Genomic DNA, 72,089 nt, shown 5'->3' with positions numbered 1-72,089 from the left:
GTACCAGATAAGCATGCCATGTCAGCCCAAATGCAACAAATGCCACTATCTGCAAAATGGCACAAGAGATATGGTCATGTCAACTTCAAGTACTTGTTAGACCTCAGGAATCAAAATATGGCAATTGGGATTCTGAAGCTACAATTTCTTGGAAAGGTTTGTGAAGCATGCTGCTTCGGCAAACAAAAGCGAACCAACTTTGTCAGAAGTACCTCTCGTGCACGAGGTATTCTTGATTTGATTCATACAGATGTATGGGGTTATGCCCAGACCTGCAGCATCAATGGTTCACTTTATTACTTGACCTTCATCGACGACTACAGCAGATATTGTTGGGTCTACTTTCTGAAAGAGAAATCTGAAGTGTTTGCCAGATTTCAAGAATTCAAAGCCATGGTAGAAAACCAGACAGGCAGAAAGATCAAGGTCATGAGGAATACATGTCTTCAGCATTCATGAACTTTTGCAAAAATCACGGCATTCGAAGACAATTCACATGTGCAGATACTCCTCAGTAGAATGCACGAGCTGAAAGGAAGAATGGGACTTTAGCAGATAGTGCTAGAGCAATGCTTAGTGAAAAGCATCTTCCGAATCAGGATTGGGCAGAAGCAATAGCTACAGCTAACTACTTGCTTAATCGGCTTCCTACCGAACCGATACAAGGTATGACTCCTTACGAAGCATTCACTGGACACAAGCCATGCATTGGGCATCTCCGCATATTTGGTTGCATAGCATATGCCCACATACATGATGATCATCGCAGGAAATTGGATGCGAAGTCACGCAAATGCATCATGGTTGGCTACAGTGAAGAAAGCAAAGCATACAAATTGTATGATCCCATCAACCGCAAAGTCATTATCTCCAGAGATGTAATCTTCGATGAGGAATCAGAATGGAAAACCTCACCTACACAGGAGATAGAAGCATCGACTTCACAGTCACCTACAGAACAGGTTGATGAAGAAGAGCAAGAATTGCCAGCAACACCCCAAGCAGCGCCACAGCAGCTCAGACGGTCTACTAGGGAAAGCAGACCCCCAGCCAGATTGACATATGCTCAGAAAGGCAAAGCAATTCAGGTGGAAACCACCAACTATGCTCTTATGACTACCATCATGGCTACAGAAGAACCAGTGTACTTCGAAGATGCAGTAGATAAGCCAGAATGGCAAAATGCAATGAATGAAGAAATGGATGCTTTGTATAAAAATAACACTTGGGAATTATGCGACCTTCCACCAGGAAAGAAGGCCATAGCCAACAAATGGGTATACAAAGTGAAGTACAATCTAGATGGCAGTATTCAGAGATACAAAGCCAGATTAGTTGCAAAAGGATTTGCACAACAATATGGCCAAGATTATGATGAGACTTATGCTCCAGTAGCAAAGATGGATTCCATATGGTTCTTGATATCACTAGCAACACTCAGTAAATGGAATGTGTATCAGCTAGATGTCAAAAATGCATTTCTCAATGGTTATCTAGACGAGGAAGTCTACATGCAACAACCAGCCGTCGGTTATGTTGAACCAGGAAAGGAGAACAAGGTTTGCCATCTCAAGAAAAGTCTCTATGGCTTAAAGCAAGCACCCAGAAGTTGGTACAGCAGAATTGACAAGTATTTTGCTAATCTGGGATACATGAAGTCCAATGCAGATCATACACTCTACTACAAAGTTCAAGGGGACGATATTACTATTGCACTTTTGTACGTAGATGATCTGATTGTGACAGGAAGCAAGGATAGCTTCATCAGAAAACTAAAACAAGACTTATCTGCAGAGTTTGACATGAAAGATCTTGGACTTATGCACTATTGTCTTGAAATTGAGTTCTGGAGAGATTCAGATAGCACATTCATGAGTCAGCTCAAGTACTTTGACAGTCTCCTGAAGAAGTTTCATATGGCAGATTGCAAGATTGCAGCCACTCCCAAGGAACAGAGTTTGAAACTTACTAAAGATTCAGAAAAGCCTACAGTCAATGACAGATACTATAGGCAACTCATTGGATCTCTTATATATTTGACAATCACACAACCAGATATTTGTTATGCAGTAAGCTCACTAGCACAGTCTATGGCAAATCCAAAACAGTCTCACTGGAATGCAGCCAAAAGAGTCTTGAGATACATCAGAGGTACAAGACAGTTTGGGATAGAATACAAAGGAAGTCATCCATGGTTGCATGGATACTGTGATAGTGACTATGCTGGAGATCATAAGACTAGGAGATCGACACAGGGATATGCATTTTTCCTTGGTCAAGGTGCTATATCATGGTTGTCAAACAAACAGCCAACTGTTTCTTTGTCTTCGACTGAAGCAGAATATAGAGCACTTACTACAGGTGCATGTGAGGCTATATGGCTCAGAAGACTATTGTCAGAAACAGATTACTTTGATGAGTCAAAGCCAACAACAATATACTGTGATAATCAATCGGCTCAAGCATTGGCCAAAAATCCAGTATATCACTCCAGGACAAAGCACATTGATGTCAGAGAGCACTTCATCAGAGAAAGAGTGTTACTTGGTGACATCACACTGCAGCATTGTGATAGCAAAGAAAATGTTGCAGACATCTTTACCAAACCACTCGGTAAAGAGCTATTCGAGAAACACCGACTAGCTCTTGGTTTGATGCAGAGGAAGGACACTCCCATTAAAGGGGTGTGATGGAATGTTATGCTCAGTCCTTCTTCGATTCCCCAGAATCATCATCTTGAGGGAAGGCCTACTTCATGATGTTGATCTTGAGGGAAGGTGTTGAGAGTTCACGCTCAACATCATGTGATCATGTGTGCATAGCACCATCACGTGATCATATGTGCATAGCACTAACCTTATAGAGTGCTATAAAGGAAAGGGTTAGATCCCCTAACCCTAACCCTAAAAGGGTTTGTATATATTCTATTTTTTCAACTAATTCTAGTGTACAGTTAGTCATTTGTGGTGTGCTCTCTAGCTGTGCCCTCTCTCCTCATCTCCACTCTTCTCCTCTCCCCTCTTCATATTTTGTCAGTTAGCAACCCTTCTTGTGAGTGCAAAACTATGGTAGCCTATTACAGGTGAAACTGGGACTCTTATGGGTTATATAACCACCAAAATATCAAGCATACAGACACCCTAGCCCTCTAATCAAGTCATTAATCCTCATCTATAATTGACAACTACGCTGAAGTGCAAACCACACCAACCACACTAGACATTCACCAATGTTTCACACACTCAATTGAGGTAAATGTAGTCAACCCCTTTAGAAACCCATAAACATAGACACACATCCAAGCTTAAACATATAACCCATCTTTATTAAAACCCAAAATACATATAGGATGATACATTGCTACCATTATCCCATTCACATAAGTCATCTTCAACAATGACAGATAAGATTACAGTGAAATTTGGTCTTACACAAGTAATGACCCTCATCCCTATACATAAAATATTGCTTATACCCCACAACTATATTCCTATTTTCAAAGTACTCTCTATGCTCCACTTTGACTCTATCTAGGGAATATGTTGACCCATAGTAGAAGATATAGCAAACCCCCAAACAAAATCACACTTACATCCTTACCTATATAAGCAGAAAAGGTAGAAAAGCTAGTTGAAAATGGTACTATATACACTGACGTTTTGATATGGCATTGCACAATTCTTCTCTAGGGGGTCCTCTCTAGTAAAAGATCTTTCATTCCGTTGGAAAATCCCTTGAATGCTTGCTTCTACAGCTTGATTTTAAGCCTCCAATCTCTGTTCATTTCTTAGTGCACATTTTGGTAGTTTTGTGGATTTGAGGGTTGACCAAGTCAACTAAGATTTGGGGCTTCTTATCTTGATTGCAAGATTTTTCAGTACTAACTTTGCTCGAGTGATAGAGTTTAGTCATTGGACTTGTGGGAGTCTCATTCACCTACAAACATTCTACTTAGTGTATTGACAATCTTTCCTTCTAGCTTTGTATTCATGAAAAGTTGTTATTGAACATGCCTTCCTCTTGTGGTTCTAGCAACACTTCATGTGTTAGAAGGATAAAGAAGAAGAAAACTCCAAAATACACCAATAGGAAGGTCACAACTTCAAGACAAATACCAAGTGCCTCACTATTATCATTATGCAAAGGACCTTGGCTTTTGAAATTTTATTGCTTTGTAATATGCATCTATATGGTATGGTTCATTTTGAAGAATCATAAAGGGATTAGCTATCTTGCTCAAAGTCTACCTGAGGAATATGGCAATATTGTAACTACTCTCACCAATCTACCAGAGATTAGTTTGGTGGAAATAGAGGCATCCCTCTTGGAAGGGGAATGGAAGATTAAATAGAGGAATGAATACAAAGAAAATTATGGGGCATATTTGGTCAAAAGAAACTTCAAGGGATCCACCAGCAAGAGCAAGATGAATTGCAACTTTTGTGGAAAGCTTAGACATTTTGAGAAAGAGTGCTATACAAAGAAGAAATTTTCAGCAAACCTTGTGGAAGAAGTAGAGAAAGAAGAAGAAGAAGAACTAGAGGATGTAAAAGCTCTCACTACTTTCACCACCCAAGTCAATCTTGACAAGGGTGATGACCCATATATCTTTCATTGTCCAATCTCTCATTTGTAAACCAAGATCCATAACCAGAGTGAGTCACAGGTTGGGGTCATGAGTGTTGTTACTAGGTGTGAACAAACCATGAAGCTTCCCATGTACTACTGCTGGGGTGAGGTCATCAATTTGTGGGGGGTATGAAGGACAAATTGATGTAATGGGGTGTACCAAGGGGTACAAGGGTTGTGTGTTGGTTAGTGTGACCAGGTTAGGTGGTAGAAGGTTTTATTAGGGTCAACGTTTGCTTGGGTGTAGTCAATTGCAAAACTATTTTCGGGGCCATTTTGGGGTCGTGATGCGATGTGCTTCTGCGATGTCATGAATGCGCACTGGCGTTACACAATAACGAGATGTAATCTTATCATGGTCAATAGCATAGAGCTCAACACATGGCACTATATGCATTTACTCACATGAGCACATAGACTGTTGCTTTGCCATTAGCTTTTGACTACATCACCCAGCCTTTGCCTTCTTATGTTTGCTTGGCAGCTTCGCCATCTGTCACTATGCAACACAATCTTTTGCTGCGCTGACCACTATGTTGGTTCGAGCACAACTACGTTGGCTTGACAACAGTACAAAACTTTTGCCTTGACACCTGCCATTACGCAACTTCGCCATCTATCGCTGCGTAACACAATCTCTTGCTGCGCTGACCATCGTGTTGGTTCAAGCATTGATGTTGGCATGGAGAGACCACCATGTTGGCATGAAGACCACCGTGGCAAACCATCGTGGCATGTCAATCTCTAACGGGACTCTTCAAGGTCCATATTTGCAACCATCACACTAGATGTCGGAGCTATTTTAGTTCTATTTTAGAGATATTCTAGTCGTATTACTCCTTGTGCAATAATTTCTCAACCACCGCACACGTTCTTGGAGCTATTTTAGTTCCAAGGTAAGGAAAATGTAGCATTTACAATTTAGTATAGTTTTCTTACAACCACCATGCTGGTTATTGGAGTTATCATAATTCTAAAGCACCACACTGGTTAGTGGTGCTGGTTATTGGAACCATTTTTACAACAGTAAGAATAGTTTTTTCAACAATTTCTTGTGCAACGATCCCTATGGTTACAGTAAAATGTAAACGAGGGCATAAATATGCCATTTTTTCTTCATTAGAGCCACTTTCACTACCAAAGTAACAACCAACAATAGTTTTGGCGATAATGGTACTACATTGAAATTGAAACAAAAGAAATTACGTTAAGAAATTACATCCAAGAGTCTTTGCGATAAAAGTATTACATCAAAATTGAAACAAAATCATTACATCCAAAGCAAACATTTAACAAAACAGATTACATACAAAGATGCTAGCACTTTGTTTTTGTGACACTTCTTTAAGCACTTGTCAACACCACCACTGTGGCAGGACTAGGTGTCACTTTTTGCCCTTGTTAGCACTTTCTTACACTTTTGACCTGGTGCCTTGTATGCAGGGGACAATTTGAGCACCTCGTAGTGCTCTCGTAGGTAGGACTTTCTTACAATTTTGACCTGGAACTCCTCGTATGTAGGGGACAATACGAGCACCTCGTAATTGAAATAACCTTTTTCATAGCAACTTCAAAAGTCAAGGCACTGGAAAAGGGAACTCAACTTAAAGGTGAGCTCAATCGAGCACAACATTCGACAGCTCTAACTGAATGCTAATCTGAACCTATGAATTAGATGGTCCCTCATGCACAGTCATTGTCACTAAAACAAGCTGAGCTGACCCAATCACGATTGCATGATGTTCCAACCACTGAGCTGGTTTAGGATAATCACATTAAGTCCAAACCAACCTGGCTCTGGTGTTTGAGCTAAAGCAGCCACACGGTTACATGATATTCCAACCACCGGTCTGGTTTTAAACAATCACATAATTGATGTTTGAGGTGACCCAACCACGATTGCATGATGTTCCAACCACTGAGCTGGTTTATGACAATCACATTAAGTCCAAGCCAGCCTGGTTATGGTGTTTGAATTGAACCAGCCACACGGTTACATGATATTCCAACCATCGGGTTGGTTTAGGACAATCACATAATTGGTGTTTGAGCTGACCCAACCACGATTGCATGATGTTCCAACCATCGAGCTGGTTTAGGACAATCACATTAAGTCCAAGCCAACCTGGTTCTAGTGTTTGAGCTGAACTAGCCACACAGTTGCATGATATTCCAACCACTGGTCTGGTTTAGGACAATCACATTAAGTCTAGGTCAGCCTAGTAAACTATCCCAAAGCTCAATCACAAACAGCCACTGGGTTGGTTTAGGCAGCCACTGACCTGCGTTGTATCAAGAAATGAAACAAGTAAACTATCCCAAAGCTCAATCACAAGCAACCACCGGGATGGTTTAGGCAATCACTGACTTGCGTTGTATCAAGCATGTGTATGATGTGCTCGTCAAACATCTTGTATCCCATCTGCTTTCTATAGATGTCCTTGTTATTTGTAGAAACTCTCGAGAGATGCACGAAGAGTGGAAGAAATGCCTGATCATCCCGATCTAAGTAGTCTATGGGATTCAATAGAATGCAAGAAAAGGAGAGATAGCCTAAGTCCAGAAGTCATTGCAATAGTGGTGACATTGTGGCACAAAAATACAAGGTGTTGGTAGGGTTGTCACTCTATGAACTTTAGAGTGCCGGCTAAAGCTTGTGAAGACTCGAGAATGGTATTTACCTGAATGGCCTAATGTTGCTTCCTCAAATGCTACGACCAATCATGACATCACAGCTCGTTTTCCTCGCTCTGATGGCAATGATTGAATGCGTGCATCTGCAATAACTGCTTCCTGTTGCTGCTCTGCAAGGAGTCTTTTGTTCCTTGTGCCCTGACCAAGGTTCAACTTTTCTATCGTTTGCTTCTCTTGTAAGCCATGGCAAGCTGCATGTTGCCATGGCGACGATCAATGAAAGACGACAATGCCAAACCAAAATAGCGAGAAGCTAGCTGGTGAGGCAAGCAAAGAATAGAAGACAACTTACCCGAAAGAAGACAAGGCAAACCAAAGTCTGCACAAGGTGTGCATGCAGGTTGTAGGGCGTTTGTAGGGTGGAGGTAGGTTGCAGGTACTTAAATCTTCCAAGATTTGATGGGCGGGAGGTGTGAAAATTTGAAATTCATGGGAATAGCAAAATTTCAGTCGTTGGTTTTTCCCTCCTCTGATGATACACGTCAGCAAAATTGGATATCCCAAATAAGTGCAATGTGGCCTAAAATGCTTGAAAACACAAATAGGCCAAAGGGCATGCTATCGGGTTTGGTGCTATGTATTATTAAATGCAATGACCTTTGGCATGCTTATGAGCCATGTAGAAAGCAAGTGCATGGAAAAATAAACAATTCAAAATTGTAAATAATGTTGGATTTATTAAAATATCTTTTCACATGTACAAATTGCCCTTTTCCAACTCCTTCCATTTTAGGGTGAATCTAGATAGCAATACCAACAACTATTAATGTTTTAAGACCACCATGCACTAGTCCCAATAGTTTGGATTCCAAATTTTCAATCCGTTTTGGTTTTCAACAAATCAAAAAAAAGTTATGGAGTGTGCCCTCAAATGGGTATGCATCACTTTAGCACAACATTGGAGGCCCTTGGATTGAGGAGAAGCTCATGTAGTGTACTTTAGAATGATTACTTGGTTGCATGTATGTATAGAACAAAATTTTGATGTTTTTGAATAAATTGCTATATCCTATAGTCTTCAGGATGCATGCTTCACATCATAGCACTTATAATGCTTTAACGGTCTCATTCCAAATCCTTATTCCATAATTTTTTGCTCTCAGGTTCAAGTTTGAAATGTGTACTACAACTTGAAGACAAAGTTTGCCGAATTCTGTCGAGCAGTGCATAAGTTATGGGTCATGCAAGATACCTATATATAGAAAAGTCCGTGAACCTCACCAAAAATGGCTACACACAAGCAAACAATGACCCATTAGGTGTGATTGAGAGATTCATGGGCTTGATTGAGAGATCAGTGGAGTGATTTTTGGATCTGGAGGTGCTCTCCTTTGGGGCACATGCATTGTATCAGTTGCCCTTATAAGGGCCTCTCTAGTATTGAATAAAAACAACACTATTCAATTCATTGTTGTTGATCCTTCCTTGTTGTTCCTTCAAAAGGTGGCTATTAATTAACTAGACTTCATTTGATGTCGAATTTTGTTGCATCAAATGGTTTTCTTATCATTGATGTCAAAATCAATCCTTTGATGAATTCCTCAAATGATGGGCTTCGAATCTCATTGATGATATCCAATGTGAATGCAAGTGCTATGCGATGTGGGCATGTGGTATTTGATTTCCCTCATATGATTCTATCATTGCAAACCCTAATTTTGAATGGTTGGTTGCCTTCACACATAGCTTGGTGGTCATGAAAGAGCATGTTGTAGTGACATTCTTACTACCCTTCTAGTGTTTAGTTGGGTTTTGTGTTCATATCTAGTTCAACTTCCACTTCTGTGATTCCTTGCCTCAAGGAATGAGTTAATACATATTCTTTTTAGTAGATTGTAATATAAATAATATAATGGAAAGTGGTCCAGGAGTCCCTGCACATTGTTAAGACAATGTAAACTCTATTCACTATATATATTACAAGCTAAAGAAGGCACTCTATGGTCTCAAGCAAGCCCCATGGGCTTGGTATAGCAAGATTGACACTTACATTAGACAAGAAGGCTTCAAGAGAAGTGACCTTGATCATGGGGTGTATGTGAAGAGAAATATAGATGCTCTCACAATCATTGCACTCTATGTGGATGAACTCATTATAGCAAGTAGCAACAATAAGCTAATCAAGAAGTCAAGGTCAATCTTCGTAGACAATTTGAAATGCATGACTTGGGATTCTTGTATTATATTTTGGGTGCTGAGATATCACAAATAGAGAAAGGCATATTTCTCAACCAAATAAGGTATATTGACTCTATGTTGGAGTATTTGGGATGTTGGATGCCATAATCTAAGTACACCTATTGAGAACATGCACAACATGCTAAAGTTATAGAGTGTAGAATTTTCATATCCTCCACTTTACCGATAATCGCTGGTAAGCTCATGGTGGATGACATTGATATAGCCTGATATTTGCTATGCAATAGGGTTGTTTGGTAAGCTCATGGTGGGTGACATTGATATAGCCTAATATTTGCTATGGAATAGGGTTGTTGAGCTAGTTCATAACAAAGCCATGTGTCCACCAATGGAATGGGGTGAAGCAAATTTATATATACCTGAGGGGATAGCCAATCGTAGGCTAACGTATTTGAAAGAGAGTGCATTTGCAAAACCCAAGCTTGAGGGATTTTGTGATGTAGATTGGGGAGGATGTCCCTAGCACAAGTCTATTTCAAGATACACATTTATGCTAAATACTCATTGTGTATCTTGGTCTATCAAGAATCTCACCACCATCTCGCTACCATGGCATTATCTATAGCAGAGGCTCAGTACATATCTTACACGATGTGTATGTGAAGCAATATGGCTTTGAAGGATCTTGGAGGATCTTGGTGCAGAGATGGTCACCTACCATGAAGAACCTCCGAGCTGCTTGGACCCCAGTTTGCATGACTCAATGGGAGGCCTTGGCCTCTTCAAAGGAAGGGGTGTAGGAAAGGTCCAAAGAAAGGCCATCTGACACATCTTGGGGGAAGTGGGTTGAAGCAGGTGACTGTGCTAGACAATGGTGGTGAGGAAGCCAGCTGATGCGATCTTGTAATTTGCCTTGTGTAAAGCTTCATGATTCATGAACAGTTTGCACTTCTTTGTAAAATCAACAGTCGATGTGCTTGTGCCATGGAACAGTGAGCTACAAGCTGGTGTGACAATTCAACTAAATAGCAATGGAGTCCTAATGCCATATTGAGCATTCTCGTTAGATATATTAGATGCACGTGGTGAAAGACCTTCAGACTTGACGTTTGCCATGGTGGCCAACAAAACTAGAGTGAACCAGTATTGGAATCGATATTGGAATCGACAGCAATTTTGGTCCAAAAGTTCCAGTGGGCTTTGTGAACATTTGACCTAGCTGGATGCCTACGAAAGGCCATTCAGGGGATGGGAAACCGTGACGGAGGAAAGGGGAGGAGGTCCGGGGAGTAGAGGGAGAGTCGTGCTATGGCAGATAGCAATGACAGAGGTGAGGGCATTCAAGCGAAGCTCGCTCAAATCTACTAAGAACTGCCAGAATTGAGTGCAAAATCAATGTCAAAATTGGAAATGGGAAATTAACGATAGCCATTCCCTAAATTGCTAGAATTCTCTCTGCAATTGATATTCTTGCAGCAAAAGACATTGACACCACCAATCATAAATTCTAAATTTTTCAAAAAGAAAACCTGAATTTTCCCTTCCTCATCCCTTTACTAAAGCCTTCCCTTCAGGGTAGGCTAAAAACTTTGTAGAAGGAAGAAAAGATTGAAGACCAAAGGAATTCAGAGGCCGTAGACCACATTATAGATCTAGGAATTTTAGAGACCGAAGAAGTAGTCACAGAATATAAACACAAAAACTGCAACATTAATATCAGCAAAAATAGAATCCAAAGAACCCTAATCCAACTGTCGGATAAAAAATTAAAACACCATGGTGCATAATTAAAAAATATAATTCAATTGTAAATTTTCTAGTGAAAATCTTAATGTACACCTTAAATGCAAGAAATTAAAGGTCGATAATAACAACGTGAATGGCAATGAGGTCTAGAGTTGGCATGATGGAAAGCATACTCGTCATCAATATGCATGTGCATGGAAAGATGGAGTGATGGTGGACGAATTGCCACTACTTAAGCTAAATAATTAACAAGACAAATCACCACTACTAATAATTAACAAGAAGAGTTATTTTCCATAACTCCAAGCTTTAAAGCCATCACAAATTACAATTCTAATGATGTAAAAGCCATCCTACATCTCATACCTTCTCAAACATCCAACAAAAGAGTGCTCGACCATTCCATCAAGGGTCAAACATGGCCAATAGACCTCATATGAGAAGGGGGTCACAAAGAGGAGCATCATCATTTATAGCGAAGAAATTAAAGATGAAATCCATGGAAGGCACTACTAAAAATGGTCATCCATCCATCAATGGAGAAAGACTTAAGGACACTACTAAAATGGTCATTCACCCACAAATGGAGAAAGATTGGACGAAGAAGACAAATCAATGACTAATGTAAAGAAAATTGATGGAATTTAAGAACTTATCATGGCCATTGGTGTTCGACATGTAGATAATGAAGAAAGTAATAGGAAGCTACGATTGGACTAAGAAGACAAACTGGTGACTAATGCAAAGAAAATTGATGGAATTTAAGAACTTATCATGGCTGTAGGTGTTCGACATGTAGATAATGAAGAAAGTAGTAGGAAGCTATGATGGTGATATGGGGCAAAAGGATCACTATGAATGAGAAGGTGGAAGATGTGTTTAGCCTACCAAAGGCTAAGGAGGAAAATAAAGAGTCCAACAATATATATTGTGACAAACAATTTCTAGAAGGAGGATGGCTACAAGGACAAGGCAACATTACTAGCAAACAATTGTAATGGATAAACGAATGATGTTGCTCGACACCATGGGAAAAAGAGCTCATGGAATTTGAAACAAATGAAGTGTATGTGCTACTTGTTTCTCGTTTGAACACACACACACACATAAAGAAAGGGTGGGCATAGCCTTGGCAACGGTAGCTTCACCTATGAACAACCCTAAGGGATATGAACTGTATTTCGAGAATAAGGATTATGGATAGAGCATCAATACAATTTAAAACAAGGTGGTCTAACGAAGATATATAAAAATTTGGGGGAAAAAAAAACTTGCCAAATTGGTGGATTCCTTACGTGACTTGCTTCCAAAATGAAACATGGGCGTTCAAATCCTTATCCCAGTTGTAGGTAAAAATTAGCATAGATCATAAATGCCAAAAAATCCACCCTAAAGCCGAGGCAAAAGTTAGTCTCTGCCTAATTAACTTTTAGGCCTTTTTTTGTCTTGATCGCGAAAGTATCCAAAGCCAAAAACATTAACTGAGAGCATCGATTTATATATTGAGCCACTATGCGGCCCCCTATTATTGAGATTTAAGCAGGAGCACAGACAATTTATTAGTACCACTGTTCACAGAAAACTGGTAAACTATGTACCATGAAATTGCAAATGTTCACTTCTATCCGGTAAATTTATTTATTGCAACCTAAAACTTTTCATGTTTTAGTTATATGTTGCCGTTAAAACTTCAAAAGTTCTAGGAAAAACCTGAGAAATTCTACAAACTTGAAGCTTCTCTTGTGACCACTTGGGCAATTGTTTCGGATGCCAGGTTGAAGAAGGCCAGTCACAGTTTATGTGCTAGTCACCTGCGCGATGATGCATCGAAACAGCTGCTTTTCTCTTCATCCATGCCGTGAATGATGATGCGCCGGAGCAGGGCTTGGAGGTTGGAAAAACAATTTGTAGGAAGGCACTGAATGGTGACGTGCGATCGTCCTTGTAGGGGGCGACTCCCCGGTAGGACTGTAGTCTTTAGAGAGCAGATTTAGTTTAATATGGAGAGTTTCGTCGGCACTGCGAATCTGTCTCCACAGAAGAAGCTGAGAGACAGTCAGTTTCCAATCGCCTCCTGGAAGAAAATAGAAATGTAGAAGAGGGATCGCTTTGCTTCGAACTACGAAGGTGGAGAAAGATCGCTCACTTTTTTGGGTGAATCGATGCCGTGCTGTCCTTGCAGCGACGAGATGCCTGAACGACAACAGGAAACGATCTCTTGAAGTGCCAATGAGCAGGTAAATAAATGAATAAAGTCTTCACTCGGGGTGATTTACAGACGAAACAGGGACTCTATCCAAGCTCCCTAGCTTTCCTCCCGGGTTGGAAGCTTGAGACCAAGGCTATCGATTCTTACCTGATGGAAGTTCAGCAGAAGAAGCATAAACGGTGGCAACTGCAAGGAAGCTGGCAATCACGACAAAGAATCTGCACATGTTGAGCATTCTACGAAGCAGAAGAACGTAAGACGATTGTGAGAACATTGTGAACGAAGAACACATGAGATGAGGCGCCCTGTGTGAAGGTAAGGAGTTGCTCCATTCTAGCTCTCTTAAGACATGACATCTCACAGTCTTGAATTTCCTCCTGAGCTTCCACAGTAACTCCTGCCGAGTAGTAAGTACCATTACCCATTCCTCCGAAGTTCCTAGCCTTTGGCCACACGTTGCCACCTTTTTTCTCTCTTTTAAACAATAAAAATACTAGAAGGCTCCACAGTTTGGCTCTGCTAGATTTGAATGGGTTGCCAGCTTTCACTGAAAGACCTTAAATTCTTCGAGCTTCATTAACTTTGCCACATGCAAGGAAAGGAGGGGTCATAACTTTTGCTCCTTATCTCAAGATTGAGGAGCTGTAAAAAGGAAAAATGTTCAAAATTTCATGATCTATGTAATGATAGGCTTAAAATTATACTTTTGATAGTTATAAAGATAAAAAGTAAAAATTTCAAGATATATATGAGAGTTACAACTTCTCCCTAATTCATATTATGGTAGGAAGGAGTTCAATAGAGACCACATTTCCTTAAAAGTACTTAGGTTTGGAGAATTGGGAATATTTTAAAAATTCCTTCCTTGCCTTCCCATATTTTATAATGTATTAAAGATTAATTTATGATCGATTATAATGGCCTCAAGTATGACGTTTCCAATATCTTTTTCCTACTCATCCAAGGAATATGGTATACATTGTTATATGAGAGCTTCAAATATGGAATTGCTAAAGATTAGGGAAACTCTTCTAAATTGATTTAATTACCATAATCCTCAAAAGAGAGTATGGTAGGGAGGTATTTATAGGAGTTTCTAAAGTATTCACTATTTGTTCATATATAGATGATGTTCTCTAAAATGAGGGTTATAATGAAAAATAAGTAAGTATATGGTTCCATAAATGAGAAATTAAGAAAGAATTGTATATTCCTTTGAGAAATATACAAGCATGGTTGGTGTCAAAAATTATCGCTCGGACTTTTCTGCTCGTAGGTTTTTGCTCGGAAAGTGTGCACATCCGAAGCTTGCCATGGTCGTTAGAGCTGCAGGTCACCCAAGGTTGGAGTAGGCTCGTTGATGGACGTAGGGAGCATTGCTGTTGCATGCGTAGTGAGGCTCGGTTGGCTTTGGCACTGCGTGGTTGTCCGTTGTAGAGATGGTCGAGGGAGCTGTGGACATTAGGCAGAGCTGTCGTTTGATGCGGCTATTCCTTTCTGTTGGGCCGAGAGGGCCGAGAGTCGTAGGGCGTAGGACTTGTCAATGATGTAGGACTTGTCAATGTCATAGGACTTATCATAGACATTGGAGTGAAGAAGATGCTCTCGTAATAAAGTGGTCAACCGTTTGTAGAGGCTTGGCATCCTGGTCATGCATTGCCTTGTAGGATAGGGTCATAAGCAGGATGGAGCGGAGTTCTGTAGATGGTTCGTTGTATGAAGGCGCTCAGAGCAGCGAGCCTGTTGCATGGAGTTCACCCTCCCCACAGCAGCTATAGCCCTAGAGCTTGCCTTAGAAGATAGTAGTCGCCTCTGTAGTTGTTGGCATGGATGTAGCTTCTAAGTGCTTGCTGGCAGTCGCCATTACCATAAACCTTTCTTTGTTGTAGATGGAACAAAAGGTATCTCTCTCTCTTTTTCTCTAAAAAATACTGTCTCTCTCAGAGAATACGAAGAAACACTACCTTTCTTTCTCTCCCTATCTCTTTCTCACACAGAAAGAAAGAACTCTCTCTTTCTCTTGGAATAAGCAACAATGAATTGAATGGAAGGAGATTAATAAAAATCTCTCATGGACAGAATTCTCTCACCAATGGACGAAATTTTTTTTCTCTCACGGAAGAGAAAACACACTCAGTCGCTCTCGATCTCTCAATCTCTCAATCACTCTCACAAGAAGGATGGCACCTTAGTGGAAGGTAGAACCATGCTCTGATACCATGATAAAGTGAGGAATCAAGGAGGATGGCACCTTAGTGGAAGGTAGAACCATGCTCTGATACCATGATAAAGCACCACAAGAGAGACATACAGTAGCAAACACTCAATCTATTGCAATGTGTGTACTCAACAATACATGATAGGCTTCTTATATAGAGAGAGCCTTTAAAATTGTCAAACCATGAGGGATCCTCTCATCCACATCTCTCCTTGTGGATATCCTCAATCCACATCTCCACATCATCCTAGGGTGGCTACTTTAATTCTTTCCTTAGCACTTTGCCTTTAATCTATGTGCTCATGGCACCACAACTCTCAACACTTCCATGTTAAGAAATCACATAACTACCCTTTTGCAACCATCTACTTAAACTTGTGTGGAGGATTAAATTTGCCAAATTTGAAGGTGAGGCCTTGAATTTGCTAAGCATTCTCAAGCTCCATAAAATTTCCCATCAAGTTTCCATAAAGTTTGCAACCTTTTAAACACCCACGTTCCAGTGCCACTCCCTCAAAAGCTCAAGAGTCCCATCTCTGCCGAAGCTCAAGGCTCCAAGTTTAATATATTCCTAATATAGCCATAACCCCACTCTCCCATTGGTTTTACACACTTCTATTAGCTATTCCTACTCATGTTTAAAAAAAATTTCTTTACACACCCACCCATGGTCCAATTGAGGGTAACATTGCCCAGGACCTATGCGCTTTGCATAGGATTCAAACAAGGGAAACCACTCAGGTAGGCAAGCACCCTACTACTTGAGTTACTACTACACCTCAACTATTTCTACTTGTTATACTTCTAGGTCCTTCTTGGGCCAAAAATTAGGAGGGCCTATTGATGTATACAAGTCCAAATTCTTTTCAATTAGGAGGGCCTATTGATGTATACAAGTTACTACTACACCTCAATTAGGAGGGCCTATTGATGTATATACAAGTCCTCTATTATTGTCTGTTGTCCTAAAATCTTGAAGATAGGCTTGAGTTTCAAGATTACTTTGCACCCATACTAAATGGGAGTCATATGAAGCCTAAAATTTCAATGAAGCTCAGTCTCCACATCAAATTCATGTGTTGCTGCCCTTGTGAATAGTGGGAGGGCCTCTCTAATGGTAGCATAGAAAGTTCGATAGTTTGTTCCCATGCTCTACTACAATTTACTATTTTAGCCTTGTGGGTTAGGTGAAGGGTAGGCAAAAGGTTGTTTAGCAATGTGTTAACAACCGTGTAGGTTAGAGAAGACATCTCGAAGTCCATCCCTAAGTCTTAACAAGAGGTCATTGGTAATCCCTCTATGTTAGGAGAAAGGACTATTAGTAGCTGCTTCAAATTCTAGATCATTAGTGAATGCAAGGGGGTATTTGAGTCCTACATTTATCTCGGAGACATAGCCTTGCTCTAAGGAGTGTGCTATAAGGATTTGGGTTCAACATTTATGCTTCTAGATGTTGAATTGTGAAGGTGGAACTGCTACACTGTATGCAATACAATTTGTCAACTCATCTATCACGTGACAAGGACACACATAATTAGATCATCACATGACCACCTAGATATGGTGGACCATGGTTTGGAGGTAAAAATAAGAGCGGCACTAGCTGCATGTAGCAGTTAGATGTCATACTTAGGTGTAATGGAATAATTCCAAAGTTATAAGGATATGATTTTTAGGTTGCAAGGTGCTCACTACTTATGTAATTCATATACACTCTGCAAAGAAGAAATAGACTATGTGCACCTTTGCATGTGGAAAGCATTTGTGCGATCTATTGTATACATGGTATCGAGCATGAATAAAGACTCGTGAGCTTGCGAGACCATCATAACGAGCATTTTTGGAGTAGGAATAGTGTTCTAGAGTGAAGGTACTAATAAGTTCTAGATGCTCTAGTTGGGATTGAGTATGGTTGAGTCACGATCCAAGTTGTATGAGCTAGTCTCACTGGATTGTGAGATTTGGATTGTGTGCACCCAAATTTTGTGAGGACATTGTATGTGGCCTCAGGTAGTTCAATGTTGATTGTTGATAAAACCATCAGGGGGCTCGATGGTGTTTATTTTAGGATGCAAAAATGGACAATGATTTTGATATATCTTTTATACTAGTTGTCGCACCTTTGTGATAGCCTATGAATAACATAGTTGAGGTCATGAAGCTATTGTCTCCAGAAGAAACATAAGCCTTGCAAAAAGATAACAAAGCCACATTTGTGAAATGAAAGGCTTTAGCTTATGGACTGCAAGGCAAGTACGGGATTAAGGGCATGACTAATTCAAGTGAATCTTTTCACGTATGAGCAAAAATCAATAGTCCACAAAGAGTTCCAGGTAGAGAATATAAAGATGGATGCTCAGAATACAATTATGAAACATATTAAGAAAATGAATTTAATCAACTTGATGTGGGTAGGGTGTATTGTAGATGCTCAAGACCAAGCCTTTGCACTATGAAGAGTATAACCATTGACTTTGAGAACTTGGTAATTACCATAGGAAATTGGACATTAAAGGTGACTTTTGACAATGTAGTGGAGAGACTTGGAGAGGAGGAAATGAGGAAAAAATGCTAGAATCTAGTTGATAAGGTAGTCTTCTAATGGAAAAGTCTAAGAATCTACTAAAGCTTTCAAGAGACAAATGTTTAAGGTAAGGTGTTATGACCATAAATACCTTAGCTACATATCTTGTTTTCACTTGAAGGAAAAGGGGTTAGTGTTGAAAACATAATCTCAAAATAAGTGTCTATATTTGCATCAAAATAAGCTCCTAAAAAGCATTGAAAATAGCATCAGTATAACTCCAAAAAGCATATTGTTTTAGGAAAAAGAGTGAGCATTTAGACCAATTGAGGTTGTGTTTTGACAAATGTCAACAAACAACCTAGTTAAGTTTAAATCTAGCCATGTGTACGTTTGTTGTGAAATGGGGTAAAGTATTGGGGAATATCATCCGAAGAAGGAATGGCCATTGATTCCCATAAAATTAAAGCTATTCAAAATGCCAAGGCTTACTAGAATATTAAAGACCTACAATGTTTTATAGGCCAAGTGAAGTGGCACAACTACTTTTGTAATATTCGTCATACATTTGCCAACCACTCACCTGACTAAATAAAATAGAGTTCTATTTTTCTAGGTGACTAAGAAAGAACAAGGATTCTTGCTGTTCAAGAAAACATTATTGGTATCCTTGATTTTACAACCACTAGATTGGAGCCTAGGTTTTCACATATTTGTGGATGCCTCTGATATAGATATTGGTACATTTCTGATGCAAAAAGGTAAAAGGTTGGTACCAACCAGTGAACTATGCAATTCACATGTTGACCAGGGCAGAACAAAATTATTTTGTAATAGAATGGGTGAGTCTCAGCATTATTTATTCATTGGGGAAGTTCCATCATTATCTATTGGGTAATAAGCTAGTATTTCATGTGGGACATCAAGCTCTACTAATTTTGGTGAACAAGGCACAAATTGATAGGTCAATTGGCCAGATAAAATACTATTGTTGTAGGAATTTGAGTACACAATAGTTGATACACCTAGAAGTCAGCATTTGGTAGTGAATTGTGTAAGTTGATTGAAAGAAAATGAGATTCCTCTTGATGATTTTTTGGACGTAGCCTTATTCAAAATAGAACCAATCCATGGTACATATTAGTACGACAGGATGGTATAATTCTTAATGGATGGTGTGTTTCCAAAGGAGAGTCCTTTGGATTAGAGAAAGTTGATCCCATTAAAGAGCAAGCAATTTCTTACAATTGCAAGGATACTATACTGAAATGATATTAATCAAGTGTGTGACGATGTGTCTTGGATCATGAATAGAATGTTGTATCGACAGAGGCTCATCAAGGTGTATTTGGTAGTCACTTCTAAGGGGAGATTACGAAAAATAAAATCTTTCAGGCTAGCCAACAATGATCAAGGGTGTGCATGATTGGGATGGCCAACCAATAAATGTAGATCAGATGCCATTGAGTCCAAATTTTCCCTTTGAGATATTTCTAAAGTGGGGCTTGGATTTCATGGGTCTGTTTGAATTAGTGGCCCAGCATACCGGTATCAAGTATGTTATGATGGCTACAAATTATTGCACTAAGTAGGTTGAGGCTCAAGAGCTACGGGATAATGCCGCATCAAGTACAACACAGTTCCTGTATAAGAATGGCGTCACCCATTTTGGATGCCCCATTCAATTGGTTTTTGATCAGGGAGGGCATTTTCCCAACAAAGCCATTAAGGAGCTTACATAGGGCATTTTCCCAACAAAGCCATTAAGGAGCTTACATATGTGCACATGGAGATTTATAAAATGTCCACGATGTATCATCCATAGGCAAATGGGTCGGTGGACACTAGAAAGTAGCAACAAAACCATCAAGCAGATCATGAAGTTGACAGTGTCAGAGAATTGACTAGTTAATAGGCTGGAGGCCATGGTACCAATGGAATTCATCTCTTCAGTTTATGGATCACAATAGAGAAGACAAGTCTAGCTAATCATCCTTTGTGTATTAGAGACTCTCATAGCTCTGGCAATGATGTAGAGTAGAGCACATATTTAGCCACCTTTACCTCATAAAGTTCCTTCTGTAATGCTTCCAATTCCTCTTGCAACATTTTGACCCTGAGTGAATCCTCAATCCTTAAATAATCTCCAAAATGACTAACAAGGATCTCTGTTATCTTTCCCTTAATTTTTTGCCACATATCCTTCATATAATATTCAATTGATTTTGCAAGTCCTAAAATTATTGAGAGCTCACAAACCTACCCTCTACTTCAATTGTCTCATCATCAACCATAGATTTTATTTGAGTTTCTACTACTTCTAAAGTAGTCACCCTATCATGTAGCATCACATTTTGAGTATGAGTTCTATATTATGATCCGTGATTTGGTTGAATAGCAAATAAAGTGCACTCTTCATATCATTCAACTAGTTATGCACATCTTGAACCATAGTGCTCCGAGTGATCAACAAGTCTTGCAACCATTGAGTCTTCTCTTCAATGACCTTGTTCTATTTTTGCAAAGCCCATATAGAAGATTGAGCTTCCTCTAACTTCAATTGGGAATCCTTCCTGAAATTGTGAAAGCAAGGAAAATGTAGAATTCACCTGAGAAAGCACCTCACCAGCTTGTTTCTTGAGTAACCTGAGTAGCTTGTGTAGTACCTTGTACTTACTGCTATGCACACTTTTGTGATTCCACATCATCCAATATCTTAGCATTTGAAGGGGGAATATTAACAAGTTGGTTAAGATCCACAACTGGTTTCTCAAAGGGAAGGTTCAAGCATCCTTCTCAACTGAAGAAAACTAGGCATCCAAATCCATGGGAGGTTTAGTCATATCCAACCCCCTTATAATGCCAATTGACTCCTGAACAATACCAAAATGCTTGAACCTTAATTTCATTGGTTTTTTGGCACCAAATCTAATTACACTTGGATCCGAAGGGAGAGTAAAATTCCATCCACCACCTTTAGCAATTTATATGATCCATATGATTCCTCTTGAGTGTAACACACCTTCATAAACTCTAGTCTTTCTTGAAAAGTTAGAGGTCTTTTGAGTGGATCCCTAGGTTGCTCTGCTAAGCTAATAGGGTTTAAGGATTTTTCATCACATCTGCACACTCATATAGTGCAACCAACATCTAGCTTAACGTGGACTAAGTGACACTCCTCCTTTTCTCTTTCCCTAGGACCTCACCCATAATTATTGAACGTACAATTTTATCCTAGTTAAATTTCTATACCCTCTCAGTGGAATACGACATAGAATAATTGACTTCAGACATGTAGTCATACTTTGTTCAAAACAATACCTTTTCTATGGACCATAGGAATTGGTTCTGTCTATCCTCGCTCTAACAATTCTTCAACATGTAGTATAAGCAAGATGTCTATGGCATCCCAAACTCTGCCACCACCATTTGAGTTGTGAATTGGAACACATCTGGCGTAACGTGGACTAAGTGACACGCCTCCTTTTCTCCTTCCCTAGGACCTCACCCATAATTATTAAACGTACAATTTTATCCTAGTTAAATTGCTATACCCTCTCTGTGGAATACAACATAGAATAATTGACTTCAGACATGTAGTCATATTTTGTTCAATACAATACCTTTTCTTTGGACCATAGGAATTGGTTTTGTCTGACCTCGCTCCTACAATTCTTCAACATGTAGTATGAGCAAGATGTCTATGGCATCCCAAACTTTGCCACCATCATTTGAGTTGTGAATTTAAACTCTACCTTTACAAGGGCATTTGAAAACAATGGGAATTGAAACACAATAGAGATACCTCCTCTATCAATAGAATACCTTGGGCCAAGTGCCCCCCTATTCGTTGGAAGCATGTAAACTGACCATTGGCTTGCAAGTTCACTTGTCATTTCTACCAATCCAAATTATTATAACCTTCCAAATCCATTTTTTAGAGCCATGACCAATTTTGGGGGTCATCTCCATCTAGATAAAACTTGAAATTGAAAAAAGGAGATAGGTCAACCGTGGCATACTAGCTTACCTATTGGCTCACTGTACAGCTGATTTTGCACCTTAGAGTGCAGATTGTGAGTCACTACAAAAGATATCTTGTGTTTTTCCATGTTGTCTAAAAGAGTGTAGGAGTTGGAGGTCATCTCAATAGCAGACATGGCACTCGCAATATCTCTAGGCGCCTTATTATTAGAAGGATTTACAACATGAAGGGCACCTTACATGATGGTAACCACAAAAAAGATAGAAACAACTTCTTGCACAACCCTACACAGCTAAAGGATAAGCAGGTTTGTGAAATGAATCATCGATGGAGATCATGCACCTTCAAATATCTTATTAAGGACCTAGGGCACCAACTCAATATGTAATATGTTACTACCCTTGTCCAAAATCTAGGGTATGGGGGGACAAGGCCATATATAATATGCATGGATTTCCTTAAAAAATTTCAAATATGCACTTAGGGATAAATATGAAAGTTTCATGTCCCCCTCCCACAAAATATAAGGTATATAACTTGAAAAATATGCAAGATTTTAAGATTTGTACATATTTTTCATATTATGTGAGGCCCAAGGGGGGGTCTTTTGGATGAGGGGGGGGTAAAACAAAAAATACACTAAATATGAAAACCTATCTCTTTTTAAATTGATGTAACTTTTTCATGTATTACCCGAATTTCAAGGTGTAAAGACTATGGTCCTAGATTGGAGAGATATTGCCTCATGAAGGGGGCTTACTTTTAATCCAACACTGACTAGTGGGTTCAAGTCAGAATTTTTTTCAAAATTCCTATGCCATTGATACATAGCAAAGTATTCACATATATATTTAGCTTATAATCTGAATGCATATGTAATCTTCCATTCTGCTTCCATTGAGAGCACTCTCAACTGGTATCATAGCTCGGGTGATCTAGTTGAATGTGTGTGAATGCCTGGAAGCCAACAACTCTGTGGGAGGAAGGTGAACCTCTGTGGGAAGCTTTGTGGGTGACTTTACTTGCATCCAAGTGCGCAGAGACCTTGAAGGAACCTTTGGAAAAGTCACTTTGGTTTTACGAAGTGGTTTTGAGAGCCTGTTAAGTATTTTCAAAGAAAAAGTAAATTTTTTAGCTTTTCCCTATTTCGTTCAATGACAGAGACTCCGTATTAGGAAAGGAAAAAAGAAGACAAGTTCAGCCACTACAAGTAGAGGGCATCAACATGATAGCATAATTTGAGGAGGATATTTTCCTTAGGAGAAATCCTACTATTTTTCCCATATTTGAAATTGATGTAATCAAAATCATTGATCAGTATACATGCTCAAATCAACAAATACAACAGCTCGACCTATAGCCATCCACTATAGAATAGAACACTGTTAGAAAGCAATCGAAGGCAGATTCTATCAACCACAAAATGACAAGTGACAATCATGTAGACACAGACGACACCGTACAAGAGAACAATAAGAAATTAGCTACACAAGCCATCCTAGAAGCCGAAACTCAATTTGAGGAGCATATGCAAAAGAGTGCCAAAGTCCGACAGGATCACTTGGAAGAGATGAACCTTGGAGGCCCTGCCAACCCCAATATAGTTTTGGTAAGTATAGGTCTTCCTCCACCTTTCAAAATGGCACTAAAGGACTTATTGACAGAGTATAAAGACATATTTGCTTGGCATTATACTGATATGAAGGGAGTAGACCCTAAGTTCTGTCAACACAGGATCAATTTAAAGCAAGATGCTGTCCCAGTGGTGCAAGGAAGATATAGAATGAATCCCAACTATGCAAAGCCAGTCAAAGAAGAGATTGATAAGTTGTTGAGAGTTGATTTTATATATCCTCTCACCCATGTTACATGGCTTTCACCTATTGTCATTGTGCCCAAAAAGAATGGAAAGCTCAAAATATGTGTGGACTATAGAATGCTGAATGCTGCCACCATTACTGACCCTTTCCCTCTAGCATTTTGTGACTCTTTACTAGATGCTATAGCAGGTCATGAAATCTATAGTTTTCTTGATGGTTTCACTAGCTACAACCAGATAAGGAGAAAATAGCATTTGTCACTCAGTGGGGACTATTTGCTTCTACTGTCATGACCTTTGGTCTTAAGAATGCTCTGCCAACCTTTCAAAAGTACATCCAGGAGTTATTTGTTGAGTATCTTACATCTTTTATGAAAGTATTCGCTAATGATTTTTTAGTATTTGGGAAAAGAATGGAACATTTGCAACATTTGGGTTTATGTTTTGCAAAGTGTAGAGAGGCTGAAACCCAACCAAATGCGCATTTTCTGTGAGTAGAGGAATTCTCTTAGGGCATAATATCTCACAATTCATTGGATTTCTGACTCACTGGGTCAGTTTCAACGTTTTTCTGCCCGGGCGTTGGAACTCAAGTTTGGAGCAACCATTTGCAGATCTATCAGTTCCGGTGGACTCAAGAGGTCCTAAAACTTCTATCTTACTCATCATTTGCACTCTGGTGGAGTTTACAAACAGTTCAGTTTCCAAAAACGTTTTTTTATCCGTGTGTTGGACCTAGCGATTGGGACCATGGTTTCTAAAACCGTCTGTCCCATTGCGTTTCGGACGCCTAAAAACCCTTACCTGTCACTTCTTACACGATTCGGTGGAGTATTTTCAGAGTTATAGATCTCTGTGTATTTGATTTCGTCTCTCTGTTATGCATTTTTCATTCTAAGGTTTGAAACCTTAGATTTATGCCACATGGCAATCGATAAGTGTTGACTCCCATTTCTCACTCAACGGTTGGGATTTTGGAGTTCCAGCAGAAGAGAGATATTTGCAGATTGTCTTGTTGAGTCCAATTATGCAATGGCACCCATGTTTTAAGGCATCTCAGGTTCTATTTTCAGTAGCGGTCATTACTGTGAGACCATGATTTCTTGAGCATACCTTATGCAGATCACTCTGGTTGTAGTTTGAGCCATGTGCGCTCATTCGTGGTGTGCATTAGGTTGTAGTGGATGATTTATAGGCCATTTGGATGCATTGCGATCTTTATTGGATGCACTGATAGGCCCAGATTGCCTTGTGGGATGCTATTTTTTATGGATGCTTTGCACATGGATGCTATTTTATGCTGAGAGACAGCTTTGACACATTGTAGTTAATGCATTGATAGTGTTATGCTCTCTTGGATGAGATATTGTTGATGCATATGCCCATGGATGGTGTTTATGCTTGAGCCATTTGGCATTTATTGGCATTTTGGATTGCCATTGCAGTTGGCATTTTCTTTTGGGCCAGATTTGCTCATATGGATGCATAGTACATGCACATGAGTCACCTATATCTTTTGATGCTTTGAGCTTTGAGTTTTGGTGATATTTCACTCTATTCTGGCATACACATTTGGGTGCACCTGGTATTTGGTAATTCTCTCTTGCAGGCACTAGCATTTGGGATTTTGCTTTATTTGCATCATGGCATCCTCTTCCATGTCTGAAAAGGAGTTTTTCAGCATTAAAAAGTTTGATGGGACAAACTTTTCTTTGTGAAAAGAGCAGATAAGGGATGTGCTTATTCAAAAGAAGTAGATAAAACCCTTGCAAGGGATTGCAACTAAGCCTGCAACTATGTCCACAGATGAATGGAATGAGTTGGATGCATTGGCAAAGTCTGTTGAGAGTTGTGGTGCCGTGAGCACATGTAGAGCAAAGGTATGAGTAAAGGGCAAGCTGCCACATGGCATGGAGGAGATATCCCACATGTGAGCAAGCATATGGATGTAAGTACCCTCACCTATAAAAGGAAGGTTCATTTGAAGTAATATCAATCAAGCACTTTGCACTATCTCAAGATTCTCTTTATGAGTCCAAGCTAATCTATCTTGGAACCTAATTGACTTGAGGTACATGTCATGAGCACTCTCTTCATCATGTTTGCACTTAGATTGCATCCTCCTTAGATTAGTGTTGTATCAGGATGTTTTCTCAGTGACTAGGAGAGCTCGATCCTCCGATTTGACATGGTATCAGAGCTTAGGACTAGTTCTCCTAGATTAGTTTTAGATCGAGGTTGAGTGTTCTCTTTTAGTGTTCATTCTTTCATTCTCCCATTGAAAGATTTCCGCTCTTTTCCATTTTTTCATTCTGTTCATGATTAATTGAGTTTGTGTGAGAGAGATATCTTTAGAGGTTCTTAGAAAATTCTGTGAGTAAGAGAGAATCTGCATTTGTGTCCTTGTGAGAGATAGATAGGGAGAGAGCCTGAAGCTCTACTGGTTTTGAGAGAAAGAGAGATTTGTGAGGTTTCCTGTGAGTCCTATACCTATAGCAAGTGCTCCTAAGGCTTCACACCAATCAACTAAGGCAGAATCTACACACGAATCCTTCATGTAAATGGCTCTCCAGCAGTAGCAGTAGCTTCGCAGTCGTGACACAGAAGCAAGTAGCAACACACTGGACAAGCCCAGGCTTCATCATCCTACAATGGACTGAAATGCCTCCTAGCTCGTAGCAACGCATCTCCTCCAAGCTCCAGCAGCTTCTCACAATAGCATTTGCCTAGCGCTGACGAACTATGACAGTACAAAGACACACAACCAAGCCTCTCGACTCCAAGGTCCATGACCTGCAGCAGTGCCCACAACGCTCCAGCAAAGGTTATGCTCAAGAGCATGACGCTCCAACAAAGGTCACGAATAGCATGACACACAAAGGTCTTCTTCAACCGACAGAATAAGCAGTGACACCAACTTGGTTCACTCACGGACTGTGATAGCCAATAGCTCCAACGAGCCATAACTACACTCCATTGCCAAAGTTGCTGTCCAGCCCTCGTCTACACCTCTGTGGCTCTCCTGGCTCCCGGCTCTGTGGCTATAGCCCTAATGAAAGGCAGCTTCCTCAGAATCCATATGCTGCCCCGAGCTGCAAGCCTCCTCATCCCTGCAATAGCATCTATGCTCTCGCGCCGACCACGAGATCTTCACCGCGTCCTCACCGTCTACAGAGAGCTTGCATTTCCTTGTTTTCTAAGGTGTAACCTTAGCACACATGGTAGCAAATAAAAAAGACACGTGGCAGATGACACTAAACCTTGGTCAATGGTCAAGAACATACTAACCATGGTTAAGTTAGTAGGGTTAGGTTGAGTGATTGGACCATAGTTAAGTTTTCTTAAGAAGATTGCCATATGTCACAGTAGTGCCACCTCAGCACAATAACCCCTTGTCAAGTACAGTTTGCAAGCAACATGTGAATTCCTATGCCACATCATCAAAGGCCCCTCTTCTTGTTCAAAACTTCAACAAGCCGTACCTTCCAATTCAAGAAGAATTTGGACACACTCCAAAAAGAGAAAGTGATCGTCTTTTTGAGCTCTACGCGCCTATCAGATTAGAATCATTGTTAGCAATTAGACACTGCCATTGAAGCAAATACTCCCCATAGGGAATGGTTCTCCACTTATGACAGTGGAAAGACAGGTTGTGTGCATCTTGGAAATGACTATGCATGTGACATAAAGTTTTCTTTTGCAAATGGTTCTGCATTTATTTTGAAAAATGTGAGACATATGCCTAAGCTGACCAAGAGTCTCATTTCAACGGGTCAACTACATGATGCTGGTTTTCAAACCATCTTTGGTTCTGGGAGTTGAAAAATTCATAAGGGCTCTATGCTTTTGGCTAGGGGTGCCAAGTGTGGGACTTTGTATCCCTTACACGTATCTGGGGTGTTTGATCATGTTGTTGCAATAATCGAGCAGCCAAGCGCTTCTTTATGGCATTGCCGGTTGGGCCATATGAGCCAAAATGGGATGAAACTCTTATGCCATTTGTGTTATGTACCACATTTGAGTTTCTTTGATTTTGAATCTTGTGAGCACTGTCTCTATGGGAAGCAGACTAAATCAGCCCATAAAAGAAGAAGAAAGAAAGAAAAGCTTGATGTGGTGCATTCAGATGTATGTTGGTCCCATGCCTACATAGTCATTAGGCGGGGCTGAAAACTATGGGACATTCATTGATGATGCAACTAGGAAAGTGTGGGCTTATGCTATAGCACGGAAGAGTAATGTGTTCTAGGTATTTCAGAAATGGCTGGCCTTTGGTTGAGAATCAATCACTTAGAATGCTTAAATGCCTACGGACTGACAATGGTGGAGAGTATCTCTCTCATGACTTTCAGCATTTCTGTGATACACATGGGATTAAGAGGGAGCTCACATTACCTCGTACTCTAGAGCAAAATCTAGTTGCAAAAAAGATCAACCGTACCATTCAAGAAAGGTTGCAATGCATGCTTTCCAATGCAAGTCTTTCTGGTGGTTTTTGGGCTGAGGCAATGAAGACTACAGTGCACATGATTAATAGATCACCTTGTAAGAGTTTGGATGGTGGTATTCCTGAAGAGACATGGAGTGGCAAGAAGCCCTCTTACTCTCATTTGCATATATTTGGGTGTGAGGCATATGCACATGTGCCAAGAGAGCTTCGAAAGAAGCTAGATCCTAAGTCTAGGAAATGCATCTTTCTAGGTTATGGTGAAAGTGGAGAGATGGGCTATCGTCTCTGGGATCCAGAAGCAAAGAAGATCATACGTAGCCATGATGTAGCCTTCAATGAGAAGAAGATGCATAAGGCACTCATGAGGGATGTGGAAATGAGGAGAATCACTTTCCAGGATGTGAATCCACCTGCATATGTTGATAGACAGCAAGTTGTACATGGACCAAATGTGCAAGAAATGGTACCACCAAGTACTCCCTAGGTATACAATCAAGGGTAGATGATGGATCATCTATTGGTGGAAATGATGAGCCAAATGTGGCTGATATGCAGGTGGGACAACAAGCTGAAATGCCCTTGAGAAGATCATCTAGAGTGTCTAGACCGCTTGATAGGTTTGTTCCAGGGGTAGACTATGTGATGCTTACTGATTGCGGGGAGCCTTCTTGCTACAGAGAGGCTATGATGCACGAGGATCAACGCAAGTGGGAGTATGCTATGCAATCAGAGATGAGCTCACTTATGAAGAATAAGACTAGGGACTTGGTTTCTTTGCCACATGGAAAGAAAGCATTGCCATGTAAATGGGTCTACAAGATGAAGGTCATAGGTGATAACACCATATTAGAGAATTTGGGAAAATCTTGATAATTTGGGAACTTTTGAGGGGTTGTAATTATGTAACATTCAATGTTTTTCATTGATTTTTCCCATAGATTTGGGAGTCCATCCAAATCTTACAAATGTGCATGGTTTGCATCAACATAAATAAAATGTCAAATGTTGAGGTTTTGACCAATGCATGGTATTTTTTGAGGGGTTACAATTACAATGCATTGAGTGCACTCCATTGACTTTCTCTCTGGATTTGGCCGTGTATATGAAATTCACAATTTGGGGTGTGCCTGTTCTGCATTAGCCGAGAAAAAAACTTCATATGTTTGAGTTTAACGAAGCATTTTTTGCCTCTTCTCAAAAAAAGGTGGTGTTCAAAAACACCATTTTAGTTTAGTTGGAGAAGTTGGAGAAAAAGTAAGAATGCAACACTAGTCCTTGATATTTTGTAGAGTGTGCAAAACTTGCAACCACAAAGCAATGGTCTGCAAAAAAAAAGATAAAGAAAAAAGATCAATGTCATACCTTCCAAATATTTGTCAGTATTCAAATAAATTATTGTTGTGCAAGGAAAAAAAAGTCATGCTTTTCAAGTACCTTCACTCCATTGTGGAGTCAGCATCAAAGTCGAAATCTGTTCTATGAGCCAAATTGGATAAAGCTCGCTTGCATGCAATGGTTGGTATCTTTACCTTGATGGGGAGGTTGCTGCTCTTCGAGGAAACCTTCTTTGAGAGGTTACATTTTGGAACCATGACCATACAATAGCATCAACAGATTCCCAACGTGGAGGATCACCTTTATTGCACATCCAAATCTTGTTCCAACAATCTGCATACACCTCCTCAATTTCTACATTGTGTCTTTTGCATATAGGTGCCCAATATTGTATGAAAACCTTCTTGAAATTTTTAGATTTATTATCCTTTTGTACATCAGTTTGAGCAATGCCTAGCCAAATTGGGTAAATTTTTTCTGCTGGTCAGACCAAAAGAAAGTGTCCTTTTGTACATCAACCATTGGATCAAATGATTGTTTTGGCTTTTTCCTTTGAGGTCCACAGTAATGATCATTCAACTCTTCAATTCCTTGAAACTCATCGTTTTCATTATCAAATACTTGCACACAATCAATATGTTGCGTCTTTGGCCAAAATCTCTCGTACATGCCCTCTACACTATTGTTTGGTTTATCAAGCTCATCAATCATGTTCTTCCAGTTCTTCACTACTGGCCTGTAAAACTTTGTGAAAGATGCATCTGGACCTTGCAGGTGTGCCCATTTTTCCCAAAAGCGTACATACTCCTTGATACCAACTATCACATCTAAGTGATCCTTCACATACTTGAACATGGTTACATAAGGCGGCTCTCCACTTGGTAGCATTGGATGACCATCCAGATGTCTCTTCCATAACTCAACGCCACCTTCACTTGGTTGCCAATCTAATGATCGTGGATGCACTTTATATTGCATGATAGGAACTTCATATCGCATAAAGAACCAAAATTGGAGAGGCTTTGAGTGTCCCACTAAAGAATCTTTCCCATCGCATAGGCATCGATCAACATAGCTCTTGAAATCAGGGACTTCCGTTACCAAAAATGGCGTTGGAGAAGACTCCTCACATTGTCTAAAAGTATCCATGAGATGTGCAAATGTCAATGTTTGGCTAGTTCTTAACCTCTCTGAAAACCTGCTAAACATTGCATCAATATCCTCATGTGTATGCCCAACCATCAAGAATCCCAATTGAATTGACTTGAAAATCCCTCGAGCAACAAGTAATGATAGGTATGCAAATAAGTACCTATTCTTGTTTTCAGAACCACAATTATCCAACTGCAACAATAGGTGTTCGGGTAGTTTCTTATAAGGATTTTCTTGATGGGAACTTCCAAGTCCAAGGTCTTTGAATGTTCCACCCACTGCTCCAAGATGAAGTTGTTGCTTGCCATTAGAAACATAGTGAGAATCCAATGCTTCTCTTGAGGTTAGTGCGTTTAGCAGAGCGTTGTCAGACCTTGGCATCCCATCATGTACCAAATCTCCAAGTGCATGGTTATCAAATCTTTCAAGATTTCTCAAACACAAAGCCAATGAACCAATTGTGAAGTTAGGATCCGACGGCCACAAGGATAAAGAAAAGTGACCATAACGTCCTTGACCATGTCCATGTGTTATCATGCCAGTCAAAGCCACTGGGAGCTGAAAGGACTTGTCTGTGTCCTTTGAACGATTGCGTAATCTAGGGATGGCTGTCTTCTTTTGGTCCATCTTATCATGGATAATGCACAAGTATATTTGAGGATACATTTCAGAAAATCTGCGCCAAGTGTAGTACACATTTCTACAACTTTTTTGTTGTAACATGTGTTTTCTTCTATCTTCCATCAACTTATTACGTTCATTTTGGCATTTTGTCGCTGCAAGCTGAGCCTTGATTGCACTACATAAACCGCACTTAGAGAATTCACTTGTTTTTGACAAAGTTACATGCTTGAATTTAGAGTTCCATATGCAGTTGAATGTGGAAGTTGACATCTCCTTACAACCCAAACTATGCTTTAATTGCATGTTAACTTCATAGAGAATATCAACCTGCTTGTATACATCCGGTATCACCAATTGTGTTTCCCTTGATCCATCCTGAAGTGTTCTACTTTTGTGTGGCATACGCTCAGAATTGTTATCCACAAAATCTTGGATTATGGCTCTACCCAATTCTGTGTGGTCCCAACCTCTCCGCACGATTCCTTTATTACCATGTATGCACCTTCGTATACCAATTTCCAATTGCTCCCTGTATCGATAAAATGTTGTTTTTGGAATACCATGCATTTCATACCATGCTCTACAACAAACTTGAATACCATTCAATGAAAAGACATATTTGAACTGCCCATTGTCATCTTTTCGACAAGCAACCCCAAGAGTGTCATATCCATAATTGGTGCGAGCCTCCAAACTTTGGCCCCAATACTCTATGCATAATTTGGATATCATTTGATGATCGGCAAATTGACAACAATTTTGTTTACAACAATCAACCATAAATACTTTTATGACAGCATCCCTTGTGAGTCTAGATGATGCTAATGGCATGCCATGTTTTTTAGCTTTTCTCTTTATCATGCAGTAACGCCTCTTTTTTGTGGATTTTTCCATTGGGTCCTCATCTTCCATGTGCTTTTTCCCAAAACCACTTGAAGAATTCATGCTGTCATCGATTCTTAATGAAGTTCCATCTAAAAAGGTTATTTGTGCAATGGGCCATTTTATTAAGTGGATGGTATCGATGCCTGATACATCACTATGATACTTTTCAATTCCCACACCTAGATTACCTTCGCCAAGCATCTCAAAATTTATGGGTTCAAATGGGTAGACATACAAAATAACACCCTCTGCAATGCTCTTGGTTTTCTGCTCATCCCATATTAAGACTTTCTTGTCCTTCCATGATTCTCAAATGGAAAACTCATCATATTCACATAGAGGTTCAACGTCAATGGTATCTGATGTTATATCATTCATTGGTACAATAGCTCCATTGACATTGTCCACACAACTCATTGATCATGCTTTCCAACGAACAAGACTACCCAAAGCCTCAGACTAAGAATGCATCCATTGTAGGAAATGGAAGAAGCGCACTTTCATCCATACAAATATCGATCGCCACCGATACATTGTTTTCTCCCAAGGGCACACCTTGGCACATGTCATCATGTGATGTAGAGAATATTGTCCCAATGGCAACAATCTTTCCATTGACAAGCAAGTTGACTTTAACCCCCACTTTCAATGTGGCACCTGCATAGTACATAGCATTTGTTATAGTTCAATATTGATATCTGATGGTCTGACTTAGGATGAAAATGCTTTACAAGATTTCATTGCAAGACCAAATCTTCCTAATCCTTGGTGCTTTGAATTTTAGGCAGCAAAATTTGGCTACATGGCCAAATCTTCACAAACCATGGTGCTTTGAAAGGGAGATAGCAAGATTTGTCCACACAAACAAATCTCCCGAGATGCTGGTGCTTTCAAGAAGCCATCAAGATTTATCCACACATCCAAATCTACTTAGACCTTGGTGCTTTGAAAGAAGCCCACAAGATTTGGCCACATGGTCAAATCTCCCCAGACCCTGGTGCTTTGAAAGGAGCCAACAAGATTTGGCCACATGGCCAAATCTCCTAAGACAGTAGTGCTTTGAAAGAAGCAATAAGATTTGGCCACACGGCCAAATCTGCTCAGACCTTGGTGCTTTCAAAGAAGCTAGCAAGATTTGGATGCACGGCCAAATCCTTCGAGACCTTGGCTTCAAAGCACTGAGAAGATTTGTTTGTGGCATTCTTTGAAACTTGGGGAGATTTGGTCGTGTGGCCAAATCTTGTAGGCTTCTTTCAAAGCACTAGGGTATGGAGAGTTTTGGCCGTGCAACCTCCTCTTGCATGCTTCTTTCAAATCACCAGGTTCTGGGAGATTTGGCCATGTGGCCAAATCTTTCAAAGCATTAGGGTTTGGGAAGATTTTGCCGTGCTGCCAAATGTTGCTCGCTTCTTTGAAATCACTAGGAAGATTTGGCCACATGGCCAAATCTTCTTTCAAACCACTAGGAAGATCTGGCCACATGGATAAATCTTCAAACGTTAAATTTAAAAATTGAAAATCCAGATTTTAAAATTTAAAATTTAAAGTTCAAAATTCAAAATTCAAAATTTAAAATAAAAAATTCAAATTTCAAGTTTCAAGTTTCAAATTTTGAAATTCAAATCTAGAGATCCTACTTTCAAAAAAATCGTACATGCTTTTCATGTTTCACGCTATTACACTTTAAAATCATACTATTACTTTAAAAGCAAACTAGAAAATCTGAAACTATTAAAAAACCAAAACTTTAAAAGGCAAAGCTAAACAAACCTTTTAAACCAAGCATAAAAAGTAAACCTATGAGAAGGAATTGAATTTGTCTTCATGGGGGATCAAGTGCTAGGCTCACCTTGTTCTCTCCCTTCCAATGTGTACGTAGGGTGGTTTGAGAGCTTTAGGACAACGTCTTAGATGGGGTAGTTCTTGGAAAACACTCCTCCACCCTTGCTTAGCTAATTGCAAGCAAAAAAGTTCAAAACTATGTCAAAATGAGAGGTCCCGGGAGGCTCCCCATCCCAATTTGTTCCTAACAATGTGTACTTAACTATGTAGGTTTTAAACTTCCATTACCAATTCAACTCTCCATAGATTCCACACACAATAGTTGGATTAGAAAGAGGTCTTTTTTTTTTTTTTTTTTTTTTGCTCTTCATGCTTTTGGGTGGATTGCTCCTTCCCCCAAAACATGCTTTTTTGGGGGGGATTGCTCCTTCCCCCCAAACTATGCTTTTTTTGGGCTCTCTTGTCCCTTTCTCCTCCGTGACTTCCAAGCCCTCCTCCTCGACCCTCGACGCTGCTCCCTAGTATCTCTCCTCCTCGACCCTCGATGCTGCTCCTTCCCTTGTGGCACTGTTCCTTCCCCCATGGCCCCTCTGCGATGCTGCTCTACGCTGCTTCTTCTTGCGACACTGCCCTGCGATGCTCCTCCATGCTGCTTCTTCTTGCGGCCCCTCCGCGGTACTGCTCCTTCCCTCCACCACACTGCTCCTTCCTCCCCTACGCGGCATTGCTCCTTCCCTCCACCACGCTGCTCCTTTCCTCTGCGATGCTCCTCCTTCCCCCCACGATGCTGTTTTTGGCCTGCTTCTTCTTGCGGGGCACTATTTCGACCTATTTCCTCTTCCTCTGCACAGTTTCGGCTTTTCCTCCGTGCTGTTTCGGCCTATTTCTTCTTGCGAAGCACTACTTCGGACTGTTTCTTCTTCCTCCGCACAGTTTCGACCTGCTCTTGCCTTCAGTGGCAGGTTTCCTTCAATCGACGATGCTCCTTGGGTAGGCACAAAGGACAAATCTATTTCTTCTTCACAGCCCTTAGCAGGTTGCTCTTTCCAAACGAGATCTCATCTTGACGAAATCCAAACAACACAAGCTCACAAACAACAATGGCTACTCAATCATCCAAGTAAGAAAACGAAAGAAATCGAAAGTGTACCTAATTCATGCATGTTCTCCATTTTCTCCATTTCAGAACACCACAATTTGAAAGAAAGACTCTTGTAAAAGTAGGAATCTCGAAGTGTGATTTGAAAGTAGGGTCTTTAGTATATGATTTGACTTTCAGATCTTCAAATTTGAAATTTGAATTCTATATCTAAGATTTTGAATTTTGAATTTTGAATTTTAAATTTTAAATTTTGAATCTAAGATTTTGAATTCTTCAGATTTGAAATTTGAATCTTAAGATTTGAATTTTAAATTTTAAATGGGAAGATTTGGCCATGCGGCCAAATCTTCTGGCTTCTTTCAAAACATACAAGATTTGGCCGTACGGCCAAATCTCCCTAGACCTTGGTGATTTCAAAGAAGCTATAAAGATTTGGCATCATAACTAAATCTTCCTAAACCTTGCTGCTTTGAAAAGATTTGGCCACACAACCAAATCTTCCTCGACACTCGTGATTAGAAAGAAGATAGCAAGATTTGGCCGCATGGCCAAATCTCCCTAGACCCTCTGATTAGAAAGAAGCTAGCAAGATTTGGCTGCATGGCCAAATCTCTTTAGACCTAGGTGATTTAAAAGAAGCTAGAAAGATTTGGCATCACAACCTCTCCCCAAATCCTGCTGCTTTGAAAAGATTTGGCCGAACAGCCAAATCTCCCAAGACCCTTGTGATGAGAAAGAAGCTAGTCGCACAGTCAAATCTCCCTAAACCCTCGTGACTTATAAAAAGCTAGAAAGATTTCGCATTGTAGCCAAATGTCCCCAAACCTTAGTGCTTTGAAAACTTGGTGCTTTGAAAAGATTTGGCTGCACGGCCAAATCTCCCCAAACCTGGTGCTTTGAAAAGATTTGGCTACATGGCCAAATCTTTCTAAACCTATACTTTGAAAAGAATTGGTCGCACGGCCAAATCTCCATAGACCCTTATGATTAGAAAGAAGCTAGCAAGCTTTGACCACACACAAATCTCACCAAACCCTGGTGCTTTGAAAAGATTTGGCTGCACGGCCAAATCTCCATAGACCCTCGTGATTAGAAAGAAGCTAGCAAGATTTGGCCACACGGACAAATCTCCCTAAACCTAGTGCTTTGAAAAGATTTGGCTGCATGGCCAAATCTCCCTAAACCTGGTGCTTTGAAAAGAATTGGCCGCACGGCCAAATCTCCCTAAACTTGGTGCTTTGAAAAGAATTGGCTGCATGGCCAAATCTCCATAGACCCTTGTGATTGGAAAGAAGCTAGCAAGATTTGACTGCACACAAATCTCCCCAAACCCTGGTGCTTTGAAAAGATTTGGCCACATGACCAAATCTCCATAAACCCTCGTGATTAGAAAGAAGCTAGCAAGATTTGGCCGCACGGCCAAATCTCCCTAAACCTAAGTGATTTAAAAGAAGCTAGAAAGATTTGAATGATTTGAAAGAAGCTAGCAAGATTTGGTTGCACAGCCAAATCTCTCCAGACTCTAGTGCTTTGAAAGAAGCCCACAAGATCTGGACACAAGGCCAAATCTCCCCAAACTTTGGTGCTTTGAAAGAAGCCCATATGATTTGGCCACACATCCAAACCTCCCCTTCCAGTGCTTTAAAAGAAGCCCATAAGATTTGGCCGCACGGCCAAATCTCCCTAGTGCGGCCAAATCTCCCTAGAATCTAGTGCTTTCCAAATCTACTACTATGTCTAGTGTCAATTCTAGATTCTATTTCAGATATGTTCATCGATAATGTGTTTTGTCTAACATTAAAGATTATAAAGATGATAGTTTGTATATTGCTTGGGTTTTTTTACAAGAAAGACACAAATGTGAAGAAGGTTGAGAAAGTTGTAAGTGGATTTGCAGAAAAAAGCATACCTTGGTACTTTGACATATATAGTATTGAGGGAGCACAGTTGACACGAGTTCACTTATTTGTTTTGTCACCTAATAAAAGTGCATACACTTGTGTTGGATCGATACATCAAATCACTGAAGATGTGGTTGGAAAAGAGGGAGATATTGGATTGTTGATCATTATAAATCAAAATAAGAAGTTTCTCTTGGATCCCAGCGATTATGAAGCATCTCGTATGAAGTCTGATGTAGATGACAGCATGCACTCAAGAGGCTGGATAAGTGTTGAATCAATTGATGGAAATGAAATTGACACAGTGACAACAATCATTGAATCATATCGCAAAGTTTCAGCAACATTAAAGAAGCGTAAGAGTGGGGAAGATAGTGGGGAAGGAACAAAGAAAGGAAAATCGACTGTGGTTCAAGCACCGGGTGGTAGCAGAGAAGGGGCAAAGAAAGGAAAGCTATCTATAGTTGATGTACCACAAGAAGGAACACCTCCAGAGGGTATGCTAGCAGTTGTGGAAAGAAGTAGTGGTAGTGAATTGGAGCCAAGTGGAAAGGTCATAGGAAAAAAAGGGCAAAAGAAACCATCAGGCTTGGTGGAATATGAAAAATACTACCCATTCGGGTTGCATGGAACATTTTCAATTCCAGTTACAAGATGTCAAAAAGCTCCTCCAAGCTATGTATATAGAGGGTTGAACAAAGAGCATGTGGACAAGCTTGCTGCAGACTTCGGTTATAACTCTAGGCCTCCTGCTGCTGTAGCGGATTTAATGCCTTTCAATCCTGAAACAAAGCAGCCCCTCGAAAGGGTAGATAAAAAGGATTTAACCAAGTGCCACTATTGGATACTATCTAGACAACATTCAATATATGCTGCTAAAATATTCAATCTAATGATGATAATAGCACGGCCCAAAGAAAGAACTACTACCGCACCCGCCAGGCGAGGATTGTAGTGAATTGTCCCGCAGGCTTTTGTGTGGAGATATCGAAGATGGCAAACCTGGAGTCTCAAAATATCTTGAGACAATCTCCATACATTGATATACTTAAGCAGGTGAGGGGACAATGGATTCTCTTTAACAGACCCAAGAAAGCACAACAAGGGCTTGCAAAAGGGGCTTGCAAAAGGACATCCAGATCGTGAGAATTGGGATGTAAGTATAGATTTTAATTATGAATCATTTTTTACAAGTCGGATTTCGTAATTATTGCATTCTAATGGATTCATATATTTTGCAGGCTTTCATTGACACTGGCAAGGTAACATTGGGCAATAGCTTTGCCACGAAGGATGTACATATGATAATCACAAGTGATGCCATTTATGATGGTTGGATCTCCATCCTTGAGGATTACATTGCAGGCAAATATTCACAAGATGGAAAATGCCGTAGGCAACCCACAGTCTCAACGTTTAGATGCTTGCGTGGATTGAGTGATGATCAAATTGGTCAAATTCAAAATGACATTAAGGAAGGTAGAGTAGTCATAGCTAAAACAAAGAAGTCCTGATGCTATGATTCTTGATATTGAAGGACGAGCTATGCAGATCAAGAGAGATGCTGCACTGCAAGAAGAACTTTATATGTTTATATCCACAGAACGGCCTTCTTTAATGTTAAAAAATTGGGATGAGTGCAGATTACATTTTAAAATTACTCGAGAATTGTATCATCGGATTCATGGTTGCTCTGACTCATGGTTAAAAGTGAAGCTTCAACAGGGCAAGGAAACTCCACCATTGCCTGATGCTGCAAAGGGGTATCTAAGGTGGATTATGGGACAAAGTGAAGGTGCAAGTCATGGACCGAATTCCACCCGGCCTTGGAGGTTCTACACAGTTGGTTCAAACATGGAGGGAATGGAATTTATACATAATGTGTACCAAGAGCCAATGGCAATAGGGGTTGCCTTTTTGGATGTAATGTATGGACCAAGCAGAAGTAGAAATTGGAATGAGGATCGCTTTGAGTGTTTGTTGAAAAGCTTGATGACAATCGCTTCTCCCCCAGTGCAGTTCCTTCTTGTGGTTTTCTTGACCATGGATCATGTATCATGTTTGAAGAATGCATTAAATAAGACATGCGGACAATATAAAATACACTTCAGTTGCCTTAATTTTGAAACTGCAGATATATTTGTCACTGGATCTATGGATGGCTTAATTGCCTGTGTATTGGTAAGCAAAGAAAAGCATTTCAATTATATTGAGTGCTATACCAATGCACAATGTAAGCCATCAATATATGTTGCAGATGAAAAATATGAAAAATCAAGTGGTGCAGAAGAATCAAGTGATGAGGATGATGATGACGAGGATGATGATGATGAATTTGACATTGAATTGTCCTTGAAAAGAAAACGTTCAAGTATCATGAAAGACATGATCATGGGTTTCTGTCGAGAAGATGATTATGTATTGGACTTGTTCTCTGAGGGGCTTGCTGCAATAGAGTCTCTTTCTTGTAAGAGGCGTGTTGTTTCAGTTGTTGAGACTTATGAGGAGTTGGCAAAGGTTGAAAGTATATGTTGCACGTATGCTTACAGTAATAATGAAATTCGACAATGGGCTGGCTTGCAAGAACCAATATTGGCAATAGAGGGGGTGCCAAAAGAAGATGATAGAATTGAAGGTGGAGGGGATAAAGAAATTGATACCATACCACGACAAAAAGAGCTTCAACCCTTCAATGAAGAGCAGCGTGAGCATTTACAAAAACACGCTTCAAAGTTTTGGGAAACAGAAGAGGAAGCAACAGGTCCTTGAAATTGTCCTTTTATATGGTGTTCGTGTTTTCCATATGTTATCTTGCTATATTCTCCATATGATGTATTATTTTTGTTCCAAAGATCTTTTCATATTTCTTGGAAATTTCTTCTATGTCATTGCCATAATTCAAACATTCATATGTATTCTTGAATATGTTTAATTTTCTATATTTCATGAAAAGATGTGTGCATGTTGTAATACCTTCGGAGTGTGATACACATCCAAATTTATTTATGAGTTCATAAATGTTAAAAAGTGTGTTGAGTCTTGATCGTGATGAATGAATTAGTGTAAATTGTTGTTTCTATCCTTATTCACTTCATATGAATGCTCAAATATGTTTTGGCCGCTTGGCCAAATATTTTCTTAGTGGGAACACTCGGGCAATGCTAGATAATGTTGGACTCCACTCTATCTATTACGCAAAGGTTTTTGGCATTGTAAGGATATGTAGTTTTGGGGATTAAAATAACTTGAAAGGGTATAGATTCAACAACTTTAGGGGGTATACTAAGCATATGAACATGAATGCTTTCTTTTTTTTAGTATTCCAATTTTGTTTTGAAAAAGAAAAACATGAATGCTTTCACACAAACAAATTGCATTGAGAGCACACAACCTAAAGTTTGACAATTTGGTTTTCCATCTCAATCTTCAGTTTGTTTCTACTTATGAATTTAATTTCCTTGTTTATCAACAGATATTGGCCATCTCAATTTCACATCACTAGAAGCATTGCCTGTACATGTGACATTTGATCCAATGATTCATTATGTGCCTAATTTGAACATTAGCATGCAAGTTCCAAGCTCAACATGGTTGCTTGAAAATGTTGAGGATGCAATGTCTGCAGTCAATGTTCCATTGACAAATGTGAATGCAAGCTTAGAAGGTAAAGGAGAAGATGCAATGTCATTGTATGAAGCCAAGGTGCAGGAAGAAATCTTAGAAGGTAAAGGAGAAGACATAATGTCACCCTCAGAAATAATGTTAAAAGAGGTTATAACAAAAATAAGACTTAGTCTAGCAGTGATAATAGATTTGAAAGGGTTATTGCTCGAGCATTGTTTTTCAAAGTCAAATAAACATATGAGCTTGCACAATGGGAAGCATTGGCTTGTTCTCCGTCCTGGGTGTTTAGAGTTTCTACAATGGTTGCTCGATCACTACCATGTTGGCATTTGGTCCACTGGAGGAGAAAAGGGCATGGTGCAACAGATGCTGGACACTTTGGAGCATCATGTTAACAGAAAGTTACATTTCTTCATGGTTTGGGGTGCGATGGCATGCCACAAGCATACAAAGAGTAGAATCATTCGACCAGATAGGATGAATGTGGAAGCGGAGTTTAAACCATTAATGAGAGTGTGGTGTTGTTTTAAATAGGAATGCAAACTAGCAAGAATAGTGTTCATTGATGTTTCGCCTTACACGGGTTGTGTTAATCGAGCAGAAAATTGCATTTTTCCTACAAAATTTGATATAGATTGTGGTGATTCTATTTTGCTTCATGAGTTATTACCGTACCTATAGATGCTAGATGATGCAGTAGATGTGCGCAGTGCCATCTCTTCTAACAGATTTGGTCAAGCTCCGATTGTCGAAGGGCATGATATGTTCTATTATTTTCAACCAGTGATCCTTGAATTCAAAGAAAAAAACAAAGAAGTTCTCGAAAGGATGAATGTCGAATCTCATATGTCTACTCGTAGTTCAAAAAAAGACACAAAGAAAGGTATTACTTCACCTATAACCAAAACTAGAGTGAGAGGGACTTGTCCTACTACAAGAAGTATGGTGCATGCTCAACATGTTATATTGAATGAAGAGGAAGAATGCATGCTAGGAAAAATTTCCAAAATGGGGCCATTGAAAGATAGTGAGGCAAAACGCTTTGCTATGGTTCTTGGATGCAAGGAAAGGGGAATCACTGCCGATGCTGCAAGGGCATTCTTAGCCAACTTGATTCGATTTTATTGTATAGACAACCCTTAGGGAATGTGAGTGATCTTGTTAATTAGAGTTGCAAACACAAATGCTCAACTAAAACATTTGTACCTACATTCTGATTTATATTTGGACACTATTTGGTTAGATTCAATTTGCAAAACATTATGTTTCAATTTGTTTTGTGAAAGAATTAATAGACATTGAGTTAGTACCTTGTCCAAAAAATGCTGTGTGCTTTATGATGTGAGTTTGTATTCCTCCACTAAAAGAATGATTCTTTGATTTTAAACATATGATAGGTGTTGCAGATTGTCCTGAAAAGTTGAAGAGCTATCTTATTACAAATTTTGATCCTGCATCCAATGGCTTATGGAAACATAAATTGCCCATACCCATTGAGCACGTGTTCGAAATGAATGGCATCCATTATGAAGTAAAGAAATCAACAATACCTGGGACAGGATATGGTCTTTTTGTACATACGAGCATCAAGAAAAAACAAGATTTGATGGTATATAATGGTCCAAAGTATGATTATGATACTTGGAGATCTCTCCTCAAGTTTTTCCCAAGGATGAAGACTTATGGAATGTTTGAAGATCCATTCATTGAGCCATTGACAGATGTGAAATGTATTGTGGGAGATGTATTGTATGGAAACATTGCTGGATATATAAATAGCTCAATGTATTATAAAGAAAGAACAAATGTTATATTTGTATACATCCCTAAACTACCACCTTGGGCTCAAAAGTCACAAGGAAATTTGAGTGCCCATGGCTACATTACTGTGCAAACCATACAGGATATCTCCTTCGGAGATGAGCTACTTTGTGAGTATGAATACTAGTATGGAATTGTTAATGATTATGTTAAACGATGTGGTGCAAAATTGGCTATGTGTCAATGGTTTTGATTATATTTGGTACAAGAAAGCAATTTAAAAAAAGGTTTTTATCAAGACCATGTCTCTGGGTTTCATGAGCTCTATTGTGATGGAACAGTGTTTTTGAACACCACATTTATATGATGGATGTCAAAGCTCTACCATAATCCTATTGCATATGTCAATATACTGCAATTTATCAACATAGAAACATATGCATTTGACATTAATTTGATACATCTAATATACCAAATCAAAATTGACAGTTGTTGCAAGTTTAATTTTGTTTTTGAAGACCACATTTATATGATGGATGTCAAAGATCTATAACAATCCTATTGCATATATCAATACTCCAATGAATCTTCCTAATGCAACATCTATAAATTGGCTTTTGTTTGTGGTTTCGATGCATACGAAACAACAAACATCTTGCTTTCACTAGCAAATCAACAAATGTTTTGGCCATGGAGCCATGTTCACATCTATTAAGGCCTTTTGCCATAGCAACATACGGAAGATTTTTGCTTGGGTTTCTAGGAATTGGGAAAGTATTGTGCATGATCTGGTCTCCCCCAACATAATTGAAACTTGGGTCCTCAATGGAGCTAATGTTTCAATAAAAAACATCAAATTTTACTTTTGAAGTGACTATATTTTATTTCATGGGAATTGGGATTTTCCCAAATTCTCTAATATAGTGTTTGATGATGTGCTTAGGTACAAGGCCCGTTTGGTTGCTAAAGGGTTCAAGCAAGAGAAGGGTGTGGACTTTGATGAGATATTCTCTCCGGTTGTGAAGATGACCACACTTAGATGCATGCTTGGACTAGTGGCAGCAAAGGATATGGAGCTTATGCAGATCGATGTCAAGACAGCTTTCTTGCATGGGAATCTGCATGAGGAAATTTACATGGTGCAGCCGGAAGGCTTTGAAGAAAAGGGCAAAGAGCATTTAGTTTGCAAGCTGAAGAAGAGTCTCTATGGTCTTAAGCAAGTGCCTAGAGAATGGTATCAGAAGTTTGATGCTTTTGTTCGGTCCTAGGTTTTAGAAGGAGTGAAATTGATCACTGCCTCTACACTAAAAGGGCTAAGGATAATAGCCTGATACTGCTGGCACTATATGTGGATGATATGCTATTGGCTAGCAAGAATACTTATGAGCTAGATACATTAAAGGCCAAGTTACATGAGGCCTTTGATATGAAGGATTTGGGACTTGCAGGTCATCTTCTTGATATGCGCATCACGCATGATCGGCGGACTAGGAAACTCCTTTGGCTTTCACAGAAGGAGTATGTTACAAAAGTATTGCAGTGTTTCAATATGAAGGGGGGGAAGGCAGTGAGTACTCCATCGCCTCCATATGTGAAACTGAGTCATACAGATAGTCCCAAATCAGATGAGGAGAGGGCCATGATGGCCAAGGTTCCTTATGCATCAGCGGTTGGGAGTCTTATGTATGCTATGATAGCTACTAGACCAGAAATTGCATTTGTAGTGGGAGTTGTTAGCCAGTATATGGCTAATCCAAGAAAGAGGCATTGGGAGGCAGTTAAGTGCATCATGAGGTACATGAAGGGTACCAAGGAGATGTGCATCTGCTTTGGTAGAGGAGACATGCGTGTACTTGGGTACATATATTCAGACTATGCAGGGCATGTGGATAGCAGGAGATCCACTTCTAGTTATGTGTTCACCTTTGCAGGTGGTGCAGTGTCGTGGATGTTTCGCACACAGAAGTGCATTGCTTTGTCTACCACAGAGGCTGAGTATGTTGCAGCCACAGAGGGTTGCAAGGAGGCTATATGGCTTGATCGGCTAGTGGGAGATTTGGGGATTCATACAAGTGTACTGTTATGGATAAATTTGACCAAAGTAAAAAGGCATAAGTATGAGTGTGTGCTTGCATGTGTGGCAATCGTACAATAAAATATGGAGTGCATAGAGCCCAGGGTTGAGGTGGCAAGGCATGACCATGGGCCACCCTTCCACGTAAGAGGACCCATAAGGTGTGTTATACATAATCCATGGTAGTAATATTATAAAATGTAAGGTGGCATGGCTCCTCCATGTGCCACCCCTCCATCTAGGCGGTCCCATGCCTGCATTTAGTGAGATATGGCTCAAAGTCCATGGGAGAAGTAATATAAAATAGGTGGAGATGGATATTATATTGGGTTATTCCCTCCATATAGGATAGGCCCATGTGGGGGAGGTATAGAAGGTCCAAGAGTGCAAGTTAAATAATAGGGAAAGTAGGATGAGGTGGCAAGATTCCTTGTGCCAAGCCTCCACTTGTCCTCCTAGATGTTTGAACGTATTATAAAATTGGGAAGAGACCAAGGGAGTATCATAGACTTGGGATATGGGAGTTGATATATGTGGAAAAATGTGGCCAAGCGTTATCGCACACAATTGAGAGTGCGTAACCGCCTAGCCCACATGGGAGACTCTTCCACACACACCATGCATGTGGGAGGATGCATTTATTAGAAGAGACCCTCTCTCTTGGCTATAAAAGGAGGGGGCTATTCCTTGATGAGACACGCTCATTCTTGTAAAGTCACCTAGCTAGTACTTTGATTTCCCCCTTGCCTTCCTTTTAAATAAAGCATGGTCCTCTTCCCTTGATGTCTCCATCTTTACATTCCTCCTCCCATCATGTACATGCTTCTCTTCCCCCTCTCCCTTTCCCCTTATGCCATAGTCTCCCTCTTCATTCCCTCCCCTTCTAATCCCTTTTTCCCTCCCATGATAATGTTTCGCCCTCACGTTCTTCTTTCCTCTATGGCCCTTGAGCGTCGCCATACCTATCCTCTAGCCTCTAGTCTTGATTTCTTTTCCGGCTAACAGAAATGGTGTGGCTGCTCGGATCGAAATCTCGATGGCTAGTGGTGTAAAATCTGTTACTCCTACGAGTGAGTGCGGCTCTACGGCCTCTTCCATGCGTAGTTCTCTACTTTTGCACCTCCAAACTATGTGCCTTCCCTGTCTCTATAGCTGCAAAACCTCGCTGTTTCAGTCTGCCTGCTTTCTGCTCACGGTTCCTACGTGTATTCTGGCTGGCGAATCTTCTGCTCATACCGGTCGCATCTGTAGAACTGTAACATCTGTGCTCCCTCTGAGCTCGTGCACGCACATTTGCATCCACTGTGTACACCCGCGCGTATCGCGGACAGATCGCGATGATTTTTTGGCCTCGTGTGTCTTCTGGTCACGGACAGTTTTTCTGGGTTTCTGCAAAACTGTAACAGATCCCGCACCCCCCCTCTCTTCTCTTCTTCTTCTTCTTCTCTTTCTCTTCTCCTTCTCCTCTCCTCTCCTCTCTTTTTATTAAAGAGTGGGAGTTGAACCCAAGACCTCCCCCTTCACAAAAGGGAGACTTATCATTGGGCCAGCAAGTAGGAAGTAATGAAAATGTAATGATTTTTGCTTATATATTGAAATCTCGAGAACTGTAACTCTCTAACCGTGGGGAGTTTCCTCTTGCTGTAAAAAGCAAAAGTATTTCATTTCATGTGCTCTATTCATATCTTCTACTAGATCGCCGATTCAAAACTTTTCCAAGTTCACTTCATGGACGCACGCCACACGAGGAGGGTGGATATTTATGTCACTTCTCAACGAGTTTAAGGATTTGGTGCCTGGTCCTCCGCGCCTTACGGCTACCAATGGGCGAGATCTCTTTCTTGATCTTTATGTCAATCTGCAACAACTAATTGTACAGTGCATTGCTTAAGGAGACGACGGGTGGGATGATACACCGTGGATGATTCAAGGTGAAGAACTAGTGATACGCTGGGAGAACTTTGATTTTAATTCTACTCATTGTGCGGTGATCGAGCTACTTGCTGCTTCAGAGGTAATTAAAAGGGTGTCCTTCTTCGAAGGGTGGGATGCTTCCCAAGCTTGGGGGGAGATTTGGCGCATCTGCTTGTTAATTCCTATGGATAAGCTCGTCTTGAATGGTTTATTCTCAATCTCACTACAAAGGTTTCTAGGGCTCGGCTATGGTTGGTAATGTTTCGACCAAGGAATCCCTTTGTACCTAATCAACCCTTTGTGCCTCATTTTGAGCTTCAAGTTGTAATTCTTTTTGGTCTAAAGATAAACTATCAACAAAGGATTGCAAGTTTATTTGGTGCTGAACGTTTGGCTCAAGTATTGAATTCTCCCCACCCTCTCCTTCTACCTATCTTGGACTATCGAGAAACTTGGGATGTCCAAATTTTAGTCTTGGTGTGATGACATCTTGAATCCTTTAATTTGATGCTGAGTACTCGGCACTCATTTTTAGGCTACAAAAGGCACAAGAACATCACATCAAGCAACTTGAGGTGCAAGGAGATTCCCAACTAGTGTGTGAACAAGTTAGTGGAAGGTGGAAGGTGCATGATTCCACCTCTCAGAAGACAACTCCAATGGTGAGAAGAATTTTGATAACTGACAATTATCTAAGAAGACAAATTGGACCACAAAGTACAACAATGGCTTTGGCAGATTATTGATGTTAAAACTTAGGCCAAGCATAATGAGAAATGATGTTACTACAGTCTTGTGTAGGGTGATTTCATGCAGTTTAAGAAGCTCCATGAGAAGATGATCACTCTGATGCCACTAGTCCAAGCATGCATCTAAGTGTGGTCATCTTCACAACCAGAGAGAATATCTCATCAAAGTCCACACCCTTCTCTTGCTTGAACCCTTTAGTGACCAAACGGGCCTTGTACCTAGGCACATCATCACCTCTGACCTTCATTTTGTAGACCCATTTACATGGCAATGCTTTCTTTCCATGTGGCAAAGAAACCAAGTCCCAAGTCTTATTCTTCATAAGTGAACTCATCTCTGATTGCATAGCATACTCCCACTTGCGTTGATCCTCGCGCATCATAGCCTCTTTGTAGCAAGAAGGCTCCCCGCAATCAGTAAGCATCACATAGTCTACCCCTGGAACAAACCTACCAGGCGGTCTAGACACTCTAGATGATCTTCTCAAGGGCATTTCAACTTGCTGTCCCACGTGCATATCAGCCACATTTGGCTCATCATTTCCACCAATAGATGATCCATCATCTACCCTTGATTGTATACCTGTGGGGGTACTTGGTGGTACCATTTCTTGCACATTTGGTGCATGGACAGCTTGCTGTCTATCAACATATGCAGGTGGATTCACATCCTGGAAAGTGATTCTCCTCATTCCCACATCCCTCATGGGTGACTTATGCATCTTCTTCTCATTGAAGACTACATCATGGCTGCGTATGATCTTCTTTGCTTCTGGATCCCAGAGATGATAGCCCATCTCTCCACTTTCACCATAACCCAGAAAGATGCATTTCCTAGACTTAGGATCTAGCTTCTTTCGAAGCTCTTTTGGCACATATGTATATGCCTCACACCCAAATATACGCAAATGAGAGTAAGAGGGCTTCTTGCCACTCCATGCCTCTTCAGGAATACCACCATCCAAACTCTTACTAGGTGATCTATTGATCACATCCACTGCAGTCTTCATTGCCTCAGCCCAAAAACCACCAGAAAGACTTGCATTGGAAAGCATGGATTGCAACCTTTCTTGAATGGTACGGTTCGTCTTTTCTGCAACTGGATTTTTCTCTGGAGTACGAGGGGATGTGAGCTCCCTCTTAATCCCACGTGTATCACAGAAATGCTAAAAGTCATGAGAGAGATACCCTCCACCATTGTCAGTCTGTAGGCATTTAAGCATTCTACCTGACTGATTCTCAACCAAGGCCAGCCATTTCTAAAATACCTGGAACACATCACTCTTCTGAGCTATAGCATAAGCCCACACTTTCCTAGATGCATCATCAATGAATATCACATAGTATTCAACCCCACCTAATGACCGTGTAGGCATGGGACCACATACGTCTGAATGCACCAAATCAAGCTTTTCAAACTCTTTCTTTCCCCTTCTTTTATGGGCTGATTTAGTCTGCTTCCCATAGAGACAGTGCTCACAAAATTCAAAATCAAAGAAACTCAAATGCAGTACATAACCCAAACAGCATAAGAGTTTCATTCCATTCTGGCTCATGTGCCCCAACCTACAATGCCACAAAGAAGTGCTTGGCTGCTCGGTTATTGCAACAACATGATCAAATACCCCTGATACATGTAAGGGATACAAAGTCCCACACTTGGCACCCTTGGCCAAAAGCATAGAGCCCTTCTGAAATTTCCAACTCTGAAAGCCAAAAGTGGTGTGAAAACCAGCATCATCTAGCTGACCCACTGAAATAAGACTCTTGGTCAACTTAGGCACATGTCTCACATGTTTCAAAATAAATGCAGACCCATTTGCAAAAGAAAACTTTATGTCACCTACTCCCACTATGTCACATGCATCGTCATTTCCAAGATGCACACAACCTGTCTTTCCACTGTCATAAGTGGAGAACCATTCCCTATGGGGAGTAACATGGAATGAAGCACCAGAATCCAAAATCCAATCCTGGGAATATGCATCATCTGAAGTGGTAACCAACTCTGTAGATAAACTAGACATGAAGAGAACGTCATTGTCACTATCATGTGTGACTGCATTAATCTCCTCGATCTTCACTTTTCCTTTGTCCTCCCTTGGACTCTCTTCCTTTTGATTTGCACCCCAATTTGCATTCTTTTTCTTATTATTTTGCTCTCTTTTCAGCTTGTAGCAATCCTTTTTCATATGGCCCTTCTTGCCACAGTGGTAACACTCAATGTTCCGTGCCCTGGATTTGCTACGAGACTTCCCTCTTTCTTGGGACTTCCCCCTGAACTATGATCTGCCCTTTGCACATTTAAGGCTGCATCCTGCTTGTTGCCATCCATAGACTTCCGTCTAATCTCCTCAGCCAACAAGCTACCCACAACATCATCAAATTTCAATACTCCACCAGGTGCAGAGTTACTGATAGCTGTACGGAAGGTATCCCATGAGGATGGCAATGAACATAAGAGAAATATTGCCTTAGTCTCCGCATCAAAATTCATCTTTTGAGCTTGAAGCTGGCTGAAAACAATATTGAATTCATTCAAGTGAGAAGCAATGGAGACCCCTTCCTTCATCTGCAGCTCAAACAACCTCTTCATGAGGTAAACTTTATTAGAGGCAGTTTGCTTTTCATAAGTGGCACACAGTTTCTTCCACAAATCTTCCGTAGTCTACTCATTTACTACTGTGAAATAAACTGACTCTGCAAGATGAAGTCTAATAGTAGATTTTGCTAATGCATCCAACTCATTCCAATCATCCTCAGACATATTTGCAGGCTTAGCTTCAATCCCTACCAAGGGTTTAATCTGCTTCTTTTGAATAAGCACATCCCTTATTTGTTCTTTCCACAAAGAAAAGTGTCCCATCAAACTTTTTAATGCTAAAAAACTCCTTTTCAGACATGGAAGAGGATGCCATGATGCAAATGAAGCAAAAATCCCAAATGCTAGTGCCTACAAGAGAGAATCACACCAAATACCAGGTGCACCCAAATGTGTATGCCACAATAGAGTGAAATATCACCAAAACTCATGTCTCAAAGCATAGCATCTGACTCATGTGCATATACTATGCATCCATATGAGCAAATCTGGCCCAAAAGAAAATGCCAACTACAATGGCAATCCAAAATGCCAATAAGTGCCAAATGACTCCAGCATAAACAGTGTCCACTGGCATATGCATTAATAATATCTCATCCAAGAGAGCATAGCACTATCAGTGCATCACCTACAATGTGTCAAAGCTCTCCCTCAGCATAAAATAGCATCCATGTGCAAAGCGTCCATAAAAATAGCATCCCACAAGGCAATTTGGGCCTATCAGCGCATCCAATAAGGACTGCAATGCATCCGAATGGCCTATAAATCATCCACTGCAACCCAATGCACACCAGGAATGAGCGCACACTACTCAAACTGCAACCAAAGTGATCTGCATAAGGTATGCTCAAGAAATCGTAGTCCCATGGTAATGACCGCTACTGAAAATAGAACCTGAGATGCCTCAAAACATGGGCGCCATTACATAATTGGACTCAGCAAGAAAATCTGTAAATATCTCTCTTTTGCCGGAACTCCAAAATCCCAACCGATGAGTGAGAAATGGGAGTCAACACTTATCCACTACCATGTGGCATAAATCTAAGGTTTCAAAACCTTAGAATGAAAAATGCATAATAGAGAGACAAAATCGAATACATAGAGATCTATAACACTGAAAATCCTCCAGCGAATCGCGCAAGAACTGACAGGTAGGGGTTTTTGGGCATCCAAAACGCAATGGGATAGACGGTTTTGGAAACCGTGGTCTCAATCACCGGGTCCAACACACGGATTAAAAAACGTTTTTGGAAACAAAGCTATTTGTAAACTCCACCGGAGTGCGAATGATGAGCAACATAGAAGTTTTAGGACCTCCTGAGTCCACCGAAACTGACAGATCTGCAAATGGTTGCTCCAAACTTGAGTTCCAACACCCGGGTAGAAAAACGGAGAAACTGACACAGTGAGTCAGAAATCCAATGAAATGATCCCAGCTTCAAGAATGAAGGTGTTTCCAAGCTCCTGAAGTGAACTGGACACCAAAAGCAAGCAATAGTTGCCTCTACAAGTCAATACGGGGTCTCTGTCATCGAACAGAATAGGGAAAAGCTCAAAAAACGACTTTTTCTTTGAAAACACTTAACAAGCTCTCAAAACCACTTCGCAAAACCAAAGTGACTTTTCCAAAGGTTCCTCCAAGGCCTCTACACACTCGAATGCAAGTAAAGTCACCCACAAAGCTTCCCACAGAGCTTCTCCTTCCTCTCATAGAGCTGCTGAGCTTCAAGCATTCACGCACGCTCAGCTAGATCACCCGGGCTCTGATGCCAGTTGAGAGTGCTCTCAATGGAAGCAAGAACGGAAGAGGGAGAGAGACAAACAAAGGGCCACACAAGTTTTGATGGGTGCAAAACACCCTAATCTTCTTTTTCATTCATTTATATATGTGTTTGAGTATTGTACATAACCGGGGTAAAGGCACAGTGACCTTTAACCCCCACACCCTGGTTGGTATGGAACAATTTTACCAAACCAAGCAATTCTCCATACATAGCTCCAATTCTCTTTGTAAAAAAGATAGTTAGTATTACTGGGTTATGCATGGATTATGACACCCTCAAGGAGCTCATAGTTAAAATTTGGTTGCCAATGCATTAGACCAACTACATCTTGGAATGCCTAAATGCAGTTGAATATAATTTCCAAATGTGACCTTAAGAGTGCATGCCACTAGATTCTTACTCCCAAACTAGACATTCTAGAATGAAATTTTCACACAAAAAAGGACCAGTATGTGTTAGTGGTTATGACCTTTAGAGCACCTACAACTTTCAATTGTACAACTTTGTGGATCTTCAAGTCTCCTTTCGGCAAATCAATTTTAGTATTTTTTGATGATGTGTTGGTTTTTTCTAAGGATCTTCCACAACATGCATAACATGTCCAATAAGTCCTATAACTTCTCAAGGATAATCATTTTCCATCAATGCCAAGAAGAGTAGTTTCATTTTGGAGGAGAATATTGCTTAGGGTACATCATCGATTCCATTGGTTTGTTCCTAGATCCAACCAAGGTGAAAGACATCATTGATTATGAGGTACCAACCAATATTTATTGTCATTTAGGTCAAGCATATAGAAAGAACATCAAAGACCTAGTAGAGATTGTAGAGCCCATTAGCAATATTTTGTAAAAGGAGTGAGGACAAAGAAGGAAGCTATTTGTTTCAGTACAGAAGCCAGGAAATCCTATGCTTTACTGAAGGAGACAATCATCACAACACCATGCCTAGAAGTGGCACTAGTCATTCTATGTGAGGACCAATGTTAGTGACTATGCCATTGGGCAATCTTGGAGTAGCAAGGTCACTCCATCATGTTTAAAGGTTGAAAACCGATTCCAATAAAGACTAAGTACTCAATTGTAGGGCCTATTGGTATATTTTGCAAGGAGTGAGGACAAAGAAGGAAGCTATTTGTTTCACTACAGAAGCCAGGAAATCCTATGCTTTACTGAAGGAGACAATTATCACAACCCCATGCCTAGAAGTGGCACCAGTCATTCTATGTGAGGACCAATGTTAGTGACTATGCCATCGAGCAATCTTGGAGTAGCAAGGTCACCCCATCATGTTTAAAAGTTGAAGACCGATTCCAATCAAGACTAAGTACTCAATTTACAACAAGGAGCTATTGGTAATCATCTATGCCTTGAAGATTTGGAATCAATTCCTCTTTGGACAAGAGTTCACAGATTGCACAGTGAGGTATTGTGATGATGCTAGCAAACCAATGGTCCAGCAAATCGGTTCAATGGAGGTTCTCCAATAGTTTGGGGGACATGGAGGGGACATGATAGAATATATTGATGCAATAGACAACCTCATTGTAGGTGCTCTCAATACCAAGGGCATGGTCACTTCCATTTCCATTCCCTTGGGGGCTAGGTGCCCAAAGATGTAGAACTAGGACCATGATGCACTTAAGTTTTGAAATCACTAGTACAAACTGATGCTCAACAATCATCCCAATAAATACTCCATACACCCAGGTGTGACTATTTTGCAAAAGACACTTATGTGTCATTTCCTAGTTTGGTCATACATTGCTGCATGCAACACATAGTTTGATTTTGGGAAGACATAGAGGTATGTTGGAAAGTTAAGGGAGTGTAGTGTCTTGGTTTCATCATCTAATGTCTTTTTTGCATGTTTGGTTCTCCATCTTTGTTAGTGTACATTGTGACTGACAGATGGAGTGTCTAGTGTGCCTTCTTTCTTACTCTGTTTTGATGAAAATTGATGTTGCATCTGTTCATGAGGCATATGTTGTAAGTTTGGATCTTTCTTCTGGTGGTTTAGTTGTTTATTTGAGCAAGGACAAGGATGTTTCAGTAGAGAAGGGTGTATTTTTTAGTTTAGGAGTTGTTGCTTCCATAGTCAATGAAGATTTTTGTGATCGTTGAGGTGCTAAGTTGTGTGTATCATTAGTATTGTGGTTGATTTAGTGTTTTGTTGTATGTTTCTTATATTGTTTGGTTGTTTTCAATCACATCGCATAGCAATTTCTTATTTCTTTAGGGATCCTTGTTTCCCTTCTCAACTGCAATCACTCTATTGACCAATTCACCATGTATCTCGATGTTGTGCACCTCAAGCAAGGCCACTCATCAACCAGGATCACAATACCATGCCAAAATGACAACTAGGTGATTTCCATTGCCATAGAGGCCCACTTTTAGTTGCTCATCTATCAAATGGATGTGAAGAATGCCTTCCTTTATGGGTACCTAGTTGAGGTCATTCCATATGGATCAGTTAGAGGGACATACAGTTCTAGGATAGAAACATCTGAAATGTAAATTATTGAATCTATTTTATGGTTTAAAGTAGGATCTTAGCTAATGGAATATTAAATTTGATGGTTGTTTTCACAGCAACTTATTTATTGAACTTCATCTCCTACTCCATTCCTCTACATCCTTTAGACTAGGAGTATTGTAGCCATAATCATCTATGCAGATGATGTACTAATTGACATGGGTTCATGTGGATAGTTACTCGCTAATGTAAAAGCAAAGTGACATAAAATTTCTCCATGAAGGATATGTGTTAACCATAAGTTAGTTTGAGTGCCCAAATTGGGTCACCAAGTACTTAAAGGCACTACTAAGCAACCAAGTGGCGAGTCATCAAGCAACAAGCATGAGCAGGTTGTCACCACATATGCAAGTGAATAATTGGTGATAAGTTAGAAATAAAATATGGGTAGGTTGTGGAAGGTAGTTAGCATAGATTCTTCCTTAGGATTATTTAAGTAGAGAACTGGAGATACAATGGATTTGAGTCTAAGTGTTTGGAAACATAGAGTTAGGCTATTGAAGCAAGTGTTACTCAGAGAGATAAGATAGTGGCTTTAGCTGAGGCAAGCAAGGGTGAGTGTTGCACCAACACCTTGTTGCATGAGCATGACTCTGTGGTTGCGATTTCTTGAAGAGAGGGCTATGAGCCCCTTCTCATGAGTAATACAAGTTGGTTTCATCTCATACACCTCTAATTGTATTTACTTGTTGACTCATTCCCTCGTCTCCATACGGCCTATCCATGCTTGCAGAGCAAACTTGATAGATGACACTCAATTCCCACAACCAAGCACCATTAAGATGCTAAGTGCCAAGAAAACTCCAATGTAACTAAATCTTGGGAAATGTTTTGAGATATGAAGGTGAGTTTGGCAGTGGGCTGAGCTTGATAGTGGCTGAGCTTTTGCAATTATCCCCTTACTGTAGGGTCCCAATCAATGGGAGGATCCACTAGTAGTTGATTCCTTTGTTACAATATTCATGATTGACACTCCTATGGTTGAGACGAGGCAGTACCCATGATCACCATTAGAATAGGAAAGCATCATCTCCCAGGAGACATCATGGATGGTGGCTTTGGCATCAGTATAAATTTTGGGAACCTTATATATTGTCTAAAACTCAGCGGTGTGAAGACATCTCCCTTCCAAGTGCATATGGTGGATCAGAGACTTGTGGAACCTAAGGATGCCATGGAAGAGTGCCGAACCATTGCTGCTAGGTAGACCTTGGATCAAGAGTGCCAAAGTGGTTCAATCAAGGCAATAATTCCAACCACATCCCGAGCAAAGTCCCTAGCACAACTGTAGAACCAGGGACTTAGAGGGGATCGATTTCCACAAGAGTTCAAATCTCAATTGATGGAGATGCATATCTTGCCTATTGGTGAGATTGACACTTTTTAGGTAGCAAAGATCAAATAAAAGATAAAAGGAAATAAGCTTGAGGAGCAAAAAAAATTGTATCCTAAGAATTTCACTGAAAACATCATAGGGGAGTGAGAACTAGTCAAGCCCAAGGCGACAATTATGCAACTGGATACTCATCACTTGGTACCCGAACAAACTCAAGGATTAAATTTGGGCACAAATGAGAAGCCACGCATACTGCAGATCAGCCAAAATGTTGCTAATGACCAACTCCATGATATCAAAAGTCTTTTCATGCAGTATAAGGATGTATTTGCTTGGAGCTATACTGATCTACGTGGAGTGCCACCCAAGATATGTAAACACCAAATTCCATTGTTACCCAATGCTAAGACAATTTGTCAATAAGACCATATGAATTATGCTAATCAGGTAAAAGTCGAGCTCAATCAAGTGATCAAGGAAGGTTTCATCTCTGCAATCAATTAAAGTGATTGGTTGTTCTTCCCGATCATGATAGTGCCTAAGAAGAATGGAAACCTCCTAGTTTGTGTCAACTATAGAAAGTTCAATGCCCTAATGATATCATAACCATTTTTTATCCCATTCACCGATGCTATCCTAGACTAGGTAGGTCACGAGATGTACTCATTCATGAATGGGTACAATGGACAAAATTAGGTCTTCTTGGTAGCCAAGGACCAGGAAAAGGTTGCATTCATTACCAAGTGGCTAAGGTTATGCCTTGGGTTGAGAAATGCACCATCTAATTTTCATTGGTTTATCATTGAAACCTTGAGGAGTACTTGACCAAGCTCATAGCAATTTACTTGAATGAATGTTGTGTTTACTCGACAACCATTGATCACCTTGCTTGCCTTGAAACAGTCTTTGTTAGGTATAAGCAGGCAATAATCTCTCTCAACCAAGCCAAATGTGTCTTTTGTGTTAGTTGTGATTCTTGGTTGATTCTGTGTATTTTGCAGGTTCCCTTTGAAGAGGTTCCTGAGCTTGTTGCGAGTCGCAGAGTTTTCATTCAGAAGGGCCAGGCATATGTTCCCAGTAGCCAGGTATAAGTATGTCCAGACTGGACTCCTAAAAGCGACCTTGAAATCTCCTGTTTCCCTTTCTAAGAAGAACAACTCCAACAAGTATTAACAATATGCTTTTGAATAGAACAAATATACTGCAATTACTGAAAATCATTGCAGAACAAGCTTTCTAATGCAATGGTCTACCTTTATGTCTTTATGCTTCCAGTTGGCCTCTCTGGTTGTAGGGCAGTTCCGCAGTAAACTCTCAAAAGCCCTTGTTTTGACGAATCGGTAAGTCCTTGTTCCTGTTTCAATTTATTTATGCTTGTTGTGTAATTAAGATCTGAGGATTTCTTGCACACTCAAATAAATGGTCTAATAATGCATGAACTACTACTAAATGGAATGCTCTTCTTTATGTTGCCGATAACCTAAGAAACTTAGCATGGTATCCTTGCACCTTATGTAGGATTGCTCCGGTCATGGTTGATGTTGGTGTCATTTTATTCAAAACGGTGTGGAGCCTATGGTATTGAACTTGTTAGAAACACCATTCTTTATGGAAACCTAGTAACGGTGCATGACAATTAACTGCCTTTTGGAAGGCTTCTCAGACTACAAAGACTCGCATGGGGAGGGTGAGATTGCACGTTCTATAAAAATTTACTAGCCATTATGGTTGCTTACTTTCTTTGTGGCATGGGATGTTCTGATTACGGCAGATGGCAGGGAGGTAATGTTAGAACCAGGATTGAAAGGTAACAGATTATCTATCGTAGATATTTGTTAAAAGCTATATGGAACATGTTTTAGAAGCATGTCAGCGCTCTTCCAATTGCAAGCCAGAGAACAGTAAAGGTGCCACCCTTGGAGCTTGTATAGTTCACTCGCAGACTTGCAGTTTGTCACTCTTATCCCTACATGCTATTGTTTAGATTGCTTTCTTGTTGGTGATTGAATCCTCAAGCAAGATGAAGCATTACCTTTATTGGTGATCACCAAGTCATCTTTCCTCTTGATGAACTAGTAGAATAGTTCCAGCATTGCATCTCAGATTGTATATATGACAAGGCTGAGATGATATAATAGACCTTGTTGATACATTACTTTTCTTGGGAAAGAGGAAAGAAATTGTAAGCCATGTTACAAAGCATTGCCTTACTGTTGTGGCATCACTAAAGGTAGAAAGGCTTGAGCAAAGAGCTGGCCTTTGGTTGAAAAGGTGCATCCCAACTACCCGAATAATGCCCTATGTATTGCACTCAATCAAGGACATAGCAGACATCTTCTAGACATAGTGCTGATTTGGGACAAACGGGAAGATGAGCAAGGAGGCTACCTTTAATGTTGGTTTACGTGTTTGTCATGAGGCTACCTGCTGGCTAGAGGTGTGGAGGAAGAGGTTTTGATAGCCCATGATAGGTTGAATGACATTTTAATGGTACTTAACTCTGTTTTAGTGGCGGAACAGAGCTCAAATGGATATATTGTTGGGACAACAGATCTGAACTAGCCAGGGAAAAGACACGTGAAAAGGAGAAGAGACAGGTAGAGGGTTTTGAGTGTTGGTGCCATGAGAAGATAATAGAGGCAACAGATGTGAACTAGCCAGGAAAAGACGTACGAAAGGGAGAAGACAAAGGTAGAGGGTGCTGAGAGTAGTGGTGCCATGAGCACATAACAGAGGCAAGGTATGAAGCAAGAGCATGCTGCCACATGGCAAGGAGGCTTTATTCCCACATGTGAGCAAGCAATGAGAAATGGATTCTGGCCAAAGTTTGCAAGCAAATTTATTTTCTTTATTTATCCTCTTTAAAAAGGCATTGTTTATTTAGTTTATTTATTCCTCTTTGTTTTATTTAGTTATCCTCTTTCCCCTTTAGACAATATCTTAGCTAAATTTCCCAGGACCTTGAGTAAAATATCTTATACTGACAATGCTCTGCCACTTGCAGGAAGTGGATGGCTATGATTGCTGACGAAGAGAGAGACCGTTTGACTCCGGTTTGCTGCTGCATGCTGTGGCTCTTCAAGTTTACTGACCTCTTCAGTAGCTGTAAATTCAGTTGTCTACATCCAAGTTGGAATTTACTTCCCATAATAATGTAACACTGGTGTGCTTGGCTGATCTTGATAGATTGTGGAGGCACTGAGCTCACGGTACTTAGGACCTGATTATTCTCAGGTTGTCTGCATGTATCTTTCAAAGTTTACTTCTTAATTGCCTTTATGTACTCATATGATCTTTTATTCCAGGCTGTATATTCACCTTATTAAAAAGTGGTCTGGTTTTAATTAGGTGAAGTCAAAAACAGAAGTTGCACTTCAGGATGTAGCCAGCCTTGCTAAAGAATCCTTTCCCCTCTGCATGCGGCACTTATTTTATAAGGCAAGTGGAGCCACAGCATATACCTTAAATATTCTGTAGCTCGTAATGTGATTCTTGCAGCTGTGAACTAAAGCCAACTTTCTTGGCCTTTGAAAGCTCACATTCATCGTTAAAGGTTCTGGGTTCCTTACCTCTGTATGTTTGGGTCGTCTTAATTTGGTTTTTGAACAGCCAAAATCAATTGTGTTTTTTGTATGCTTACTGAAAGGACCTTTCTAATGTAGCTGAGAGAAGAACACCATCTAAAGCATGGAGGCAGACAGCAACTTGGGCTGTTCCTTAAGGCAATCTTCTTTTCAACCTTCTTTGCTTAACCTTTTATTAGTGATTTCTGCTTGCCATGGCATGGGAATAAATGCTCTCTATGGTTTTGTTCTGTGATTTTATTCTCCTTCAAACCTCAGCTCTGGTTCTGTTTGTAAATTCTTACATTAAACAAGCTGCTAAAATTTACTGGACACTTTAAGGAAATGATGGGCTTTATCCTTTTATTTCCAGGGTGTTGGGTTGAAGTTGGATGATGCCTTGGCCTTCTGGCGGTCGGAGTTTGCACAGAAGGTTGAAGCCTTCAATACTTCTATCCTAGATCATCCTAGATCATTATCTTCAACAGCTTGCTTGCATATCAAGGTTTCAGCAATTTTCCACTATTTTCATCGGATTGGTCTGAATGGGCATATTCTTAAACAGGTGGGTGTAGAAAGATTTGACAAAGAGTATGCCTACAATGTAAGGCACAATTATGGCAAAGAGGGAAAACGGACTGTAAGTTAATACAAAGTTTTTTCCTCCCAGTTAATGGAAAGTATGCTTAAATTTAAAGGAAATTACAAAGAGTTTGTATTGTACTTGAATGAAAAGGTGTTCTCTTTGCAAAGCTGGAGTGACAGAATTTTATGCTGCAGGATTATACACCGTTTTCCTGTAACAAAATAATTTTATCAACTCCTGGAGTTGGAGATCATCATGGTTGCCCTTACCGCCACTTCAGGTCTTTTCTTTCGACTGATTTCTGTCTGAACACCAAAATGAGAGTTCCTTCAAAGAGATTGTTTCATGAAAAGCAACGGAGTAAAATTTTCACTTTACTTCCTCTTATGACAGTGAAGAAAACTTAAGGGCAGCTCTTGGAAGCTTACGAGTTGGTGGAAGGACGTCAGATGATATCGTGGACAAAGTTCGCAATCGTCACTATCAGGTATCATCATATGACTGCCTCCAGTTAATCGCTTAATTTTAGGGGGTGGTTTCAAGTTTGTAATTTGGAAGTGATTATGTAGGATGCTCATTCTTGAAGAAAACTCTAATTACAGCTGGCGTGCGCCCTGACATTTGAGGCTGTACATGGGTGTGCTCCTGATGTAGGCATCAATCACCCAAACCAGTACTTTGAACAGAGTCAAAAAGTTAAGCAAGCTAAGGTATACTTGCTTTCTCATGCGATCAGGACCAAGATTGGCAAAAGTGCTAGTGATGTTAGAACTGCATATATCAGCAACCCTAGGCCCTGCATGCTGATTTTAAATAGGTAGCATTCATCTTATATCATGGGCCTTTTCCTGCCCTTCTGACTGGAGTTTACCATTGCTTGCCTGTGAATAGGCCACCCCAGCAGCGGTGGGTGGTTCTTCAAATCCTCCAGTCACTCCCAAACAAGTTTAAGGAGGTTCAAGGCTCTTTCCGTAGTCCATTGTGATGCAATATGGAGGCCAATATTCAAATACCTCCAACATGGGGGTTCCCCCCAGACCAATGTACAGTCGGATGGAGGCAACATTGAACAGATATGTTACCGCAACTCAACTATCTGTCCTGCATCACGACCTTCCCCCTCATCAAGAAAAGGTGTATAAAGATTTTAAGAGCCCATCTTAGAGTTAAAGTGGGAGTTTCATTGTTGGACTTGACCTCCCATTTGGGCATAAATGGTCTCCTTCCACGTCTAATGTTGTAATATTGTCTTTTTCCATAGCTTTTTTTTTGTGGAAACTTTTCCAACCATTGTTGAGCTTTCATGCCAACTTTTTTGCTTGGTCCCAATGCTTTTTTTTGTGAGGTTTGTTGACAAATTTATATGTTTGAGTGAACTTAAGGTGACATTTGGCTTGTAATTTCTAGCTTATGGTAACATTCACCTTATTGAATTATGATTGTTTTCTTGAGTTAAGCTTATGATTTTTGCTTGCCTTGAATGCATAGATATCATTTGCCAGGCTTCTTTGATCCTCATTGACATTTAAATCATGGAATCTCATTTGAGTGTTATCTACTCTCTACCTAAATTCATATCTACTCAAAGACACATCCAATCGAACCCAAACGAATTGCAAACAACAGTTGTCTATTTGAAGAAAACTCGGGGAGGTGGTTGTCTAAGACATTTGGGCGAGAGGTTGCCTGACAAGAAGGTGAGAGAAGATCAATTAATTAATTGTTTGTATGTTAAATAATGAATTAATCTTAATTGATGTATGTTGTTTGCATGCTAATTAATCAAGTGTATCAAGCTTGTCTCCCTCACCCCTTGACTCAGTCCCCTCCCCCTCACCGTGTCTCAATAGACTCGCGCGTCCCTTCTCTCGCCTCATATCCCCCCTTCCGCTCCCTCACCTCAGAGCCCCCCCCCTTCGACTCTCTCTCGACTCGACCCTCCCTCACTCCGCTTCCTCCAGCTCAGCCCCCTCTTCCCTTTCCTTGCCCCTCTAGCTTAGCCCCCTCTCCCCTTTTCCTCTGTCTCTCCCCCTCTCCCTCCGCTTAGTGGACCTTTGCCACCCTTCCTCCATATCTGCTATGGCTAATCTGTCGCCCCACTTTCTCCAAACTCCCCATGTCAGAATCGCTAACTCCACGCAGGGCATGAGACGGTGGCGAATGGGTTGGCATGGGTGATGCTGTTGTCAGTAGGAAGGAGTGGCAAGAGAGAGCGAGGGAGGAGGTGCGGGAGGTGCTTAGGGCCTTATGTCATGGAAGGGAAATACGCAAGAAATAGCTATTTCTGTTATGGAGATTGTAAACTTGTGGCCACTCCATTGGAAAAGGGAATCAAGCTGAGTAAGCATGATGAGGCTGAAAGTTTGCACACTCTTCAGACAGTTGGTGGGTAGTCTTACCTACTTATGTTCCACTAGACCAAACATTGCCTATGCCACAAGGTTACTCAATTGGTTCGTGCATTGTCCCACCATCATGCATTGGAATGAAGCAAAAAGGGTTCTCAAAAATATGTACATGGTACACTCTTATGGGCTGCATTATGCTCTACATGGTGACGTATTGCTACCTAGCTTAATTAGGGGACATTGATGACCTCAAGTTCAGTTCAAGTCATTGCTTCTCATTAGGCTCTGCATGCATATCATGGCTCAGTAAGAAGCAAAGCCGCATCTCTCTCTCCTCCAGTGAAGCTAAATATAAAGTAGCAAACGCAACTACTATGGAATGTATGTGGTTAAGGAAGCTACTGCATGATTTGCATCATGCTCAGGATGGTGAGGCATCACTGATCTTTTGTGATAGCCAGAGTTGCATCTCCATTGGCAACAATCCTATCTTTCATGCTCGCATGAAACACATATGCACAAGGAAGGTTGGATTCTCCCTCATTCACAAATTCCAATCAAGACAATTGGTGATACTGTCACTTTACAATCTTCGATCGTTCAAATTCATAGCATGAAGGAGTTGCTCAAGAACCAATATGTCAATTTGCCATTATCTTGTTCTGTAGTTGACCAAACATGGTCTGCAAAAGTTGCTGCACTGACACGAGCACGTGCGAGCGTGCATGTGCACTCAGTCACACACACCCCAACATTGAGCTCAAAATCAAAATCTGCAAAAGTTGCTACACACACACGCATGCACGCACGCACGCATGCACGCATGCATGCATGGGCGCACGCACACACACACTATAGGAACAAGAATGGACATGGATTATGAACACAAGAGAGCAAGAAGTGAACACAATTGAACTCCAACTAAAATGTTCAACCAAATGAAGCACAAAATAGACTAAGTCCTAGTTTATTCTACACCATCATATCATTGTATATCTCTACAAATCCCCCCTCAATGATATGGTTGAAGTACTCTCGAATGATCTCAGAAGTACCTGAAGTACATAAAGTACCATGGTTGCACAAATTCGTCCACATGTGGATATAGCAACCCATGGGAGTACAAAGAAAAACAATCTCATTTTACAACCCCCCTTCACATTGTTTGAAGGTCTCTGATCCCCAAGCCATGTCGATGACGTGTGAAGAGAGGCGCTAACAAGATTTTCGTGAAGATATCCACCACATTGTCATTAGTGGAACAATATATAAAATCAATGAAGCCATCCCGAATACAAACCCGCACATGATGATAGTGATTTCAGTTCAAGATATCATGGAGCTGTTACATTCTGATATATGTGTCCTCTGAATGTCAAATTATTGGTTGTAAGTCATCATAATTATCACAAAGATTACTTTGCTTCTTTGTCAAATTATTGTGCCTTGAGTCAAGATCTTCATTTTTATCCTTTGTATAAATTGTATGGCTTCTTAAAATAATTCGATTCTCTCTTTCCATAGGTACAATTTTGGGTCTAATTTTTTACCAAGAAAAATGTACTGTCAATTCCTTAACCAGTTTGGGTCAACTACAGAACAAGTTAATGGCAAATTGGCATATTGGTTCTTAAGCAACATGCTTCATGCTATGAATTTGAATGATCAAATATTGTAAAGTGCCAGTATCACCAATTGTCTTTATTGGCATTTGCGAATGAGGGCGAAATTCCAACCTTGCATGTTCATGAAATTATCTATATTAAATCATCATAATTACTCACGAAGATTATTTTACTTCTTCCATTCCATTTGAGATATTCTACCACCAAACTTAAGCTAGCTGTATAATGTTCATTAAGAAGCCTTTTGAATTTGAATAGTGTGGGTTTGACTTTCTTCACTTGTAGATTGTGGATTTTAGGTGTGTTACAATTGATGCCAAGCATTATGTATTGACGTAGTAAAACAAATGCAACCCTCAAAGGCTAATTTCACCAGTACATGCCCATGACATCCCTAAATAAAATTCAAGGTATTAGTTGTGGAGGTGGGCTTGTGGAGCGGGAAAATTAATGTAAGCATAAGTGAATATGAAGGGAATGGTGGTGGTGGCGGACTCTAAAAAAATCGTGTCTAGAAGCTTCTTATGCCCGAATGAGTATATAGAGGGGAGGGGGTCAAATGTATTTGGATGGGGGGAGAGAGAGAGAGAGAGAGAGAGAGAGAGAGAGAGAGAGAGAGAGAGAGAGAGAGCTAGGCCTGCTTCATCAAGGTGCATCAAACATTATCATCGGGATCACCACCATCATCATCAAGTATGAGGGAAGATTGGGAAAGGCAGGGAAGGGGGAGAGGCCATGACCCAACAGAGAGAGGTGGTGTTGCATTGTGACCAACAACACAAGAAGCCATGGGAGCGCAAGAGGGCGAAAGAGGTGAGGAAGAGGCAAGCTAGCCAAAATATGTGGCACACAACCATCTGCTCTTCAGTAGAGTGGTTGTAAGATCCCCCTCTCTTGCCTCCCTCTATCCCCATCGAAAAAAATCAGAGGAATTTTCTTCCAAAAATCAAGAATTCGATCCAATTGATCTGAGATCGAAATCATGTGTAGTTTGATAGTTATAGATTTTTGAAGAGCAAGGAGCCAAAAAGGAAAAATCCCAGGGATTAATTAGAAGAGGGGCGACATGGAAAATTTGATAATGTAAGGTTACGAATGGGGCAACTAGCGTAAGGTTGAATTAAGCTCAATGCCACCCTGGAAGAGTATATGAGGGGGAGCCCTTTAGTCTGAATGGCCTCTAACAGGCTTATGTCATGGAGGGGGAAAAGGGGGGAAATAATGATGGCTATTTTGGATGCTTTTCCCTTGGAAGAGCCTAATTTTGATGTTTTTCCTATGATGCATGACATAATTGTAGAATCCCGTAGGATAGAATAGATGCATCTTGCAAGAGGTGTGAGAGCACAATGAAAGAAAGATGGTAGATCTCTATTATGATTGTGAGAGAGAGGACTCTCTCTTATAGAAAGGGGGAGAAGGTAATACCTTCCCTACATAAGTGGCAATCAGCCCCTACATCAGTGGGAATCAATCCCTACATCAGTGGGATTGCCTTTGTCTTACATCATCACTTAGGTCACACACTAGACACATCATAGCACTTGATGTGCCTTTACAACACACACAAACACACATGTGACTCCCCTAGATGCACACATGCACCATAGAGCAAGCCCTTGATCATACTTACCCCAACATACCTGTTGAAATACTGAAAGGAAAGAGTAGAGTTGACACAAAATCAGAGTACTTGCATATAGAATGAAGAAGAAAGAGGTCCTTAAGTAGGCACCTCATACAAGGTCACTGACATCACTGATGACCTCAAAGCTCCACAATCATCTCCTCAATCTGCTCCTAGATTCACTCAATCATCCTATGTGGCTTTTCCACCACCTAACTGTGCTTGTGGGCACCTAACTGTGCCTCTAGCACTCACACATAGAAACATAAGGTGTGCCTGAGGCATACACCTTGAGATATCCCAACAAACCCCCCCTCAAGGAAATGCCTCAGGCTATGTCAAGGATACATCTAGTCTCATAGTTTCTCATGCCATCTCATGGTGGTCAAGGATTAATCTATGGCTAGGTTCTCATGCTAGCAAGGGTTCCCTTGGGTGTAAGGTAAACAGAAAGGGATACAAACAGACCTTCCAATGGTTATCTCCTCTGCATGTACATGCACACAATGTCTGCAGAAGGTACCATGGAACGAAACATACACATGGTCTACATCATAAGGTGACCAGAGGTGTTCACAAAACACAACACACAATAATTTATTTTCATTCATTTTGGAGGACTATCCAGGCTGAGTACCTTGACATAAAAAGAGAGATCTGGAGCATACATAGAGATGAGTTTAAAATGCATAATCTTCATGGGATGCCTCATCTTGTGGAGGCAAAATATCCATGTCAAGGCAAGGTCTTACCACATGGGCAGTGTCTAGTGCCTTATAAGATGGTACTATGATAGAACAAGTGGATCTGAAAGTCATATCCTTCAAGAGAACAATTATCTTGTCATCTCCATAGTTGTGTAGAGAAGCATATCTGAGGTATCTGAGCTTCATCTTTTTCTTGTACTTGGAGTCAAATAAAAGTGCCATGAGAGGGTAGATCTCTGTAGTTGCTTCCTTTTTGGCAACCATTGTTTTGGCAATCTTCAACAAGGAAGTCAGGTTGACATTTTCATCCTTTCTAGCATAACAAGACATTGCTTTATGTTTTGGCTTTTCACATATTTTGCATAAGCAAGCCATTAGAGGCTCTAACCCAAGTATTGGGTAGTGTTTTCTCTCTTACAAGGCAAAAAGAACTGCAATACTTCCAAAGTATAGCCACTTGTTGTAGCAAATAGTAGTTACTAGTTTTCAAACAATGATGCTACTTTTTATATGCTTCATAGAAGTGGATGAAATAACCACTTTCCAATCACAACCAGGTCTAGCAAGTCAAAACAAAACTGAAGCAACACTTGTAGTGAAGTTATTAAAAAATTCAAAAGACCAGAAATGCTAGAGTAGCATTTTATGTAGCATCATTTTCAAAAGCATGTAAAAACTGTCAAAACTAGAGAGCTGAACTTGGAGGGCTCATAGCACACTCTTCAAAGCAAAATAAAGGGGGCTTTCTGAGGCAAAAGAGAGCTGGTATACCACAGTAGATCCTCTGGGAAGAAGAGGCAAAAATATGCGTCAGGTTGCCTTCACCTTCATGAACAAAGTCGACTGGTTTTTCTCTGTTTTCTTCTTCAATATGCAGCCATTGCTGCTCAGATTTCAGCACAAGGTAGCTCTAGGATGGACTAACTCCCCCTGAAAGGAATTAGAGAAAGTCGAAGCAGGCGCAGAGAACTTGCAGCAGAGAACTTCGACGACTTTCGTACAATGGCGACCAGCAGCGCGGGTATTTTGTCAATTCCTTCCAGCCCGAAGTTCGCCCTAACAAGAGGGATCTACAGCAGAAAGGGTGTGGGAAATGGTTGAGGATTGAAGGAGAACAAGCTCAAGCAAAATTTTTGGAGAAGAGGGAGAGATGGTGAAGAAGAAGAAGAAGAAGAAGATGATGATGATGATGTGGCAGAAATGGGCTCAAGGGGGATGAAATGGCTCTGATACCATGTTGAAATACTGAAAGGAAAGAGTAGAGTTGACACAAAATCAGAGTGCTTGCATATAGAATGAAGAAGAAAGAGGTCCTTAAGTAGGCACCTCATACAAGGTCACTGACATCACTGATGACCTCAAAGCTCCACAATCATCTCCTCAATCTGCTCCTAGATTCACTCAATCATCCTATGTGGCTTTTCCACCACCTAACTGTGCTTGTGGGCACCTAACTGTGCCTCTAGCACTCACACATAGAAACATAAGGTGTGCCTGAGGCATACACCTTGAGATATCCCAACAATACCCACCCTCAAGGGGTTGCCTCTTGCAGTGTCAAGGATACATCTAGTCTCATAGTTTCTCATGCCATCTCATGGTGGTCAAGGATAAATCTATGGCTAGGATCTCATGCTAGCAAGGGTTCCCAATGGTGTGAGGTTCACAGAAATGGGATAGTCAAAACACATATCACATGGCCTACATCATATGGTGACCAGAGGTGATTTACATAACATATTCTTTTTGGAGTACTACTCCAGACAGAGAACCTCAAAATTTGACCAAGTGATGATAAACAAAAAAGACAAAGTGCCTAAAAAGCATAGTCTTCATCTTGTGGAGGCTCATCAAATGAAAGTAGATTGGTAGTTTCTGACTTTGTAGTTACTTCCTTTTTGGCTTTACAATACTTTTCATGGTGATTGTAGTTATGAGAGGATCTAACCCAAAATGAGCAGTTTCTACTCTCTTACAAGGCTAGAAAGAGTTGAAGAGCTTCAACGTACAAGCATTTAGAGTAGCAAAGGCTTGCAACCAAATTCCATACTACAAAACATAATGGAAATGATGCTTTCACTTGCATGCTTCAGAGGTGGCTAAATGAAAGTATTCCAAGAAAATCCAGGTATAGCAACTTAAAGGAAAGCTGTAGCCACAATTATACTAATGCTATTCAACACTTTAAAACATCGAAAATGCTAAAAAAGCATCTAGTGTAGCATCAAACTCACAACATTGTTAAAACTATCCAAAACAGAGACCAGAACTTGGAGGGTGCAATTCTCACAACTCATAGCTCTATTCAAGGGGATTTTTATGCAGGAAGAAGGGCCTTATACTAGAGAAGGGCTACCAGCAAGGAGGGGCGAAATGTTGTGCCAGGTCGCCCTGTAGATGCTTGAGAAAACCGACTGGTTTTTTGTCTGTGGTGCCTCCATTCCTTGTCCAAACGAGCTCAGATTTCAACAGCAGGTTCCCTTCAGTGTCGTGCAGCTCGGGCTTAGAGGAATTAACAAAAGGATAAGCACAGAGGCGGCATTGCGCGAAAGTTTGTCAAGGAGTGTGAGTGTTGGCGTTGCGCGTACAATCAAAATTTCTCTGAATGCTTGCAGCTGGAAGTTCGCCCATACATGAGGAGTTTGCAGCTCAAAGTGTTTGGGCAATGGTCGTTTGTAGGCAGAGAACAGAGCTCTCAAAGATTTGGGGAAGGAGGAAAATGGAGAAGATGAAGAAGTTTTGAGAAACTAGTAGTTTTATCCTAGAGATAACATCTAATGCTAGACTAGGCTAGATCTAGAACCTAAAGCTCTGATACCATTTGTAGAATCCCGTAGGATAGAATAGATGCATCTTGCAAGAGGTGTGAGAGCACAATGAAAGAAAGATGGTAGATCTCTATTATGATTGTGAGAGAGAGGACTCTCTCTTATAGAAAGTAGATACATCATAGCACTTGATGTGCCTTTACAACACACAAACACACATGTGACTCCCCTAAATGCACACATGCACCATAGAGCAAGCCCTTGATCATACTTACCCCAACAATAATGATCCAAGGGAAAATGAGACATGCTATAAAGGAAATGTCACATCAATGGTTCTCAAGAGTGTGGAAAATAGCACCTTGAGATCTAGAGCATGGAGTGCTATTTCCCCTGGTCCCACCCTATTTCCCACCTATTTCCCTTCTATTTCCCATGGTGCATTTAAGAGGCCCTTGGAATACTTTGTTTGTGACATGTTGATCCCCCCTTGGGTCTGCCAAAACTCCATGCCATGACAATAGTGAAGTAACCCCAGATCCGTCATGTCAAATGTCTAACAAAAGACGGACTTCACTGTTGCAATTTTCAACAAATCACTACCAGTGAGTATAATTTCATCCACATATAGCATAATAATGATCAAATATGAGTTTTCTTGTAGAACATAGAGAGTGGGCTCCATGTGTGTATTCACAAAGCCCTAGGACAAGAGAAATTGATGCTTCCATCATGGTAGTCATCAAGGCAAAATTGACATGATTTTGAGCACTTTTGGTGCTAGCTTTGGTTCTCCCTAAAGTGGGCTGAATCTCTGGCATGTGCAAGAGTTAACCTAGCCCTTCTTAGACTGATTTTTCACTTGTACCACTAGGAATAGCAACTGGAAGTGCACCTGGAGTTGCATCCTTTGCACAATGGTGATAGTGCTTCCAAATATTGGGGTGTCCCTAGCTGCAAATCTGAAACATTTGAGGGAGAAGCACCCTCAACATCTAGCAATTCAACTGGAGTGTGAGAGGTAGAGGGAATATCAAGTGGAGAACCCAAATCAACTGAAGGGCTGAAATCAGCATTATCCTCAAACTGAACAATATCCAGAGGTGTATCATCATATGGACGCAAATCCTCATTGATGGGTTGCATGCTATCATGCTTAGTAAATAAAACATCCCTGCTTGTGATTACTTTCCTTGTGGTTGGATCATAAAGCTGTAAGCCTCTACTTTTAGTGCTATAACCCACAAAGATGCATTTAGTGCTCTTATCACATCAAGTTTGGATCGATTCCAAGCTGATATCAAAGCATATGCAATTGACCCAAATACCCTAAAATGATTCACCTTGGCTTGTAGCCATAAAATGCCTCAAAAGGCATCCTGTCAACCAATGCTTGTGTAGAGTCTTGATTCTGATATATGTGGCTATAACTATCGCCTCACCCCACAATGCTTTTGACATTTTCTTAACTTTCAACATACACTGTGTCACCTTTGAAGGCATTTGAAGTGTACTCTCCCCCATTGTTAGATTGAGTGTTCCAATTCTAGAATTGGTTTGATTCTCAGCCAATGCTTTGAACTCCTTAAACCAATTGAACACTTCAAATTTGCATTTCATGAGAAAGAGCCACATCAACTTGGAATAGTCATCAATGAATGTAACAAAGTAACAATACCCTCTATCGGTAGTTACATTCAATGGTCCACAAAATTCACTATGCACAATCTACAAAACCTTGTGTGCTCTTACTGAACCCTGACCATCCTTTTGGAAAGGTAGGCGATGTAACTTTCCAAGTGCACACCCTTCACACACCTCTTGAGCGGGTTGCTGTAATTTTGGCAAACCTTCAACCATATTATGATTATGCATGTATACCAAAGCTCTGTGATGCACATGATCAAACGTGGCATGCCATAAATCACCAGGAGTAGCATACAAGACAGGTAAAGCATGCTAATTATAGGGCTGAGCATCAACCTTGTGAAGACCCATGTTGGCCTCATAAGTGCCTGTAGCCACAATCTCATACCCTTTCTTTAGATCCTTGACCCTGCATTGATCATCCTGAAATTCCATGAGCATGTGCTGGCCATGGATGGAACTGAAACAAGTTTTTTCCTCAAGTCAGGAACATACCAGATATCACGGATATACTTTTCCTTTCCTAAATCCAGAAGGATGGGAACATCTCCCACTCTTGTGATGTCTTGAGATGCATCATTAGCACAAGTAACCTGCCTACCATAAAAGGTTTTATTTCTTCAAACCACTCTTTCCTGTGATTCATGTGCTTCAATGCACCACTATCTAGATACCAAGTATTTATGGCAGCAAATGAAGAATCATGAAATGAAGCATGAGAAGCATCATATGTGACTAAATCCCCCCTGGCATCAAATCTGTTCTAAAATGCACTAAATACAAAATCCCTTCCCTCTTGTGCAAAATTTGCATGAGATGGTGAAGCATTTGCATTCTCAGTTGGTGCAACATAATTACTACTTGTGCATTTCCTCTTTCTGTTTCTAGCACTCTGCAATGTAATGACCAGGCTTCTTGTAGTAATTGCATCTGCCTTTCTTCACCTTTGCACCTTTATCTACATTCCCTGCATTTTTGTTTGCCTTTCCCTCCTTCCTAGCCTGATGGGCATGGCGTCTTTTCCTAAAAATGACCTCCTATAGGCTGAAATCTACCCTTTCCATGAGTGGCAAGTACTTGCTCACCCTGACTAGAGGAATGGGTAGCATTGGAAGTCCTCATTTCTTCCTGTAAGAGCAAGCCAACTAACCCATCAAACGAGAGAGGATCAACCCTAAGCATGACGGTCAAGGAGGTAACAAGGGATCCAAGCAGTTGAGGGTAATAGAGACCAATTTCTTGTCTTCTATGTCCTCATCAATGGCTACGAGCTCATCTCAAATATTAGTAATCTTAGTAATGTGCTCTGAAATAGTTTGACCTTCCAGCATGGACAAGTCATTGAGAACTTAATGGTAGACTTGATGTGCATCTTCACTAATAATGTAATCAAAGACAAAGCTTGGGTATCCCTACGATCATACCTCTTCTGATCCTCTATGGGAGCCATCTGGGTAGTGGTAGAAGAAGCCTGAGTGGTGGTGAAAGATGCATTGGTGCTAGATCTAGCAGGTCTAGTCTCATCACCATTCACGATGTCCCATAAGCCTTTGCTAACCAAAATATTCTTGAACGTAAATGACCACAAAGCATATTGAGTCCATCCAACTTATCTACCTCTGTCATAAAACCAAAATTCTCA

The 72,089-nt window shown here is 40.4% G+C and overlaps 2 protein-coding genes across 2 annotated transcripts; one reads left to right on the top strand and one right to left on the bottom strand.

Moving 5' to 3' along the window:
* Positions 1-12,908: 12,908 nt before the first annotated feature.
* Positions 12,909-13,725, bottom strand: LOC147883867 (uncharacterized). Its single transcript, XM_087398108.1, has 3 exons — positions 13,565-13,725; positions 13,355-13,401; positions 12,909-13,235 (listed from the first exon to the last, which is right to left on the bottom strand). Exons 1-3 carry the CDS (start codon positions 13,707-13,709, stop codon positions 13,056-13,058), a joined length of 372 nt encoding a protein of 123 aa, XP_087254234.1. The 5' UTR covers positions 13,710-13,725; the 3' UTR covers positions 12,909-13,055.
* Positions 13,726-34,827: 21,102 nt separating this feature from the next.
* LOC147883866 (putative DNA primase large subunit) lies at positions 34,828-60,979 on the top strand. The gene is made up of 13 exons (XM_087398885.1): positions 34,828-35,181; positions 56,578-56,661; positions 56,852-56,916; positions 58,581-58,629; positions 58,763-58,810; positions 58,925-59,014; positions 59,239-59,298; positions 59,513-59,572; positions 59,705-59,779; positions 59,920-60,005; positions 60,119-60,212; positions 60,328-60,435; positions 60,617-60,979. Exons 1-13 carry the CDS (start codon positions 34,828-34,830, stop codon positions 60,674-60,676), a joined length of 1,233 nt encoding a protein of 410 aa, XP_087255011.1. The 3' UTR covers positions 60,677-60,979.
* The last annotated feature ends 11,110 nt before the right edge of the window (positions 60,980-72,089 follow it).

This window comes from Dipteris shenzhenensis, chromosome 27 (assembly GCF_047967505.1).
Source record: "Dipteris shenzhenensis isolate YYH24624 ecotype China chromosome 27, Dip_SZ_1.0, whole genome shotgun sequence".
NCBI lineage: Eukaryota > Viridiplantae > Streptophyta > Polypodiopsida > Gleicheniales > Dipteridaceae > Dipteris > Dipteris shenzhenensis.
This window is presented reverse-complemented; position numbering and strand designations above follow the sequence as displayed.

Bases quoted from the DNA above. Each gene is read 5' to 3' on its own strand.
- LOC147883867 (XM_087398108.1), bottom strand. From the start codon at position 13,709: ATGTGTTCTTCGTTCACAATGTTCTCACAATCGTCTTACGTTCTTCTG. The intron at 13,402-13,564 runs GTAAGAATCGAT...GTTGTCGTTCAG, and splicing joins TTCTGCTGAACTTCCATCAG to GCATCTCGTCGCTGCAAGGA. The intron at 13,236-13,354 runs GTGAGCGATCTT...CTGTGGAGACAG, and splicing joins GCATCGATTCACCCAAAAAA to ATTCGCAGTGCCGACGAAAC.
- LOC147883866 (XM_087398885.1), top strand. From the start codon at position 34,828: ATGCTCCTCCATGCTGCTTCTTCTTGCGGCCCCTCCGCGGTACTGCTC. The intron at 58,811-58,924 runs GTTGTCTGCATG...GGTTTTAATTAG, and splicing joins TAGGACCTGATTATTCTCAG to GTGAAGTCAAAAACAGAAGT. The intron at 59,780-59,919 runs GTAAGTTAATAC...TTTATGCTGCAG, and splicing joins GCAAAGAGGGAAAACGGACT to GATTATACACCGTTTTCCTG.